We start from the raw sequence: 70,251 nt of genomic DNA, 5'->3' as shown, positions 1-70,251 counted from the left end.
TTTTGTACAGCAAAATAACGTTTTGGTCATGTAACTTATTGTTATCTAATTTATATTTAATATATTTAACATCTACTGGTCATCCTGCCATCTGGGGGAGGGGGGGGTAAGAGGTGAAAAATTGGAACAAGAGGTTTGGCAGTTTTAATGCTGTAAAGTTACCCCCAATAACCTGAAATAAAAGCAATTAAATAAAAATAAAAAATAAAAGGAACATCTCATAAAAAAAAAAAAAAAAAAAAGAATGTGATCTCCTTGAGAGAAGGGACCTAGTTTCTCTCCCCTCCCTTTTTTTTTGTGTGTGTATCTGTTCTGTGTCTAGAAGGGCCAAATCTGGCCCGAATACTAATTATGCCCCTGGACAAGCCCTTTAAGGTCTGCCTCAGTTTCCTCAACTGTGAAATGGGAATTTTGGGATTATAAACAATTCCCCGCACACATATTGTAAAACGCTTGATCACACCCTTCTAGTCTGATCCTTCCCCGCACAAGAAATCCCTCTAGGAGCATCCTTGAAAACGGCCCATCCGTCCTGTGCTTGCAGGGGTCTCCGACCCCCCAAGGTGGAGTCTGGGGGTACATCAGGGACCCCTGTAGTTCGTAGCCAGCCCTTTCGCCTGGAAAGATGCCAGTTCTTCCCTCAGGGGCCGAGCTGAACCTGCCAATTCCTATTCGTATTTTGGGGGGACTCAGCTCGCAGGTGGGGGCGGGAGGACAGAGAGCGGGCCTGGTCTCGTCCGGGTCCCCAGCTTCTTCCAGAAGTTTCTCGGGTTATCGAGTGCCCCGGGGCAAAGCCAGCGGGCTTCCTTCACTCTTTTGTTTGGAACTACGTCCCGTGGGGCCGCTTTGTGGCTCGGTCGGGCGGATAGCCGGGCCGGCGGCCGGGACTCTATTGTCCTAGGCCGGGTCCGGGAGGCGGGGAGAGGGAGGAGGGAGGCCAGATGTTTGCCCGGGTCCCCCGGGAGGCGGTGTCGCAATCGGCCGGGGAGGGAGGGGGAGGGGCTTGCCGGCTCCCGGACCCTCCCTCCCTGCCCTCCGCGCCCACAGGGTATTAAAGCCGGCTGCGGGGCGTCCGGGGCACACTCGAGCAGTGCCGGAGCAGAGCGGACGGCAGCGGAGCCTTGCGCGGCACTCGGAGCCTTGCGTGGCACTCGGAGCCAGGCGGTCCCGGCCGAGGAGAGCGCGCACGGAGCCCGGAGCGGAGAAAGGGGGCGCGATGGAAGCTGTCAGAGCCGAGCAGCCCGAGAGGTGAGCCGGGCCTCCGAGCGGGGCGGGATACCAAGAGCGCGCGGCGCCGGCCGGTTCGAATCCCGCCCCTGCCACCCGCTCCCCCTCTGAGCCTTAGTTTTCCTCTCTGTAAAAGGGGGCGGGGGGACTTAGAGGAGATGAGCTCCCCTCCACCCCCGTTCTCTCCCTACTTCGGCTCAAAGGACCCCAGATTCCAGGTCCGGAATCCAAAGACCCGGCCCGTCCTACTTGTCATTTACCCCAGTGTGACGTGGGACTGTCACTTCCCCTCTTCTGGACCAGTTTCCCCAAATGTTCGTTGTGGGTGGGAGAGATCTGAGAGCCTCTGTTCTTCCCCCACTTTCCTTCGGCTGTTCCCTTTTCCGATGAGGGGGAGGTGATGTCCAGCCCCTCCCCAAACTGGGTCTGAGTTAGGGAGGGATGCTGCGACGTGGGGCCCCCCCAAAGCATCCCTCCGCCCGCTGGATTCTTCTGGCACCCAGAGCTAGGCGGACGCAAGCATTCCGGGCTTCCTCAGTTTCCCCTCTGGCGGTGTAGAAAAGTGTAGGCCGTGTGGGGTAGTGGGGAAAACTTCCTCTATCGATTTCTAGAAAGGCCCTGGTTTGAGGGGGAGGCTCCAGACATGGCTCTTGTCCTAGAGATTTCTTCTGAGTTGTTTTAGGGAAGGGGCCACCAGGCAGGGAGAAACCTCACGCCTCCTCCTTACTGGAAGCCGGCCACTCTGAGGATAAAACTCTGTGGAATGCCCACCTTGTGGTACAGGACGTCTCTGGGCCTTAGATCAAATCTTGGACCCCAGGTTCAAATCCTGACTAACACTTCTCAGCAGAGAGACTGTGGGCAGGACACTGCTATGTTCCTGAGTGAGGAAAACTCTTCATAGGATGGGATAGACTTAGCGCTACAAGGAGACCATCTGACCCAACTTCCCCTTATTTTACCCATTGGGAAGCTGAGGTCCAGGGAAGTAGTGAATTGCCTCAAAGCAAATAACAGTCAGGATTTGAACTCGGCTCAGTGTTTTTGTTTTGTTTTGTTTCTCACTGGTTAATGACATGTCTCTAACAGATAAAGAGATTCGCCCTGGATGTTTGGGCAAGGGATTTCCTGGATATAGGGATGAGGAGACAACCATAGATAAATTAAGTCTTTTTATGTCTTTCAAATTGCTTTGGGTTAATGACTCTGTACTATGAGAAAGCATGGAATCCATATAACATAAATGTGTGTGTATAGAGAGAGATACAGGTGTCTGTCTATCTAATTCTCTAGCTCAGGGCCAATACTTAAAGAGCTTAACTTGGCTTTTTAGAGACAGTTGCCTGGGGCGCTGAGAGGTTAAACCACTTGGCTGGAGTCTCAGAGCCAGTTTGTGTCCCAGGCAGGATGGACCCCAGGTCTCTAGGGCTTTCTGGCTATCTCTGGCCACTAGCCTGTGCTGTCTTTGTCTAATGAGTTCAAGAAAAGAGCACTGACCATTAACACCGACACTACCTCTCACCCACTCCACGAGAGTAGGCAAAAGAGGAAACGATGAAAGGATGATTTTGTTCTTTAAATGGCCAGAAAGCCCCTCCACTGAAAGAAGTCAGCAGGGCTTCTTGTGACTTGGTCTTCTAGTTCTTGGGTTAGACTTGAATCCAGGTCTCCCTGACTCAAGTTGGGCTCTCTATTCACCTGGCAAATGTTCCCTTTTTTCCTTTAATATAGAGAAAAACCTTTTCTTCCATTCTGGGAAGTCCAGACATTAAAAAAGTGACACTTTATTTAGAAATTAATTTGCAATAGGGCTAAATGATCAAATGATCTTTTTGCCCGTGGTGCCTTCTCATTGGCCCTTTGAGTCCCCAGAGTTCCCTCCGGCAGACACCTGGAAGCAGGATGGGTGCCGGCCGATGGCCACCTCACAAGGGAAGCGCACGAAGAATGTGGGTGTTCTCCGTGTGTGCCCCAGTAACAATGTGGTTCTCGGCCTTCCTTTCCCAGCATGCCTCAGGATTTGTCAGAGGCCCTGAAAGAAGCCACAAAGGAGGTTCACAGCCAGGCTGAGAATGTGGAATTCATGAAGAACTTCCAGAAGGGGCAAGTGTCCAAGGAAGGCTTCAAGGTACGGTGAGACACCTGGCATGAGCAGGGGATGGGGCTTGGGGGAGTGTGAGGCAAGTGTGGGCCTGAGGCAGGTGAGATCCGACAACAGGATGGGTGTAACTTGGGTGACGGCTGGGCCTGAGTAACATGAACTGGCTGACACTTAATGAGCTCTATGACTGCTTTAATCAACAAGTATGTGCCAAGGGTCAGCTCTTGCTAAGCACCTGGATGCAATTTTAAAAGTTACTTAATGAATCCACATGCATTTATTAATCACCTGCTTAGTGCCGTGCACTATGCTCAGCATTAGGGATGCAGACAAAGAATCGGTTAATGAATCAACAATTATTTTTGTAATCACTTACTGTGTGCCACACATCAGGGACTGAAAAGACAAAGAGACAGTCAGTCAGTCCAGAAGTGCTTATTAATCACCAATTGTGTGATTGAAGACAAGGCCATTTGGCCGAATCAAAGAATGAGGGAAAGGTGAGTAATAGGATGAGGTCAGGCTGTGTAGGACTTTCAAAAATAGAAACAGAGTTTAATCTTTATCTTAGAGCAATAGGGAGCCACTGGGAGTGGTTGGGTAGAGAAATGCTGTGGTCAGATCTGAATTTAAGGAAGGTTACTCTGGTTAGGAAATTTAAAATAATCTAGACTAGAGGTAACAAGTCTGAACCAAGGGGTGACTGTGTGAGCTGAGAGAAGGTGTTGAACACAAGCAGTGTCACAAAGGTAGAAACCACAAGATCTGGCAACCCGTTGGTAAGTGTGTGAGATGAAGAAGAAGGAGGACTCTGGGATGAGGCTGAAATGATGATCTGGGAGCCTGAAAGGACCCTGATGCTTTTGAAAGAAATAGAGACGTCTGGAAGAGAGAAGGGTTTGGGGGAAAGATGATGAGTTCAGTTTTGGACATGCTGAGTTTAAGATGTCTCAGGGATGTATTGTTTAAAAAAATAAAAGCTACCAGGCAAGACTGAATGAAGAGGGAGAGACTGAGGCTGTGTACATAGAGCTGGGAGTCCTTGGCAGAGAGGTGATAGTTAAATTCAAGGAATTGGATGAACTTACTGAGAATATGGGGGAGAAAAAGAGAGAAAAGAGAAGAAAAAGAGACAGAGACTTGGGGAACACCCGCAGTTAGGGAGGTGGAGTGTGGATGACTGGCTAAAAAAGGCAGGAGGAAGCTAAGGAGGGAGGGGGAGTCCCAAGGCTGCAGGAGGAGAGGATGGTCTCCAGCATGAAAGGCAGTGCAGACAAAAAGAAGGAAGATATCAGAGAAACAGTTGTCAGCTGGATGGTCAAGATAATGGCTAACTTTGGAGCAAGGGGTTTCAGTTGAGTGAAGAGGTCAGGAGTCAGACCGCAGAGGGTCGAGGAGAGAAGCAGCAAAGAAAGCAGGTATTTAGCCTAGAAGGAGAGGAGAGATATAAGATAATACTTTGACCACATAGTAAGAAGTGGTTTTTTTTGTTTATTTATTTTCTGAGGCAATTGGGGTTAAGTGACTTGCCTGGGTCACAAAGCCAGGAAGTGTTAAGTGTCTGAGACCAAATTTGAACTCGGGTCCTCCTGACTAAAGGGCTGGGGCTCTGTCCACTGCACCCCCTAGCCACCCTTTTTGTTTATTATTTAAAGGATGGAGGAGATGTGGCTGTGCTTGTTTCGAAAACAGTCAAATGCCGACTCTGACACACCCACAAGCATTTCTTGAACACCCACTATGTGCCAGGCACTGGGGCTTTAGTGACAATGAATGAAACAATCTCTGTGGGGATTCGGGCTCCTTGGTGCTGTTTCCCTGACTGCAAAATGTGGAAGTTGCCCTCCGAGGTCCCTTCCAGCTAAATCATGACCCTATGTTTCAGAAACTTTAGAGCCCTATATAAGGATGAGTTATACTCACCATTGTTGTTAATCATTATTGTGGAAAGAAGGCTCTGTTATTTCCTACCTGGGCGACTCCCTTATCTTCCCGAGTCCCAGTTAAAAGGGAACAATAATATTGCCACCCTCACAAAGGTTAAAAAAAAAAAAAATGCCTCATAAACTGCCCTGTGACACACGGGGGAGGCGGCTCCCAGAGCGATGCGGAGGCTGGAGAGGGGAGTCCCACTCACACCAGCTCCAGCTCCAGCCCCAGCCCTCCCTGAGCTCCCAGTTGTTTCATCTAAAGAATGGATTTCAGATGCCACCTCCCTTCCAGGGCTGTTTTGCAGACTTCAGAGGGGAGTGTAAACACTGAACTATAATTATAACACTTTGAAGCACTCCAGAAATGTTTACACCCTCCCCAGGAGTTGGTGATCCTTATGTAGCTCAGATTAGGTTCTGGAGCAAGCTAGAGAACATCCAGGCTGGGGCTAAAACCTCTGAACGCATTTCCAGTTAACTGGGGCCGATCTGGTCTAAGCCAAGCCCATCTTGAGTTAAAGTCCTGATGCCGTCAAGCCAACAAATCGCATTTATTAAGTGCCTCCTGTTTGTGGGCACAGGTGTCAGCCATCTTTCCAGAGCGGCAGGGGAAGTGGGTACCCAGGTACCTGGCAGCTCAGGGATGAGGATGGATGGATAAGAGCAAGGGAGTGGAGGGGGTACCATCCCATCAACACACTAAGTGCCCTCCAGAGGTTCTGTTGGCTTAAATGGTTGATTTGACTGCACCAGGCAGGGAAGGGCAGAACCAGGCTAGAATGGACCATTAATCCAGGCTTCTATTTGTTCAAAGGGAGTTGTTTTATCCCAGCCAAATTATGGCTGGAACGGATGACCTAGCCAGCTTGGACTTTGCCTCAGTCGTGGAGTTCGGTGCGGGTCCAAAAAGCTGTGCCCCGCGCTAAATGGGACGGCTCTAAGTCCATTGCCTTGTGGTCTTTTTCCTTGTTAACTCCCTTGAAAATTTCACAGAATAATACAGAGGGACAGTTGGAAGAGACCTTAGAAAAGGAGATTCTTAAGATTTAAAGCTGGGAGGCATCCTAGAGGTCATTTTACAGGTGAGGAAACTGAGGCTGAGAGTTTAAGTGACTTGTCCATAGTCACACAGGTAGTGAGTGGCAAAATAGACTTCAAAGCTTAGAAGACCTTAATCTCTCATTTTTACACATAAGTAAACTGAGTCAGAGAGAGGAGCAAGCACTATAAAGACTGGAATCTGAGATATCATACAGCAGGCACTTAATAAGTGCTTATTGATTGGGTGGCTGTTATCTGTGTTTACTAAAATCTTGTGAGCTATTCTCGTCTCCATTTTATTGATAAGGAAATTAAAGCCTCAGGACACTATGTCGGATGGGGTCACACAAAGCTCAGCGGGAGGATTTTGACCTTGCTTTTCCTGAATCCCAAGTCCAACTTTCTAGCATGTGGGCTGCCTCCTTGGTATTTGCAGAAATACTGACTCCTCAGACTCGAGTTTCGACTTTGTTTCCCTCCTGACCTTTCATCCACGCGGCTGCGGGATGACTGGAGTTAATGAATAAATGACTCCATAAAGCAATCGTTATTGAGTCTGTGCCGTGTGCCAGCAGTGTGGAGCCTGAGCGCACAGTCACGTAGCCCCCAGATCTGAGTGGGGAGCGGGAGGGGGACGGCACGTCCGCGAGTCAGACAGAAGGGACAGGCCGTCGGCCTCCAGGCCGATCATGGTCCATCTCCTCCCTCAGCTTCAGTTTGCCTCGTTTGTAAAATGGGGATAATATCTGTACATCTAACTCTTAGCTTCAGTTAGCACATCAGATAGGAGTGAAGTCATGTCATATAAAAACCAGCCATGATAATTCTCCAGAAGAAGCAAAATAGAACATCAAATAATTCGCTACCTGGGCTTATTACTTTTGCTCATGGCAGTGGACCTATGTCTTCTGAGGGGAGAGTTAAGAGCAATGGGCAAAAGTTGGAGAGAGGCAGATTTTCACTCATTATGAGGAAAAAGTTCCTAATAATCAGCACTGTACCAAAATTGGGTGGACTGCCTTGACAGGCGGTGAGCTGCCCATCCCTTGAGGTCTTCAAGCAAAGGCTGTTTGAATAGGGAATCTCTACTTGGGTGGAGCTCAGACTAGACGGTTTCTGAGGTTCCCTCCCTTACCACGACAGCTCTGAGATTCTGGGGCTCTCCAAATTAATCAAATTCTTTTTAATGTGGTTCCACCCAACATCTCCAGCCTTCCCTCTTATCTTCCTTATTCCCATAGCCTCATTTTCTCACAAAGTTCCTTCTTTCCCCTCTTTCCCAAATATTATTCAATTCTTTACTCTTCTGCCCCCAAACCCAAAGACAAAAGTAGAATAGAACTAGAAGGGGCTTTTGAGGAATCTAGTCCAACGCATTCATCTTACAGAGTGGGAAACAGAGGCCTGAAGGAGCAAAAAGTCGCAGGGAGAACCGAATTGCCAGTCCATACCAGTCCTGGGCTGTCCTGACTCTGTGGCTAGCTCTCTATTCACTCTTCCCTGTTCTCAGAGGGCTGAAAGGGACCTTTGGGGCCATTTTGTCTTCTATTTACAGATGAAGAAACTGAGATCTGGAGAAATAAAGTGTCTTCTTCAAGGTTCTACAGCCTAGTAAATGGCAGAAAACTCTTAACTGAAAATCCAGAATGCTTTCAGGGCCTGGTCTCTCTAATCTGGCCCTTTTTTTTTCAGAAATATAAATATTCTTTCCTAGTCAAGGGGCAAAGTTTATTTAAAGCAATGAGACACCAGCCATTGCCACCATCACTGTGTTCTGAATTCTCAGAATCCAGCAAAGGGACTGAAGCAAGGAGATGCACTTATACCGCTCTCAGTCATAGCTATGTTAACTCTGTGACCCAAGGGGAAGGCTGGAAAGTAGTCTCCAGTTAGATTGGGTAATTCCAAAGCCAGAAGACTAAGGACTCATTAGAACAGAAGCCCCCAGGTCAGGGACCCCAAAATCACATTACGTCATTCCCCCCTCAAGCAGCCATCCCCAGATTCATTTGGGACAAAGGGATGGAGGTCTCATCTCCTGGAGCCGCTCCCAGCTGACAAGGGGAGGAGAGCTGCGGGCCCCCTGGGGGTCCTGACTTTTTTCAGAAACATTAAGCAACTTCTTTAGGGTCCCAGGGAGGCAAGATCAGGGGCAGCTTTCGACTCCAAATCCCATGGTATTCGGCCAGAGCCCTCCCTGCTCCTTGGTCTCCTCGCCTCACCTGGAGTGTAAGCTCTCAGCAGGCAGGCCCTGAGTCCTACGTTCCTGCAGTCCCTTTCTGCGGGGTCTGGCACAGGGAAGGCCCCCAAAGGGCGCCCAGGACCTGCTGACCGGCCCGCTCCCTGAGCCCCCCCAGCTCCAGAGTTTGCTCTGATCCCCCTGTGGCTCTGTCTCCCCCGAGGAGCCCCTCTGGCTCCCAGTGCCGGCACACAGTAGGACTTGTCCCACGGTGAGCAAGTGACCGCCTCTCTCGGCTGACACGGGTTAATGATGACCTGCTTGCTTCCAGATGGTGATGTCTTCCCTGTACCACGTCTACCTGGCCCTGGAAGAGGAGATGGAGCGCCACAAGGCCCACCCTGCTGTCACCCCCATCTACTTTCCTGAGGAGCTGAACCGCACCCCTGCCCTGGAGCAGGACATGGAGTTCTGGTACGGCCCCCAGTGGAGGAAGGAGATCCCCTACACGGCAGCCACGAGAAAGTACGTGAGCCGGCTCCGGGAGCTGGGCCGAGCGCAGCCGGAGCTGCTGGTGGCCCACGCCTACACGCGCTACCTGGGGGACCTCTCTGGGGGCCAGATCCTGAAGAAGATTGCCCAGAAATCCCTGGGGCTCCCCAGCACGGGGGAGGGGGTGGCCTTCTTCAGTTTCCCCGCCATCCCCAACGCCACCAAGTTCAAGCAGCTTTACCGCTCGCGGATGAACGCCATCGAGATGAGCCCCGCCACCAAGGAGAAGGTGGTGGAGGAGGCGCAGACGTCCTTCCTCCTGAACATCGAGGTGAGCTCCCCCTGTGCGCCGGAGCCGGACAGTGTCTGGGCGGGAGCTGGCCAAATAGGACAGGCCCCCGGGAGTCACGGTGGGCCCCTAAGGCCTGGGCCACTGAACGGGAGGCGGGGGCCAGGCTAGATTCAGCGTCCCATGTCAGGCCCCTGCAAGCTTTAATGTTCTGAGCCTTCTCCCCTCTAGACAACCTAGCGATGACTCCCTGGTCCCACTATTTGGGAATGATGAAGACGGCGACCTCTCCAGCTGGTGGGGTGTTCCCCCATAGCCGTGGGGAGCCTTCCTCACTCCTAAAAAGGAAAAGCCTTTCCAATGAAAGCCCTCACTCTGTGGCCTCCCTTGGCATTGGCCCAGTCTTTATCTCTTCTTTCCTTGGTGGAAGGGAGCCTCAGACCCACAAGAAAGGTCCCAGAGTCTTTACCCCCACGTTAGATTCATTCCTAAAGAAAGAGACCAGGAGGAGGAGGAGGAGGAGGAGGGTCCTGAAGAGTGAAAGCTGTAGAACCAATTTGGGGTGAGAGACCCAGAGGGACGGGCTTGTCTGTGGCTCAGGGCACCTTCTGATTCAGGCACATGCCTTTTTCTGTCCTTAGATGTTTGAGAAGCTGCAGGAGTTGTTGTCCAAGAACCAGGAAAACAAAAACCTTCCTGGGAAGCAGGAGCTTCGAAAAAGAGCTGGAGGCAAAGTACAAGGTGAGACCCAAAAAACCCGCATTCTCCTCTAGCCAGTTTCCCCCAATAGCCACTGAGTTTCCTAAGCAAAGCTGGCAAATGGGCATCTCGGGTTGCCAGATCAGGAAGGATGAACCTTCCTCTCTCTCTCCCTGGCTCAGGGAACAGGGCACCAGGCTTGGAACTGACAATACCCAAGTTCAGTTCTACTCTGATACTTGCCAGCTGTGTGACCCTGAGCAAGTTGCTTAACCTGTCTGCCTCAGTTTCCTCAGTTGTAAAATGGGAATAATAACGATACTATCCTGTAGGATTGTTGTGAGGAACAAATGAAATCACATTGGTAAAGCATTTTGCAAGCTTTAAAGTGCCACCAAAATGCTATCATTGTTATTAACTGTTCCAAAGTAGAATGGGGAGAATTGGGGGTTTCCTATAACTCGAGGCCTTTCCCACTACTCTGGGGGGATGTTGTCTGGGTGGTTCCTGCTGAGACAGGGGGTGATCCCAGAAGCTGAGATTTCATTAGCATCTGCATCTTCTTGGTGAACAGCTTAGGCCCTGGAGTCAGTGATGAGTGAGCTCTCACAAGTTTACAGAGAAATAGCCCAGAGAACTCATCGCATCAGTAACTATCCTTTGTGTTCCTCTGGCTGAGAAGTCCCATTCTTGTAACTTAAACTAAGCCTGGTTAATCAATAATCAGTCAATCGGTAAACAATTATTAAGCACCTACTGTGTGCCATAGCATTGGAGATAGTAGTAAGTTTCAAAAGGCATCCCCGCCCCCAAGGAGCTCACGCTCTAATGAAACGTCTGCCTCTCTCAGAAGCCTTTCCTTTTCTGAGGGATCTTGGGAAGGTCCGTGAGCCTCACTGGGCTACTTGTTCTCACTTGAATTACAATCAAGTTATGTGGTTCAACTTCCCCATTTCTCAGAGAAGGAAACTGAGGTCTCCAGAATACAAGATTCAGACCACAGAATCACCCATTCAGAGCTGGCTCGACTGAGGCAATCTAGACCAACCCCCTTCATTTTACAGATGGGGAAACTGAGGGGTTTGGGAAATTAAGTGCCGTGCCCAAGCCACATAGGTAGTGAGACTGACTGTAAGCTCCCTGAGGCAGGGATTGTCTTCAGAACTTAGCACAGTGGCTGGCACACAGTGGGCACTTAATTGGGGTTTATTGAAGATTTTGGAGCTGGAATACTGTGCTCTTCCCACCACCCACGCTGCCTTCGGTGCTACGGGGGTGACCCCAGGACCTCTGGGTTCTTTTGCCTTCCCATCTGTCCATCCTGAGACCTCCCTAGTCTCCCGGCTCCCCAGCAGCCTAGTTGGCTCTGTCTTTGGGGAGCTTACTAAGTTTTGTTTGTTCTTGGGGCTACCTGGGCCCATTAGCCTCCTCTTCTGTGACACACTGTCCTGCCCAGTTTGCAAACATCTGGGCGGCTCCCCCATCGTCTCTCTGTGTGGTGTGGTCTCAGAGGTGGCGTGACATCAGCCACAGGGGCCTCGGGGATTGGCCACCAGGGAACTCGGGACCCAGAGGAAGGAACAGTGGCTGGGGGTGCTAGAAGGCTTCGTCATCAAGGGACAGTCCCTCCCTGGGCACGCAGCCCGACCAGCCCCAGAGTGCCGGCTGAGCCCAGAAGCAGCATTGGTCCTACCCACTCAGAGCTGCCCTTCACCAGTGGAACAATGCTTGTATTGGTTAGGGAAAAACCCGTACTTAGAGACTGTGCCAGGTCACTCTGGCAAATTTATTTGGGATTTAGGGAAGAGCCCTCAATCATTTATTCTCTCTAGACCTCAGTTTCCTTTTCTGAAAAATGGGGGAGTTGAACTATGTAGCCTCTGAGGTCCCCTGGAGCCCTAGAGGACCCGGTTTCAAATCCTACCTATGAAATTTAACTACTTTTATGATTATGAAGAAGTCACTTAATTTCCCCGGGCCTCAGTTTCCCCACCTGTAAAATGGGAGAGTTGATAACCCCTCTGGATTTTTCCAGCTCTAGAGCTGTGCTCCTAGGGACTCCCTGGGTCTCAGTTTCCCCATTTGTAACATGAGGGAGTTGATGGCCTCTGAGGACCCTTCCGGCTCTGTGGAGCCATAGACCTGGGCTCTTGTTGCAGAGGATCCTCCTCAGATTCTCTATCTTCTTGTCACTTCCATTGGAACATAGGGACCTTCAAGGCAAGGAGTAAGACCGTCTTTACCTTTCTGTGCCTGACACAAAGTGGGCATTTAATAAATGTTGGTTGAGGTATGAGACTGACGCTTTTGAACCCTCTTTCCAGTATCCCCAGAGTAGTTCAGTCCCAATTCACAAGGCAGAGACCAAAGGACTTAAAGTCTGCTATTCCCTGCTTGGCCAAACCAACAGGGACAGCACTTATTAAGCTCCTACTGTGTGCCAGGCACTGTGGATGCAATGAGAAAACAAAGATAAAAATGACTCTCCCTTCAAGAAGTTACATTCTATCAATTCAGTCCTAGAGGTGGAAGCCCCAGAGTGCTGAAGTCTCAAGTTCGCCTGGCTAGTAGGTGTGGATTTGAACTTGTACCTTCTGATTCCTAAACCATAGCTCCTCCTCTCACCCCAAAATTGCTGTCCTTTAGGATCTGTAGCTGGGAGAGACCTTGGAGGCCATCCGAGCTAAGCTTCTTGATTTTACAGAGAAGGAAACTGATGCAAAGAAGGCTGAGTGACTTGCCCAGGGTCACACAATCTGAGGTTGGATTGGAATTCAGCTCTTCTGACTTTATGTCACTATGGCATCGCTTAGTGGCCCACTTCCAATTAATGAGCTCCTCAATGCTTTCTGTAAGCTTTTTCCCTAGAACTCTCCCTAAGAAGCCTTGTTCCCATTCACAGAATGCGAAAACATTGAATTTTACGATCTTCAAAATAACCTTATGACTTGGTACCTGAATACTATTATCCCCATTTAACATAAAGGGAAACTAAGGCACTGAGAGGATGAACCGATTGGCTCCAAACCTCACTGCCAGAACGCGTCAGAACCAGGATCTGAACTCGGGCCTTTTGACTCTCAGACCCTCATTTCACCCCCTTGCTTTCAGAGGGAGCTGTCCTGGCCTTTCAGGGCTGAACAGGTGGAGGGGACCTCCCTCCAAGAAAACTGGCAGGCCCGGCCCCGATGATCCCGGGCTATGCTTCTGACATGCAGTGTAGCCTAATGGTTTAAATAAAATACTGGATTTGAAGGGGAAACATTTCAGCCTCTTTATGCCTCCGTTTCCTCATCTGTAACGTGACAGAGTGTAGCTGAGAAGGCCTCAGAAGCCACCTAGCCCGACCTCTTTCATTTCATAGGTGAGGGAATGGAGTGATTTTGGGTCCTGGGCCCCTTTGCCAGGAAGTTAGTGAAGGGTGTTGACCCCCTCTCAGAAAAATGTATCTAAATGCATAAAATAACTGCTTCTTGACAGACTGGTTACAAGGAAAATTTCCAACTAGTTAACCCAGTTTCACAAACCTTTGAATCCTCTTGATTCCAGTGCCTTTCCTCAGTTAATTATTTCCTATTTCACCTTTGTAGAGCTTGCTTTGTATATATTTGTATGTGATTGCGAGCTGTTTAAGGGCAGAGTCTCCTTTTTGCCTTAGCACAGAGCCTGGCACAAAGTAGGCACTTAACAAATATTGATGGTTGGTTGATTAACGGCCCACAGCAGATTAAGAACCGCTGAGGTAGGTGATGTCTAAGGCCCCCCGTGCCCTCTGTGTTACAGAGAGACAGATCAGAAATAGCTCTGACTTCAGAGAAACCTTCCAGGGGCCGGATTTGTCTAGGGGTCCAAGGGACTGCCGTGGGGACCGTGGTCCCCCGTCCCTGGGGGCCTTCGGCCAGAAGCTCGACAGCTCTGAGAGGCTGTGGCAGACTTGGTGACGCTGGAGGAACCTTCTCATTCCGAGTTTTTTTCTCTCGTAGGCCCCACTTCCACGGAGACAGCTCCTCAGAGAAGTCTCCTCTCCCACTCGCCCCTGCTCCGCTGGATCCTGACCCTCTCCATAATGGCCACTGTCGCGGTGGGCTTCTATGCCATGTGAATGAGTCAGAAGAGACACTCCGGGGCGACCTCCCACGGCCTCCCCTCCTGAGCCTACGGACTGCTTCCAGCCTCTTGAAGATCCACTCGATGGGCCTCCCCGGTCATTGTGGGACAGGTTCCCAGGGCCTGGCCCTAGCACTTTCTCCTTCACCAGAAGAGATGGAGGAGAGCCCCAAACTGACCCAAATTACCTCTGGCCTGAGGGACTTGAACTTTCAGGGGGTCCTCAGGGACTCCTCACAGATGTAGCACTCTCTCCCAGTCCCCAAGAACCCCAAAGAGAAGGAGGTTCCAGCCCTGAAAAACGCCCTGGCAAGCCCGGCTCCTGGATGACCCAGGAGTAACCACTTTCCCTCGTCCCATAGACGGTTTATGCTTTTATATTTCAGAATGTTGTCTTGTCAGAAGCCAGTTTTCCATGGGATTTTGTTTGGTCCAGTTTTCACAATGTTTGGGTTTATTTTTTATTTTCCCCCAGGGTCAAAGGGAGGGATTTTGCCTCATTTTGTTGGGGGGGGGTATTTGTATGTGTGTATATATATGTATGTTTCTAAATAACCCGATAGAATGTCAGTGTCCTTGAGTCTGTCTGTGTAAACTTTCAATAAACAGTGTTGTTTTTACTTCTAAATATCTGGCTCCCCTGGAAGTTTGTTTTTTTTGTACAAATGCCTTGGGGAAGGGTCAAATTCCAGCGTTCCGCTTCGTCCGCAGGGCCGTGGGGGCCGGTTCCAAGAGGCCGGGCCGTCAGTCAAGCTCAGCTGTAATCCCTGCCAAGTGCTGGGTCACGGACTCCCACAAGCACACCTTCCTGGGCGGAAGGGACCGTAGAGGCCTCCTGGACCAAACGCTTCCCTCTAACGATGAGGAAGCCAACATGGGGTGGGGATGGGGGGATGCCTTGGGATCATAAAGATGGAGTCGGATAGGACCTTTGAGGTCATGGAGGCAGTCCCTTAATCTACAACTGGGGAAACTGAGGCCCAGAGAGAAGTGCCCTGAGATCATAGACTCAGACCTGGAAAAGACCCTTTTAAATTTTAAAATTTTTAATAGAAGAGGCCCAGAGAGAGAGGAAGTAATCCACGCTAGTCATTTATCCTCTGGCTGGGATGAGGAGAACTTGTTCCCAGTATTCTTATATTCCTGTTGCTTTCTAATTGATGTTACAAATCTGGGGGAGGAGAGGGAGGATTTGGGAGCCAGGACCCAAGAACATGGGCTCTCTAGGGGTTAAATCCCTATGCCCAGACAAGAAAGCTAGGGCTCCAGATCCAGAGTCCCCGGGGGTCTTGCTTCGGGGTCTCCCACAGAAGCCACTCCCCCCCTTTGTAAATGGCAGGGATTGGACCCAATGAGGTCCCTTCCTCTTGAACTCTTGGACGCTAGGAGCCAAAGGCAAGGAACATTCTCACATCAGGAGCACAAGCAAAGGCCGTGGTCAGCCCCAGCTGGCTGTGGGACGTGGAGCAGCCCTGCTGCCATCTCCCTGGGCATCGGTCTGGAAAGCGGGGGCGTGGGAAGGAGCATGAAAGGAGGGTGCCGAGGGCTGCGCTGTGCCGGCCTGCCTTGGCCTCCTGCCCATGGGCTCAGGGAGAAAAGACATGTTATGTGGCTCTTTCCCCGACACCTCCTGCTGGGGAGCCCCATTTGAGGCTCCCACATAAAATGGGGCTAAGGGAGACTTGGGGGTGTGGAGCCCTTAGTGGGGGGCCTGGCTGGCCCTGGCAACGTGCTGCACACATTGCAGCTCTCAGAGCTGCTCTCCTCTCTGCTGGCTAGCCCAGGGCCACCGGCCCCTCCGACGGCCCAAACTGAGCTCCTCATCTCCCCTCCCCACCCAGGTCCGGCTCCCCCCCATCCCCTGAGAGCAGTAGCTTCCTAGGGCCCTAGACCCCTGACCTAACTTTCTTCCTCCCCATCTATTTGGTCATCCAGGGCAACAGGGGCTCCGATATTTCTCACATCTGTCTCCTCCTCTCCATTCCCACGGCAATCAACTTCTCCGGGTGTTGGGTCACAGGGCCATGGAAGGCACCTATCTCTGGCTCTTCCATCCTCATTTGCAGATGGGCAAACTGAGGTGCAGAGTGTGCAGGCTCCTATGGACTTAGAGATAGAGACGGGGCTGCATCGAAGCCCGTGCTTTTTCAACCATTATCTCCCGGCCTCCTTTACACCAACTGGGACTCTGCCTCTGGGCAGCCCTGCTTGGGCAGTCTCCCAATGTCCGGCTCCATCGAGCCACCTTTCCCTGGTGCTCACTCCGGAACAGTTGAATCCCTCAGCCGCCCTTTCCAGCCTTGCCTCCCCCTGCTTTCCCCAGTCTGCTTCCAAGCACCTTTCTCCCCCACTCCTAGCTGGGGATATTTAGAGAAGAGAAGACTGGGGAGGACACGATTAGTGACTCTGAGTATCTGAAGGGGGGTTTGGATTGGCCACAGAATGGGGAGAAATGAGTGGAAAGTGCAAAGTGGAAAGTGCAGCAGGTCAGGAACAGTCCGAGCTGTCCCGGAGGAGAGCAGCTGGTCACCTCTCCCTGGGGGTTTCCAAGCAGGGGCCACATGACCAGAGGTGGGGGAAGTTTGGATAGATACTCCTCTGATGTGGCCCACAGAGGCCTCCTTCACGCCAAGGTTCTGGGGGCCGCACCACTGGCCAGTGGGCCTGAACAAGGAGCAGATCAAAGGGGTTTCCCAGCAAGGTCGGTGCTGGGCGAGGGCTCCCGCCTGGGCCCCCGCTGTGGTGCTGACTCTACCCTGGCCAGCTGGCAGAATGGAGAAACAGGACCCCTTGGTCCGACTCCAGGAAGTCAGGCCTGAAGTATAAAGTCAGCAGCCAAACGGAGGAGCCAGAGGCCGCCTTGGCCTAGGATTCCTGGGGCTCTGAGAGAGCCGGTTGAGGAGGGGCCGGGCTGGGGGAAGGGGCGAGTGTTGAGGATCTGGAGGAGAAGGGGCCGGATGTGGCCCAAAGAAAGCACTCAAGGGGCCACAGGACTGGGGGCTGCGGGCTCAGCGGGGACAGGAAGCAGGGTGGGGCCCCAGAGTTTCCTCCACCAGGCCTGCCAAACTGGGAAAGTTCCAGGCTCAGGCTGGCCCCACACTCTGGCAAGGCCATGGCAGCAGAAGACAGCACCCTCTGCCAGAGAGATCTTGTCGGGGGCCCAGCAGCCCATCTCCAGCCTTGACCAAGACTGGGGCAGAGTTGTTACGTGGCTTTGGCAGAGACTGTTCCTAAGGCAGCCACGAGGTCACTGGGTGACCCTGGGCAAGGCAGGAACCTCACTGGGATAAGGGTTGTCCTCCATCAAATGAAAGGGTCCGTTCTGTATTCTAAGGCCCCTCCCAGCCCTCTAGTGTTCCTCTCTAGTAAGTTCCTCTCTAGTTCTAATAAGTTCCTCTCTAGTAAGAGAGTCAAATTCAGACTCAGGTGTCATAAACCCCTAAATCAGGAGGAGCCATACACGACTATTACAGGCCTAAGGGTATGGTTACCACCTGGGAGAGCCAGGGATGCCATTGCACACAGTAGGCCTTTAAGAAACCTTGGCTGAATGCTGTTTTTCTGCACTGATCTGTGTGGTGGTGAATCCAGATGTCTCCTCGTTATACAGGCTGGAGATACCAGGTTCCCTTGTTGTCTTTACATTGCCTGGGTGCAGTCTTTGGCACACAGTAGGCCAACTTATCAATGTACATTGATCTAATGATGGAAAGGATTTTAGTGATCAGCTAAGCTAAGACCCTCAGTTTATAATCAAAGAAAGGGAGGGAGGGAAGGAAAGAAGGGAAAGAAGGATGGAAGAAAGGAAGAAAAAAATGAGAGAGAGAGAGAGAGAGAGAGAGAGAGAGAGAAAGAAGAAGAAGGAGGAGGAGGAGGAGGAGGAGGAAGATGAAGAAGAAGAAGAAAGCAACAGATATCCATATGAGAATACCAGAACTCATAGCCATCCTTAGACAAGCACTAGCTATGTGCAAGTCACCACCTGCTTCATCTATAAAAGCAGGGCGCGGATGGCGCTCGCCCCCTGGAATTGTTGTGAGAGTCCAGTGAAAAAATATTTGCAAAAGCTCTCAGTGTCTGGCACATAACCGGCACCATACAAATGTCAATGATTATCATCATCATCACACAAGTAAACTACAAAAAAGTTCCAAGTACACAGGGTGTCAGAGTAAGGTCTCTCAGGAACTGGCACCTGAGTGTGGGAGCAAACAGTCACGGGAGACTTAGTTTAAGGCTGGAAAGGACCTGCCAGGACCTCATTTTACAGATAAACAAACTTAAGGAATGGCTTGTCCAGGGTCACACAGCAAAACGTCAGCGTCTGATTATAGGTATTATTAACATAAGCCTGCGGGAGTGAATTAGGCCAGACCTACAAAAAATGAGGGGGTTGGCCCAGATGACTTCTGGGATGGGTTCCAGCTCTCCTCTATTATCCAACAATTCCATGAGAGTGGGTAAGTCATTCTCCCTCCCTTCTCCAGCCTCAGTTTATCCATCTGTGAAATGGGGAGGTTGGACCAGTCCTTCCATCTGTGACTTTGCCACAAGGACCACCTATGTCTCTTATTTCAGCTGTGAATGCAGAGAGTGTATTTAATGGACATTTGCTAAACAAACACTTGTTGCAGCCTTATAATCCATCCAGACTGAGAAGATTCCCTTGGGCACACCCACAATGCTCAGTGACTTGGTAGACAAGGCACCTCCTCCCTGGATAAAGGGGTCTGTGGGGGCCAGTCCCATCAGACCACAGCAGAAAAAAAAGTCACATGTGCTGCTCACCACAGGGCCAGAGCTAAGGGGATAGCAACTCTGGGAAAGAAGCCCAGACTCTCCGGCTCCAGCCGTAACCACAGGCCCTCGCCCTCAAAACTGCCCCACTCTTACATTCTAGATTGTCAGTAACAGGACAACCTGAGACAACAGCAAGGGGGGCCTGGGAGAGAGGGGGAAGAGAGAGAGAGAGAGAGACAGAGACAGAGATAGAGATAGACAGAGAGAGATAGAGACAGAGAGAGACAGAGAGAAAAACAGAGAGACAGAGACAGAGAGAGAGAGAGAGAGACAAAGGTGTGTGTGTGTGTGTGTGTGTGTGTGTGTGTGTGTGTGTGTGTGTATTAGGACCGTTAGGGCTCAGTTTATCCCCATAATTAATTCACTGTTTGCTCAGCAAACAGTGGGGAGCAGAGGAAAGAGTACAGGGATTGGGAGACACAAGACCAGAGCACCACAGTAGGTGCTTAATAAATGCTTGTTGACTGAAATAAGAATTCCTGAGCCTCAGTTTCCTTGGGAATAAGATGGGTGTTGAATTTGATGATGCACAAAGGTCCTTTCCTGGTTCTGGGTGTTGGAGGCCTTTTCTGCTATGAGTCACGGGCCCAAGGACACCGTAATCACCTTCTCCACCACAGCCGGCTTCTCTAAATGTCTCACCTTTCTCATTGGGCCCTTACTGCTGCTGTTGTTCCACCTGACAGACCAGGAAGCCAAGGCCAGGGGGCCTTGTACAGTCTCACCAGTAGCAAGCATTTAATAAATATTGGTTGGACGGCAGCCACCACCTCCCAGTCTGAAACCTTGCTCACAACCCCTGGGCCACCAAGCCGAGGAGCCCTTCTCGCCCTCCGGTTCCTTCGTCTCCCTTCCGAGCACCTGGTTCCGGTGCTGACCTTCTGGGATCCAGGGGCCGTATCTCAGGAGCAATCTGGGGTCTGGGATCCACGGGCAGGAGATGAGGCAGCGCCTCTGGGGAGAGGCTGAGTAAGGTGGCAGCTTCCTGGACCAAGAACGTTGGGGACTGGAACTTGGGATTTGGAGAGAAGCAGATGGAGGGGATGCTGAGCCCCTAAGCCGGCCAGGGTGGGTGGAATCTGGTTTTGAATATTTTTCCCTTTGACCCTGATCATATCTATATGTTCATTCATGAGCTGGGGTTAGGGTTGAGAAGCCAATAGAAATACAAAGAACTTAAAAGAGGCCCTGTCCTGGTGGTCAGAATTGTATCTTGATTTAAGAGAGTTTCAGGTGAGAAAAAAACAAAAGAACACCTCCTGACTATGATTTTTATTAGTTATTTTTTACAAGCTTCTAAAATAGCAAAGGGAGAAATGGAATCTTTTATTCTAGGCCAGAAAATAATCATTGTAGTGACCAAAGTCACAGTGGCTCTGAATGTGGGGACCTTGGCAAAATCACCAGCCTCTGACATGGACGGAGGGATAAGAAGGTCACATCACCCATCCTAGAGGGAGAAATTACCTGATGGAAACGGGGAGCAGAGAAGAGTCCAGCCGAACCGTGGCCCGACAGGTACCTGTTCACTATCAGACTTTAAATCCTAGCTGCTTATACTGACCCAATATGGGTCTGGTAAGTTGAATGTGAGTTCACAAAATCATGACTTATTATCAGTAAATGTGTGAGTTGTGTATGTATTTTATACACTTACATATGAGGGTCACATAAAAATTTCTCTGGTGAAGAGGGGTCGTGAATGGAAAAGTTAAAGAAGCCTGAAGGCCCAGCCCCTAGAAAAAGGGGTCACAATGGAGAGATTCAGCCCCGGGAAAGGATGCTCATTTTATCCAGTGGAATAAATACTGGACGTGAGTTATAATCCTGCCTCTGATTTACTGAGGCACGATCTCAGAGACCTTAATGGTGAACGGAGGGGGTTGTGCTAGGTCCTCAAACTTTTTAAATAGGGGGCCAGTTCACTGTACCTCAGACTGTTGGAGGGCCGGACTAGAGTAAAAACAAAAACTTTGTTTTGTGGGCCTTTAAATAAAGAAACTTCATAGCCCTGGGGGAGGGGGATAAAAGTCCTCAGCTGCTGCATCTGGCCCTCGGCCGTAGTTTGAGGACCCCTGTTAGAGCCTCAAAGGTCCATTCCTGCTCTAGAGCTAGGACTAATGCAAAATCTGGTTCTGTAACCTGGGAGCCCTGACCCACATACATCTGTTTTCCTCCTCAAGGGAGCTGGGCTGGAATTGAGCCGAAGGTCTCTCCTCCAGCTCCAATTTCAGGACCCAATGAAGGTCCAATGAGGTAATACACGATGAGAGTTATTAAAAGGTATGATGTTCAATATGGATCGATATGATGCAAAATGTAAATATCATTACAAAGGTAATATGTAGGCAGTTAGTAAGCTGATTCATAATATTGATAGATATGTGATAGATATGATAGATATGAAAGTGTGCAGTAATACAAAGATAATATCCAGTTATTAAATGCTCTAATATATAATATTGATAGATAATATATATGCAATATTACAAATATATGGGCAGTTAGTAGACTGATTTATAATATTGATAGATATGATTTATGATAAATATGAAAATGTGCAGTAATACAAAGATAATATCCAGTTATTAAATGCTCTAATATATAATATTGATAGATAATATATATGCAATATTACAAATATATGGGCAGTTAGTAGACTGATTTATAATATTGATAGATATAATATGTAATAGTGCAAAGACCATACAGTTATGAAATGCTCCAAATATAATATTGACAGATATAATAAGTGATATCATTATATAGATAATATATGGGCAGTTATTAGACTGATTTATAATATTGATAGATATGATATAATATGTAATAATGAAAAGACAATACACAGTTGTTAAATGCTGTATAATACTGATAGATATGATTTATGATAAATATGAAAATGTGCAGTAATACAAAGATAATACCTAGTTATTAAATGCTCTAATATAAATATTGATAGATAACATATATGTAATATTACAAATATATGGGCAGTTAGTAGACTGATTTATAATATTGATAGATATGATATAATATGTAATAATGAAAAGACAATACACAGTTGTTAATGCTGTATAATATTGATAGATATAATTTAATATGTAATATCATTACAAAGATAATAAATGGGCAGCCACAAAGATAATATATATGGGCAGTTATTAGACTGATTTATAATATTGAGAGATATTGTATAATATGTAATAAAGCAAAGACCATTCACAGTTATGAAATGCTGCAAGAGATAATATTGGCAGATATAATGTAATATGTAATCTCATTACAAAGATAACCCACGGGCAGTTATTTTGATTTATAATACAGATAGATGTGGTGTACTATGTAATAACACAAAGACCACACACGGAGTTACTAAATGCTCTAATATATAATATTGAGAGTACAATTAACATAATATTACAAAGAGAATCTATGGGAAGTTGTTAAACTCTTAAACTCTTTAATATATGATATTGACGGATATGATGTAATAAATAATATTACAAAGATAATAAATGGGCAGCCACAAAGATAATATATATGGGCAGTTATTAGACTGATTTATAAATTGAGATATTTTAATATGAAAAAGCAAAGACCATTAAGTTATGAAATGCTGCAAGAGATAATATTGGCAGATATAATGGGCTTTAATCTCATTAAAAGATAACCCACGGCAGTTATTTTGATTTATAATTTGATAGATGGGTGTACATGTAATAACACAAAGACCCAACACGGAGTTACTAAATGCTCTAATATATAATATTGAGAGAACAATGTAACACAAATTCAAAGAGAATCTTGGAAGTTTTAAACCTTAAACCTTTTAATATAGATATTGAGGATATGATGTAAAAATAATATTACAAAGATAATAAATGGGCAGCCACAAAGATAAATATATATGGGGTTATTGACTGATTTTAATATTGAGAGAATTAAATGTAAAAAAAAGACCATTCAAGTTATGAAATGTTCAAGAGATAATATTGGGATATAATGAAATGTAATCCCCATTCAAAGATAACCCAGGGCAGTTATTTTGATTTATAATACAGATAGATGTGGTGTACAGAATAAACCAAAGACCACACACGGAGTTACTAAATGCTCTAATATATAATATTGAGAGATACAATGTAACACGTAATATTACAAAGAGAATCTATGGGAAGTTGTTAAACTCTTAAACTCTTTAATATATGATATTGACGGATATGATGTAATAAATAATATTACAAAGATAATAAATGGGCAGCCACAAAGATAACATATATGGGCAGTTATTAGACTGATTTATAATATTGAGAGATATTGTATAATATGTAATAAAGCAAAGACCATTCACAGTTATGAAATGCTGCAAGAGATAATATTGGCAGATATAATGCAATATGTAATCTCATTACAAAGATAACCCACGGGCAGTTATTTTGATTTATAATACAGATAGATGTGGTGTACTATGTAATAACACAAAGACCACACACGGAGTTACTAAATGCTCTAATATATAATATTGAGAGATACAATGTAACACGTAATATTACAAAGAGAATCTATGGGAAGTTGTTAAACTCTTAAACTCTTTAATATATGATATTGACGGATATGATGTAATAAATATTACAAAGATAATGCACGGACGCAGCCTTAAGGCGCCGGATGAATCAGCCATTATGGTTATTTTCGTGGACATTAGTTGGTGTTAATTATGATTATGAGCGTTACTTGGAGGGGGGTAAGGGGGGGCAGGGTTGCTCGGTCTCAGTTTTCCCACCTGGGCCCCGCCCCAGACCACGCCCCTCCCGCCGAGGCCCCTCCTTCTCCAACCTGGCGTCCCGCCCCCTCCGCCATTTCCGTTACCTCCCGGCCGCCCGGGCCTCTTCCTCAGTCCCAGCAGTTTCGCGCCAAACTTTCCCGGGCCCACAAAATGGGGCCGGCGGAGCGGGGCGCGGCCGTGACGTCGTTCTGCGCGGGCCAATGCGCTTCCCGTCCAGGTTGCGCCTGCGCGGAAGAGAGCGGAGGGCCGTACGGGTGGATAGTTACTAGCCAATGGCGAGGCTCGCTGTCCCAGCGAGAACCAATGGGGTGGCTCCTCGCCCCGGCGACACAACGTCCTGAGTCTGTTTTTTCCCGCGAAACTCCTGCAGCCTCCCGGGTTTCGCGGTCCAGGTAACGTGGCTTTGGCCGGCGGGAGGCGAGGGGGCGCTGGTAGGGGCGACAGGGCCAGAGGTCGGGGACTCGGAGGGGGTCCTCGGGGGGAAGTTTGGGGAGCCAGCGAAGGCTCGGAGGGGGCCGAGGAGCCCGGAAGGCTGGGATGGGGAGAGGCTGAGAGAGTCCGGCGTCCTGGGGGCGGGGCCGTGGGGGGGTTGGAGCTGGAGCCTGGGAGGGGCGCCGGGGGTCCTGGGGCGGGGTCATGCGGGGTTGGAGCCGTGGGGGCACCGGGGGCCCTGGGGGCGGGGTCAGTGCGGGGGGGTTGGAGCTGGAGCCCGGGAGGGGGCACCGCGGGGGCCCTGGGGGCGGGGTCAGTGCGGGGGGTTGGAGCTGGAGCCGGGCACTGCGGGGCCCTGGGGGGGCCGTGCGGGGGTTGGAGCCGGGGGGGCACCAGGGGGTCCGGGGCGGGTCAGTGGGGGTTGGAGCCGGGGGGCACTCGGGGCCCTGGGGCGGGGCCAGGGGGGCTAGCTGAGCCCGGGAGGGGGCACCGCGGGGGCCCTGGGGGCGGGGTCCGCGGAGGGCGGCCCCGCGTGACTGCGCCCCCCCTCCCGTCCAGCCTCTGCAGCTTCAATCATGTCCGGCTTCGATGACCCCGGGATCTTCTACAGCGACAGCTTCGGGGGGGACCCCGGCGCCGAGGAGGGTCAGGCCCGCAAGTCCCAGCTGCAGAAGCGCTTCAAGGAGTTTCTGCGCCAGTATCGCGTGGGCACCGACCGCACCGGCTTCACCTTCAAGTACAGGTGTGAGCCGGCCTGCAGCGGGCCCCAGCGGGAGGGCCGGGAGGGGCCTGGGGGCAGGGGGCAGCCGGGCCGCGGGGGGGCCTTAAAACAGCATGTCAGAGGGGAGGGGCCTTAAAACAGGGAATGTCAGGGCTGGGGGGGCCTTAAAACAGGGAATGTCAGGACTGGAGGGAGCTTAGAACGGGGGATGTCAGGGCTGGGAGGGAGCTTAGAACGGGGGATGTCAGGGCTGGGAGGGAGCTTAGAACAGGGGATGTCAGAGCTGGGAGGGAGCTTTCAGGTCTCCCTGTCCCTCCCGTGGGCCTCTAGCCCTGAGCCCTCTGCCGTGTGTGTCTTAGAGATGAGCTCAAGCGCCATTACAACCTGGGCGAGTACTGGATCGAGGTGGAGATGGAGGACCTGGCCAGCTTCGACGAGGACCTGGCCGACTACCTGTACAAGCAGCCGGCCGAGCACCTGAAGCTGGTAAGGCTTCCTGCCCTCCCTGGGGCGCCCCCTCCCCTGCAGGGCCAGCCCTCACCACCTTCCTGTCCTCCCTTCTCAGCTGGAGGAGGCGGCCAAGGAGGTGGCGGACGAGGTGACCCGGCCGCGGCCTGAGGGGGAGGAGACCCTGCAGGACATCCAGGTCATGCTGAAGTCTGACGCCAGCCCGGCCAACATCCGGAGCCTAAAGGTGAGCGAGGGCAGGGCGGAGGCTGCCGAGGCCACGCTGCCGTGCCAGTAGCTAGTGAGTTCTCTGTCACTAATGGCATTCAAGCAAATGCTGAATGGCTGCTTCTGAGATGCAGAGAGAGCTCCTCCTTCAGTTCGGGCCGAGACTTTGTGATTTATAAGGACCTTTTCCACACTCATTTTAAAGTTCCTTAAATTATTTGCGCCACAGTTTATTCATCTGTAAAATGGAGAAATTGGATTGTCACGTGGAAGAGAGATCGGCCTAATTTGTGAAAGGTTGGCCTTATTGTTAGCCCGGTTCTTACTTCCAGAAGGTGGAACCAAATGTGGGACAGGCTACCTGAGAGGGAGTGAGCTCCCCATCACTAGAACTCTTCAAAAAGAAGATACATGACCCTTTGTCCATGAAGTAGTAGAGGGGATTCTGGTTCAGTTATGGCTTGGGCTTGGTGGCCCGCCATCCCAGAGGGTCTGTGATTCTGAATGGAGTGTCAGGACTCAAACTTGGCTCTCCAGTGCCCAGCCTCAGTGCTTCTCTGCAGGCTGGAATCTAAAGTGGGAGCAGGGAAGGTCACATCTCCTTTCCTTCCTCTCTCTCTCCCTCCATCTTTCCCTCCTCTTTCCCTCCTTCCTTCCCTCCTCTGGCTCTGAAGTGAAGGGTTGGGCTGAGCAGGCCACTTCTGGCTCAGAATCTCTGTTCTGGGAGTCTCGGTCCCACCTAATCTCCCCCTGTTCTCGCCCAGTCTGACATGATGTCCCACCTGGTGAAGATCCCGGGGATCATCATCGCGGCCACGGCGGTGCGCTCCAAAGCCACACGCATTGCCATCCAGTGCCGCAGCTGCCGTAACACCATCAATAACATCAGCGTGCGCCCGGGCCTGGAGGGCTACGCTCTGCCCAGGAAGTGCACCACGTGAGGAGCCGGGGGCCTCTGGGCATTGCGGGCTGGGCCTGGGGGTTCTTCTTGGGGAGGGGGCTTGCCCGGGGCCGTGGTGTTTGCAGTGGGTCCCAACCATCCTGCCCTCTGCCCTGACACTCTAGGGATCAGGCCGGCCGCCCCAAGTGCCCCTTGGACCCCTACTTCATCATGCCCGACAAGTGCAAGTGTGTGGACTTCCAGACCCTGAAGCTCCAGGAGTGCCCAGACGCCGTGCCCCACGGAGAGATGCCCCGGCACATGCAGCTGTACTGTGACAGGTGAGGGCACGGGGAGGGACAGAGAGGGGGGCTGGGGGCCACCCTGGAGCCCCGTGGATGGGGATCTGGGCCTGTCGGGATGGGAGGTGCTTGTAACTCTAAGTGCGTGTTGGGGCTCCTAAGGAAGGCACACCCCCAGAGGGCAGGAGCTGTGCTGTTTCTCTTTGTGTCTCTAGGGTCCAGCCCACAGGTGGTATTGATTGATAGCTGAGGGCCTCTGCCTGGCTTTGTGACCTCTGGGATTGAACAAAAAGGACCCTAAAGGTCATCTTGTCCAGTGCCTTCTCTTAGAAAAAAGGAAGCACCCCCTGATCCAGAGCGGGTGGGAGAAGCTCAGTGTCTACGAACAGCCCTCTATGTGCCAGATTTTAACTGTCTCTTGCCCGCCTTCCTCTCTCTTCCAGGTACCTGTGTGACAAGGTCGTTCCTGGCAATCGAGTCACCATCATGGGCATCTATTCCATCAAGAAGTACGGCATGAACTCGGCCAAGGGCCGGGACCGGGTGGGGGTGGGCATCCGGAGTTCCTACATCCGCGTCCTGGGCATCCAGGTGGACACCGATGGTTCGGGTGAGTGGGCTGGAAAGGTGACAGCCCATCTTGGGGGCGTAGCATCGGGGGCTGGCACTGGCTGCCCCCCTTTAGAGAAGGGAACCTGAGGCCCAGGGAGGGGAAGGCCCTTGTTCAGGGTTTCCTAGGATGCAGATCCATGTCTACCAACTCCCAATCCTGTGCTTTGTCACTGATGTAAATCTGTGCTTTTTGGAAGATTATCCCCTACAGCAGGATGAGGTAGACACGGGAAAGAGTCAGGGAAGAGGTGGGCGGCTGTTGTGAGCGTCCGGCTATTAATTAGGGCCTGGGCTAGGGCAGTGGTTGTGGACACGGATGAGTGGGTGGGCAGATGATGATAGATGGGTATGTGGGTGGATGGATGATGCATGATGGATGGATAAAAGGGTGATGGATAAATAAGATGATAGATTGATGGATAGGTGGATAGATAGAAGATGATGGATAGATGGAAGGATGAATGATGAAAAATGGATAGATGAAAGGATGAAACAATGATAGATGTGTGGATGGATGGAAGATGATGGATAGGTAGAAGGATAATTGATGGGTAGAGAGAAGGATGATGGATGGATGAATGGATCAGTTGGTGGATGGATGCTGGAAGGCTGGATGAACAGGTAAGTGGCTGGATAGATGGATGTTTGGATAATGGATGAATGGATGGAAGGATGATGGGAGGACATATGGATGAAAGAATAAGCAGACTTAATAAATAATATTAATTAATAATTAAATAAGATTAAATGATAATAAATAAATAAATCACTGTGCGCCAGGGATAGTGCTAAACATTGGAGATACAGAGAGAAAAGCCAGATAGTCCCTCCCTCAGAAGACTTACATTCCGGTTTTTCTAACTTAAACAACAAATAAATTGGGCATTATCATTCACAATAGAATAGCAAAGGCAGATGGGATGTAAAGCTGTGGGTTTAGTAGGTACGACTTTCCAGGTTTAACTTTCCGGGTCTTGCCATCTAAATCTGTGGGGGAAGGTGTGGAGATAGGGGTCTGGTAGCCGCAGTCTTTTGGCCTGCAGTAGTCTCAGGGGTGGAAGGGAGGGCCGTGGCCAGACATTATGAAGGAAAGATGCACTGGAGGTAATGATGCTGGAAGGATGGCTGGCTGGGGGTGGGGGGTCTGAGTCCCGGCTTTGGACGAGCACTTGTGCTCTGGCGGCCTCGGTCCTACATCTGTCAGGAGTTTGGGGCATCCTTGTCACCATGGTCCCCACTGGCGCCGTTGCTTCCCAAATGATCTTGGACAGATCTTTCTTTCTCTATAGATGAGGGAGCTGGACTTGGTGGGGTCAGGATTAGGGTCCCGTGGCCTCGGTGGTCCTGGCTCACTGGGCCTTTCCCTCCCCAGGCCGCAGCTTTGCCGGGTCTGTGACCCCACAGGAAGAGGAGGACTTCCGGCGCCTGGCGGCCATGCCCAACATCTACGAGGTCATTTCCAAGAGCATCGCCCCCTCCATCTTTGGAGGCATGGACATTAAGAAGGCTATCGCCTGCCTTCTTTTTGGGGGCTCCCGCAAGAGGTGAGGGGAGACGGGGAGAGGGCTGGGGGCCCTTCTGACAGATGGGGATCTGGGGTGGGAAATGGTCTGGTCCCCAAGGCCTCGGTATATTCCAGGCAGGGGGTGGCAGTTTGGGGGCTTCTGTTCTTTCTGGGCTTTCCCCATCTTGCTAGTCTTGCCTGAATGGATTGCAGAGCCTGCCCGTTGTAAAGTTCTGAGCCAGCCTCCCCCATTCAGTGAGCCAGCTCTTGTCACCCCTCACACATCTGCCCCTCGCTCCCCTCCCAGGCTCCCGGACGGACTCACCCGTCGAGGAGACATTAACCTCCTGATGCTGGGCGACCCCGGCACGGCCAAGTCTCAGCTTCTGAAGTTTGTGGAGAGGTGTTCCCCCATTGGGGTAAGTGGTGCAGGGTCGGGCGCCCAGGGGGTCACGGGGCAGGGGCCGGTCTGTGCTGCCTCCCACTGGGGGTCAAGGAAGAATACCCAGAATTAGGGCTGTGCTAGAAGGTAGTGAGCTCTCCGTCACTGGAGGTCTTCCAGCACCGCAGCTTGCAGGCCAGCTTGTAGAGGAAATGCGCTTGGGGCCTCAGTGCGCACCTTTCTGGTTTCCTCACCTGTAAAATCTGGGGCTTGGACTTGGCTTTGAAGGGCCCTGACTCTCTCATCTCTCAGAAGTGGGATGGGCGGGGGACAAGAAGGATGGGTGCGAGGGCCCAGGCCCCTCAGAACCTCCTCCAAGGCAAGGCCAGTGCCCAGACCTCAGAGCAGGCCGGGGCCCCAAGGGCCACCACTGGATGGCTGTGGGGAGCTCCCTCCCTGCTAGGACAGCCATTGTCCTTTTGCAAGGAAGCTTTTCCTAGGACTGAGCCTCAGCTTCTGCCCGCTTCCTTCCCCTCACCAGCCCGTGCCTGGTATGACTGACTTCATGAGGCCCTTTATGGGCCTCATTTTCTCTCTAAAATGGGCAGAATTACAACTGCCCTTCCTGCTTCCAAGGATCATTGTAGGGTTGCTGGGAAGCTGATGCTCAGCAGGGGCCTGCCCAGCGAGGGGCACAGCCTAAAGTCTTCTATTTGTCGGTGTCTTTGGAGTCTGAAGAGCTGGATTCAAGTGTTGTCCCCAATAGGTACCAGCTGTGTGCCCTCGGGCACGTAGCTTCATTTGTCCTCTAAGGCTTTCCGAGGGGGTGCTGCCCTGTATTGGTGGATGGAGTTTCTCCCCCAGGAGTTTTGTGCCTCATTTTTTCTAACATTTTTCCCCCATCACCTTCATTTCTGAATTGATTTTTTCCCTCCTCTGCCCAGTGAGACATCCTTGATCACAAAGAAGAAAAAAGACAGTTCAGCAAAACTAACCAGAATGTTCATGCAGTCTAACTGTATGCAGCATTCTACTTCCACAGGCCCCCACCTCTTCAGTGAAAGGAGGGAGGTGCTTCCCCTTTGTGCTTTGGGGGTCTGTTCTCTCATTTGAGCCTCAGCAGTGAGTCAGTCGTCGGGGTTCAGCCAAGGAAAAAGTACAGAAAGCTGAATCTGAGTTTGAGATCTGACTTTGCCCCTCTAGGACCTGCACAAGTCAGCTTCTTAGGCATGGAATATATCATTTTTAGGCCCCTTCCAGCTAGAAATCTATGATCCTGTGGAAGCCCTGGTGAGATGGGTGGTGGAAATATCATCCCTACTAGAGAGGGCAAACTGAGGCACCCAGGTCACAATAGCAGGGCCAGAGCCCAAACCCTGGTCCTCTTACTTGAAGGTCAAGGGCTCTCTTTCAAAAAAAAAAAAAATTAATCTTTTTTATTTTGAACTGAACAAAACACCAAAAAAAAAAAAAAAAAAAAAAGCCACTTCCAATAAATGCAGTTGAGTGGAAAAGCAGGATTGTTCCTGAGACTGAATCTCCGGGATGTACAACTCACTTTTCTTTTTAAATTTATTTAAAGCAGTAAATTCAGCAAGGGATCTTCACAGTGGTCCTTCAAGGACTTATAAGCTTTATCATATTTTAATATAAGTTTTGATTGTTCTATCTAGTTTGTGTATATCCTGTGTTTCTCCAAATACCCCTTCCTTTCTCCCAGAGAGAAACCCAGTCCTGGTTCCAGGGGTGCAGAACGGGGTCTGTGGGGTGCAGGAGAGATTTCAGGAGGTGAACTTGGATGGAAAAAAGAACGACGCTTTTGCTTTTCCAGATGAATAACTTTAATTATGTCAAAACAGGATTCTAGAAGGGGTCCAGGACATGTCCAAGGAACTTGGGGGTCCTCCTTTCTTTCTCTGCCTCCAGTTTGGGAAAGTCTCAGCACTTTGGTGCCCCTTTTCCTCAAGGCCTCCCTCCCTCCTATCCCCTAGGTCTACACCTCTGGAAAGGGCAGCAGCGCGGCCGGCCTCACGGCCTCCGTGATGAGGGACCCGTCCTCCCGCAACTTCATCATGGAAGGAGGGGCCATGGTCCTGGCCGATGGTGGCGTGGTGTGTATTGATGAGTTTGACAAGGTGAGGCCTGACAGGGGTGGGTCAGGGCTGGGGGGTGGGCCTGGGCCTGGGCACTGGGCCTGAGTAGTACTTGCTCTTAGGTGGCCCAGTCTAATGGGGGTGGGGATGAGGGGGGTTCCCTCTTTTGTTACCACCTCTCTCTCCTTAAGCATTATCTCTTTATGCACCGTCTATTCCTGTCAGTCCATCTATCTCTCAGTCTCTATCCATTCATCTATCTGTCCATTCATCTGTCTTCATCCATCTACCTATCCCTTCATCTCTTCATCCGTCTGTCCATCCATCCTCTATCCATCCGTCTGTCCTTCCATCTGTCCATCCATCATCTACTTGTCCATCCATTCATCCATTTGTCTTATCTATTCATCTGTATGTCCATCCATCTATCCATCCATCCATCTATCTATCCATCCATCTGTCTGCCTGCCTGCCTGTCTCCCCATCCATCCAGCTTCCCCTCCATCCCCCTCCCCTGGCGCTTCTCTGCCTACTGGACAAATGCTGAATCACCGTTTGGCCACGAGCCATAGGCCCCCCCCCCTTCATCCTTTAAGCCTCAGTTTGCGGGGTCACATGGGACCTGCCCCCACAGGGAGTTGTGAGGGAGGTACTCTGGCAGCTGGAAGCGCTTTTAGGCCCCGGGCCTGGGTGATGGTGGGGGTTAGTCCAGCTGCCTCTCACTGGGGTTGGGGGACCCTGAGCGCTGCAGAAACGGCCCGGTCACCCTGACGCCCAAGGGCTCTGACTCACATGGAGCCCCTTCCCATGGGCGCGGGCCTCCGTGGGGGGTTGGAGCAGGCCGGGCCTTAGCCGATCCCTCTCCGGAACAGATGCGGGAAGATGACCGAGTGGCCATCCACGAGGCCATGGAGCAGCAGACCATCTCCATCGCCAAGGTGGGCGGGCGGGGTGGGCGGGGAAGGGGTGGTCCGGGATGATTGGCTGGGGGTGAGTGGGGGCGCCCCCAGGCCCACCCCGCTGACGCCCCCTGCCCCGCCCAGGCCGGCATCACCACCACCCTGAACTCCCGCTGCTCGGTGCTGGCCGCCGCCAACTCCGTCTTCGGCCGCTGGGACGAGACCAAAGGCGAGGACAACATTGACTTCATGCCCACCATCTTGTCCCGCTTCGACATGATCTTCATCGTCAAGGATGAGCACAACGAAGAGAGAGACATGGTACGGGGCTGGGGGGGGGGGGGGGGGGGGCAGCAGCTCCATCCCGGGAACACCTGCCCGTGCAGGCCATGCCCCTGGGGGGGCGGGGCCTGGTCCCCTGCCTGTCCTCCTGGGTCTGTCCTCCTGGGTCTGTCCTTGGGCCCGGCTGTCCCTGGCCCGGATCCTGGGCCCTTCCCGCTGTGAGAGGGAGGCGCCCCTGACGTGGGTGTGTGCCCTGTGGGGCAGCAGAGAAAGCGCGGCCTTGAAAGGGGAGCGCCAGGCTTGGGTCCTCCCCGGCCCCTGCTGAGCCCCAGGCGGAGGGGAGGCTCCGGGGAAGTCCCGCTTCAGTCCCTCCCCCCTCTCGGGGCGTCCCCCCCTGCACAGCCCCTGAAGCTGCCTGGTCCCGCCTGAGGGGCTGAGAGGACATGGGACGGGGGAGCGGGAGGAAGCTGCTGCAGATGGGGAGACTGAGGCTCGCTGAGGGCTTGTCGCGGCGTAGCGGGGCCGGCATCAGATCTGGGCTCTCCGGCTCGGGGCTCCCAGTGCCCCTTTGCTGCAGAGATGGCAGCGCTCTTCCCGCTACCCTCTTGCTGCGGCTCTCAGTCTCTTTGCGCCCCCAGCATCCTCCCCCCTTCGCCCCCCTCCCCCCCTGCTCGGGGCGGGCTGGTAAGTCCCCCACGTGCCCCCTTGTGCCCCCAGACTCTGGCCAAGCACGTCATCACCCTGCACGTGAGCGCGCAGACCCAGACGGAGGCCGTGGAGGGGGAGATCGAGCTGGGGAAGCTGAAGAAATTCATCGCTTACTGTCGATTGTGAGTGGGGGGAGTGACGGGGGGACGGGGGGGGGGTTCTGGCTAGTCTAGGTGCTTGTCCCCTGGCCTCCGGTCGTCCTCCTTGGGCAGCAGCGGCCTCAGGGTGTCGTCCCAAGTAGCTCTGCCCGATTCCATCCGACGGGCGCCGGGCACTCGAGAACGGCCGAGGGGCTCTCCCACCGCGGGCCATCCCTCCGCTCTCGGCCGGGCTGTTGCTCTTTCCCCTTTTGACAGCTCGGACGTGGCGTGGCTCTCAGTGGTGCTGGCCGAGGGCCCAGCTCTGGGCAGGGGTGGCCGGGGATGGGGGTGGGACGGACCCCCAGTCTTGGGGCCCGAGATGTGGGGCTCAGACCGAGAGGCCGCGGCTTCCTGTCTCTGTCCCTTCTGACCACGGGCCCTCCCCAGACGGCTCTCACTCCTCATCCCCTCGCCCACAGGAAGTGCGGGCCGCGCCTGTCTGCGGGGGCTGCCGAGAAGCTGAAGAATCGCTACATCCTGATGCGCAGCGGGGCCCGCCAGCACGAGCGCGAGAGCGAGCGCCGCTCCAGCATCCCCATCACCGTCCGGTGAGCCATGGGGGGCCCTGAGCTCCTGCTCCCCAAAGGGCCTCCGGGGGCGAGGCTGTGGCCTGGAGGGGGCCGGGCCCTGGCTGAGGCACCCTGCCTTCCCCGCCTGGGGCCGCTTCTAGTGGGGCCAGCTGGGTGGCCTCACCCCAGAGAGGGGACTTTACCCATCCTCCCTTCCATCCTTCTTGCACCAGAAACCAGCACGACCTGGCCAGATCTCACCTCAGCTAAGTGACCGTCCCTTCCTCCTTAAAGTCAGGGCTGGCACCAGCTGGCTCCAGAGCCAGGACCTGTGCTCCCTCTGGGGGGGGGGGGGAGGGTCTCTTGGTGCCCCCCTTCATCCTGTCCTAGCTTCCACCCTGCTTAACAGGGGCATGTCCCACTGGGCCAAGGGCACCAGGGCACATCGAGCTGAGCAGGGCCACCGGGGCACGTCAGGACCAGCTCTGTCTGGTTGGAGACCCCCCAGGGGCTCATGGTCCCCTCTCCCCATCCTCACAGGCAGCTGGAGGCGATCATCCGCATCTCCGAGTCCCTCAGCAAGATGAAGCTGCAGCCCTTCGCCACGGAGGCCGATGTGGAGGAGGCTCTGAGGCTGTTCCAGGTGTCCACCCTGGATGCTGCCCTGTCCGGCTCCCTGTCAGGTAAAGGTCGGCCCCGGGACTTGGCTCAAACACCCTGGGGGCCTTGCCCTTGCCCAGGGTCCCTCAGCAAGTGTCTGGTGCTGGCGGCCCTGCTGCTCCCTGGCCATGTGCCCGGCAGGCTCCCTTCCCTCTGCACCTGGGCCTCCCCGGGGGGGCGGGGTTTTGGCTGGCTCAGAGTAGCCTGGCCCAGGGTGTGATCATGGGCTTGGAGTCCGCTCTCCTGCTCCCTCCAGTGGATACTCTCCAGGCCTCAGTTTCTCCCTTTCTCAAGTGAGGGGGTTGGGCCAGACAGCCTCTGAGGTCCTGGGCAGCCCCCGAGGTCCCAGATAGTCCCAGACGGCCCGTGAGGTCTTAGAGCTGAGCCAACCTTTGGTGTTGGACCAGAAAGGCTCACCCTGTGCCTTGTCTGGCAGTCTGGGGCTTTTGGGGGGGAGTTGTGGCCCTCCATGACCGCGGGCTTGTCTTCCCCGGCCCCCCGCACTGGGAGCCCACCTCTCTCTTTCCCCCCTGGCAGGAGTGGAGGGCTTCACCAGCCAGGAAGACCAGGAGATGCTGACGCGCATCGAGAAGCAGCTCAAACGCCGCTTTGCCATCGGCTCCCAGGTCTCCGAGCACAGCATCGTGCAAGATTTCACCAAGCAGGTAGCACCCCGCCCTCCCCTGCCCCTCCGCTCTGCCCTCACTGCCCCCTTTCCTCTCCCTTCCCCCCCTGCTCTTCTTTACCCCTTCCCCCATCCTCCCCAGTGCCCTCTCCCTCGTATTTGTTCTGTGTCGGAAACACTTAGTCATTGTCCCAGCACCCAGGAGAGCTCTCCTCAAGAGTGTGTGTGTGTGGGGGGGGGGTCGCCATTGTCCCGGCCCAGAGCCCGGACCCAGCATGTAGTCAGTGTTAAATAAGTGCTTGTTGATGGAAGGCCTGAACTGTCCCGAGGCTTCTAGAAGGCACCATTCAGCACAGGGGCAGTGGGACGCTTCCCCACTGCCCAACGGTACCTGGCACAGGCTGGCACTTGATAAAGGCTTGTCGAGGCCGTGTGTTAGAGTGGAGAGAGAGGGTAGTTGGGAAACCCAAGCCCATTTGCCCATCGGTGACATGGCCAGCACTGATGGAGCACCTACTGTGTGCCCAGCCTCCTCCCCCCCCCCCCCCCCCCCCCCCCCCCCCCCAGCACCGAGAGTGCTCCCAAGGAGCGATATCGTGGGCAGGAATGCAGCCCCAGTGGCTCGGGCCCACAGCTCTACCCTAGCTGCCCCCCCTTGGTGACGTGGCCCTTCTGGGGCTCAGCAGGCAGGGGGTGCCGAGGGGTCCCCACTTCCTGCCTGTTCTAAAGCCACCCTCCCTCTGCCCAGAAATACCCCGAGCACGCCATCTATAAGGTCCTGCAGCTCATGATGCGCCGGGGTGAGATCCAGCACCGCCTGCAGCGCAAGGTGCTCTACCGCCTCAAGTGACCGTGGCAGGACCCCCCGCCCCCCTTCAGCCGTTCCCGTTGCTGCTGTTTCCAGGCCAGGCCACCCCCCAGGCCCTTCCCTGGGTCCCCTCCCCTGCGGATGGAGGCTCCAGGATGGAGGCCCCCGCCCCAGCGGTTTGTAAGTTGGCTTTGGTAGAAGTGGAAAGTTCAACTTATTTTGGAAGTTTTGATAACAATAAAGAAGTGATTGATGATTTTGGATACAAGAGCTGCTCCTGGAAGAGATTGGGAGCTGCCCTGTGGCTGACTCAAAGCTGCAAAAGAGGGGAGGGAGGGGGTACTTGGGGCCCGCCACTTGGGGCAGGGCTGTCCGGCCGGCCCCTTCCTCCTGGACCGCTCAGACCAGCAGGAGTGAGGCCGGGGCGTCCCCCTCCCCAGTCAGGGCTGGTTGGCCCCCTGGCTGCCACTCACAGACCCCGGGCCCAGGACTGTCCAAGGTCACAGCCAGCACATGTTGCTGCCTCTCAGGCAGGAAGCCCCCAACTGACCCCACCACCACCACCAGCTCTTGGGCAGGGAGGGAGGGAGGGGAGAGCCTGCTGCACTTGTTCTGTCCTTTGGCCTGCAGCTGGCCTCCCCACCTCCTGGCCTCCATCATTGTCTCCCGGGCACTAGCTCATCATTACCATGACGGGGAGAGGGGGTCAGGCTCTGCAGAGGCCGGCCTCCTCCTGGAGGTAATTCAGGTAGAAAACCTCCTGGAGAGAAGGCAGAGGCTTTGTCCAAACCCAAGGAGGGCTTCCCAAGCCTGGAAGCATCTCCAGCCTTTCTCCTCACAAAGGGGCCTTGACTCTTGTCTAAAACGCCCTCTGACTCTGGGACTGGGAACTGACGCCTCCGGCAGGGGTCAGAAGTGGGCTGGGGGCACAGCCCTCCAGTCCCCCCCTCTCCAGGGGCTCAGTGTGTATGAATATTGGAATCACTGTTGAAAACGAGGCCCAGGGATCAGCAGGTAAGGAGGGCCCCACATTCAAAAGTCGGTCACGTCTATTAAATATGATCGAATATCCAATTAGATGTATTCAGTTAAACGTCAATTAAATGCTAATCAGAGCCATTAAAACCCCATAAGAGCCACATGATCTCCCCATGTGCCCGGGTAATCATGAAGGGAGACAAAACAAGGAATTATCCCCCCTCTGCCCGGCGAGGCCCAGGTTGGGGTCAGTGCCCGAGGGGGGGGCTGGCCGAGGCAGAGAGGGGGGCCCTGAGCTGGGGGGGCCTCAGGAGCGGGGGCAGGCGCAGAGGCAGGGGGATGGAGGTTAAGGGGAAGTCATTGTCTCCCAGAGGCGAGGAGGGACCGAAGATGCATCTGGGACATGGAGAAGAGGTAGAATCCAGGTGAAAGTGGCGGCCTGGGGAGTCCCGAGGGCAGTGTTTGATGTGGGCCCAGCTCTGACAGATGCCAGCTTAGGGTTTGCAAAGCACTTTACACAATAACCCCTTGGTCCTCTGCATCACAAAGTAGGCGTTCTTATCCCCGTTTTACAGATGAGGAAACTGACGCCTGCCCCGGTAGAGTTCTGAAATGGGAATCTTGGGGGTCTTCCACCGCTGCCTGTGATCTTGGATCAGTCTCTTAGCCTCAAGGGCCGCAGTTTCCTCGTCTGATAAAGGAGAGCGTAGAACGGGGCGACTTCTGAGGCCTCCCCCAGCTGCAGTCCTGGGGTCTCAGGCCTCCGTTTTCCGCTCCTGCCGTGGCAAGGGAACGGCCACCAGGGGGAGCCGGAGGCCCGAGGACCAGCGCTGCGCGCCCAAGGCCAGGCCGCTGTAGTTGGGGAGCAGCAGCCCTGGTCTGACAGAGAAGGAGGCTTAAAACCTCCTGATGCGCCACCCCCGCCCCCCACCGTGAGAGGAGCCGCCACAGGGGCAGCCTCCCAGCCCGAGCTCCCCTGAAGCCATGGGAGAAGACCCGGGATTCCCTGTGCCTCAGTGTCCCCTTCTGTAAAGGGGGGGGGCTAGTCAGCTCTGAGGCTGGTCCAGCCCCAGCCCTGTGAGTGACTCCCCCCGGAGAGATCCGAGATCTCCCAGCCCCATATGTGAAGGCAATGTCAAAGCCGGAATGGACCCTGGAGTTTATAGGTGGGGACACCGAGGCTCCGGGTGCCTCGAAGCCCTAGTAAATGAGCTAGATCATCAGGACCAGAGAGAGCTCTCTCATTGCCCCAGTTCTCCAGGCGAGGGCCCCCGGCACCCACTGGTGCATTGGGAAAGGGTTTTCCCCGGGCGTCCCCTCCCATGGCCGCCTCTACCAGGCAACAAGACGCGTTTCAGAGGAGACGAGCACCTTGGGGATCACTCCTCACAGCTGTTGCCTTCCCTGCTGAGGAAGACTCTGTGGTCCCCAAGATTTCTTTCCAGTGATGGCCAGCTTGGCAGGCCCAGACGGGCTCAAGGGAGACCCCTACTTCTAACCTTTCTCCTGCCCCTTTTCAGAAGGCACCATTGCATGAGGGTGGGACCCGGATTCAAGATCTTCTGTATTCTTCCTGTGTGACCTTAGAAAGTCATTTCTGCATCTATAAAATGAGGGGTTGGATTATCAGGGTGTCAAAGAAAAACGTATTAGAAAACCACAAATTATTATCTGTGCTGTATTATATTTTAATTAATTTTGTTAAACATTTTCCAATTACATTTAATCTGGCTCTAGATACCCCTAGATCAGATGGCCATTGTGGGTCTCTTCTAGAGTCAAATTTCCAATTCTTGGATTCTTTGGGGCCCTTGACCTAATGGGGACCCACGTTAAGGGCTGGGGGTCAGGAGAGAGATCTGAGTCCCGGGTGAGCACCGAGCTCAGGTTTCTCTGGGAGGAATAGATGGGGTTCCGGCTTTGGAGTCAGAGGACCCAGGTGTGAATTCTAATTCAGTTACGACGACTTTCAGGTCACTTCCCTTCAGTGCAATGAGCTGATTTTCTAAGATTAGCAGCCAGCTCTCAGGAGGAATGGTGGGTGTTTGGGGGCGCACACATGCCCACTCCTGTGATGTCATTGGTTGTCTTCTAGAGCAAAGGATAAAATGCACTAACGGCAGCAAAACTGAATGAAGTGTGTTTAAATGAAGGACCCAGTGAAGGGGGTCCGAAAGCCAATTCCCTTCCTGTCGAGGGTAGAAGACACCCCAGCGATGTTAGGGACCCCAGGTCGGTGTTGCAAGAACAGCAAAAGAATTCACAAACCCAGTTTATCTCCAAGTGAAGATTTATTATGCTGACAACAGCAGGCTAAGTTCCAAAAGGTCTAGCAAAGACTTAGGGGCAAGAACATAAATTTATAGGAAAAAGACAGAGATGGGGCCCTTCGTGTCACTGAAAAGCTAATTTTATGGCTTCGAGTTAGATGCAGAATTGAGCGGTCTGGTAGGTACCTTGTTATTGTCTCAGAAACTTTGTTAGCAGCGACCAACAGTTCTCATCCGGCAGCCAGCACCGTCTGTGGAGCTACAGAGCTCCCAAGGCTTAGGGTCACTGATCATGTCCCCTGAAAGCTTCACCCCACCATTCCCAGCAGGGGAAGACGGGAGAATAGTAAGGGGCTGGGCCAGATCCTGCACGGGCTGCCCCCTTACCTCCAGCAAACGTTGGTTAAGTGACTATTGCCGGCCAGGTGATGTTCTAGGCCCAGGAGTTTCCCAGCTGCCCCAGCTTCCTGGAGCCTCCTGGAAGGACTCCCATCCTCCTCAGTCTGGAAGGGACCTGGGAGATGATCTGCTAGGGGCAACTAGGTGGCGCTGCAGTGCACAGAATACCTGCACCTGGCGGCAGGAGCACCTGAATTTCCAGGATGACCTCAGACAACAGCTTGGGAACCCAGGACTTCCTGCCTCCTACGGTCCCATCCAGTCCCATCCCTGCTTTTTAGAGATGAGAAAACTGAGCCGCGAGAAGCCGTACAGGACCCCAATCTGGAAGGAACCTCATTTCTGCTACAATTCAGGGGTCACCGAGGTGACTAGAGCTGAGCCCTCACAAATGAGGAAAGTGAGTCCTGTGGAGGTCAAGGGACTTGCTCACCATCACCCAGATAGTAAGGGCAGAGATGGGAGCCCCAGTTCTCTGGCTACAAATCCTCCTAACAGACCTGGGGGAAAGGGGGGGTTTCTCCACTTGGGAAACTGGGCTTGCCTCAGTTTCCTCCTCTGTAAAATGGGCCAGAAAAGAAAATGGCCAACCATTCAGTATCATTGTCAAGAGAGTCACAAATGGGGGAAAACAACAAAAACAAGTCTTACAGATGAAGGAAACGAGGCAGGCAGCAGGTATTTGTTATATTGTTACTATGTGCCAGGCTTTGGGCTAAATGATGGGAATAAAAAGCAAAAGGAGCTCACGTACTGATACTTGTAAGTGAGGAAGGAAAGAAAGAAGGGAGGGAGGAAGGAAATGTGAAGTGTGAGGCAGATACTATGCTGAGCGAAAAGTCTGCCCTCAAGGAGTTAACTTTTTTTAAAATAAAACTTTTAATTTGCAAGGCATTTGCATAGATAGTTTTTAACATTCATCCTTGGAAAATCTTGTGTTCCAAATATTTTTTTCTCCCTCTTTGCTCCTACCTCCTCCCCTAGATGGCAAGTAATCCCATATATGTTAAAACATGTGCAATTCTTCTATCCATATTTCTGCAATCATCATGCTGCACAAGAAAAATCAGATCAAAAAGGGAAAAGAGAAAGTGCAAGGAAACCACAAAAAAGTGAAAATACATTCAGTTCCTCTCTCTGGGAGCAGAAGGCTTTATCACAAGATCATTGGAACTGGCCTGAGTCACCTGATTGTTGAGAGAGCCACTTCCATCAGAATTGATCATTGTATAATCTTTCTGCTGCCGTGTACATGATCTCCTGGTCCTGCTCATTTCACTCAGCATCAGTTCCTGTCAGTCTCTCCAGGCCTCTCTGAAATCATCCTTCTGTTTGTTTCTTGCAGAAAAATAATATCCCATGATATTCATACACAATGAATTTATTCAGCCATTCCCCAACTGATGGGCATCCATCAGTTTCTGGCCACTACAAAGAGGGCTGCCACAAACATTCTTGCACATCCAGGTCCCTTTCCCTTCTTTAAGATCTCTTTGGGATACAGGCCCAGTAGAGACACTGCTGGGTCAGAGGGTATGCACAGTTTGACAGCCCTTTGAGCAGAGTTCCACATTACTCAAAGAGCTTAGTCTGAGGAGGAAGACCACATGCCAAAGTGAGCAGAACTGGGGGTAGGATAGGAATGAGGGCACCCAGTTGGGGCAGGGTCTTGTAGTCTGGAAGCCAGAGAAGAGCCCCCCCAAGATGGAGACTCCAGGAGGAGCTCCCCAGTGGGATAGGAGGTGGCTTTTGCAGAGAGATGCTCCACAGGCTGAGAAGGCTGCAGGGGGATTGGATATACCCGCATGAGGAGGTCCCAGGCAGGGAGGGAAGTTCCTAGATGAGATAGCATGTTTTGGAAATCCTAGAGCAGGAACTGGCGGGGAGAATACTCCGTCTCCAACACGAGCATCTTCTGGCAGGTGGGTTATCTGCTCATGGTGTTCTGGAGAGTCTGTGAGACTCCTACCTTCACCCTCAACCAGCACGAACCCCAGGCCTCTCCATGACATTTGATCCAAACTAAAAAAGCACCAATTAAAGGTCTGATGTGGCCAGGAACTAGGTTAGGGGCCCGGGGACCCCAAAACAAAAGGGAAAATGTCTCCTGCTCTTTAGGAAGGCACTCCAACCATGCTATCTGCTGGGCCCATCTGTCCCCTTCCCCGCTCATCCCCAACAGCTTTTAGGGGAGATAGGAAAGACCTGTAACTTTTTCTCCCTCTTTCCCCCACAAGACTCCATGGCTGAACCCTGTGGGGCCCAGGCCCTCATCCCCAGCTTCAGGATTCACAGTCAGTGGGTTATTATATAAGCTGAGCAGAAAAGGAGAGATGTTTTGACAGGCCTGTTCCTGGGCCCCCACACCAGCCTCACCCACAAGCAGCAGAGTTTGGGGGTGAGGGTGGGAGGTGGAAGGCACAGCTGAGAACAACTGTGCAAAACGGGAGGCTGCTTCCCTCATGGTCTGCATTAGAAAGGCAGATTCCAAGGTGGGGGGCTCTGAGCCCCTCCTTGGCTCCTGCCCAGCCACCAGAGCCTCCCCGCTTCTCCAGCTCCCAGGACCCCCACTTTCCTCCAGATCTGTTAGGGGGATCCATAACCAGAGAACTAGGGCTCCCATCTCTGCCCTTATTATCTGGGTGATTGTGAGCAAGTCCCTTGACCTCCACAGGACTCAGTTTCTTCATTTGTGGGGGCTCAGCTCTAGTCACCTTCATGACTTAATCCCCGAATTGTAGCAGAAATGAGGTTCCTTCCAGATCGGGATCCTGTACGGCTTCTCCCTGCTTGGTTTTCTCATCTCTAAAATGCAGAAATGGGACTAGATGGGACCATAAGAGACAGGAAGTCCTGGGTTCAAATCCCACCACAGACCCCTCAATTATTCAGACAATAAGCATTTATTAAATGGGTGTCAAGGACTGTGCTAAGTGTCAGGGATAAAAGTATAAAGAATGAAGCAATCTCTACTCACAGAAAGTTTCCATTCTAATGGGGAGACAACAGTACTTGTGGAGGTATGTGAAGCACATAAATAATACCATATACATGAATAATAAGTAATAATATAACATTATTCCTTTAAATATTAAATAACAAATCATTATGCATGCGTGTGTCTATGGAGAGAAGGAAAAGGAGTGAGTGAGAGAGAGAGACAGAACAACGAAGAGTCAGAGAGATACACAGACAGAGACAGACACACAGAGAGAGACAGAGATGGAAGGACAGAGAGAGAGATAGAGGGACACAGAAAAAGAGAGAGATGGAGAGACAAAGAGAGGGACAGAAATAGAGAGAGAGAGACAGTGAGAGATACAGCAGCACACAGAGACAGAGAGACAGTACAGAGAGAGCTAGAGACCCTGAGGCAGAGAGTGAGGGGAGAGAGAAAGAGAGAGAGAGAGAGAGAGAGAGAGAGAGAGACAGTGAGAGATACAGCAGCACACAGAGACAGAGAGACAGTACAGAGAGAGCTAGAGACCCTGAGGCAGAGAGTGAGGGAGAGAGAGAGAGAGAGAGAGAGAGAGAGAGTGAGAGATACAGCAGCACACAGAGACAGAGAGACAGTACAGAGAGAGCTAGAGACCCTGAGGCAGAGAGTGAGGGGAGAGAGAGAGAGAGAGAGAGAGAGAGAGAGAGAGAGAGAGAGACAATGAGAGATAGAGCAGCACACAAAGACAGAGAGAGTACAGAGAAAGCTAGAGACCCTGAGGCAGAGAGTGAGGGGAGACAGAGAGAAACACAGAGAGAGAGAGAGAGAGAGACAGAGAGACAGAGAGACAAAAAGAGACAAGAGACAGTCACCCACAGGGAGAGAATAGATAACGTTAGTTTGGGGGGCTCAGGAAGCATTTCTCACTGAGGGTGACCCTGAGGGCAGGGAGGGGCAGAAATGGGGGGGTCCCATGGTGGGTGGTGGCCGGGACAAAGTCCGGGGAGGGGAAGGGGGCAGAGGGGCGGCTCCGGCGGCCCTTGGAGCTCGGCAGGGGCCGCACGCTGTGATCCCGGCCAGGCTGACCCGAACAAGCCGCGTTTTGTCCTTGAGGCGATCGGGAACAACCAGGATGCTCTGGGAGGGCAGCGGGGGGCTCGTGGCAGCGGGAGTCCAGCCTGGAGCAGAAGGACGGGGGGATGGGAGGTGGGGAGTGGGGGGAGGATTTATGGGGGGGGGCGCTGAGGGGGACAGTCTCGGTGTGGGACGGAGTGGGGGCGGGGCCGCCGGCTCTGGCCGTGGGGGAGGGAGAATGAGAGAGGGGCGAGGGCCCAGGTTGGGGCGGGGGACCGGGAGCGTGGCGGTGTCTCACGCCGGGGCCCGGGGAGCCCACTTCTGGGCGGCTCAGTTTCCTCCTCTGTAAAATGAGGCGGACGGATGAGGTACCTCCTGTCTCTGATCCCACCGGGGAAAATCACTCCCGGACTCCGGCCTTCCGGCTGTGGAAGGAAAGCGGCTTGTGAGGCCGAGAAACTGGATAAGTGCGAGTTGTTGTTACTGGTCTGTCCCGTCAGGCCCCGGAGGGTACCAAGGCACTGAGGACAGGGGATGTCAGGGCCGGGAGGGAGCTTAGAACAAGAGCTGGAAGGGAGATTAGAACAGGGGGTGTCGGAGCTGGAAGGGGCTTAGAGCAGGGGATGTCGGAGCCGGGAGGGAGCTTAGAACAGGGGATGTCGGAGGTGGGAGGGAGCTTAGAACAGGGGATGTCAGAGCTGGGAGGGAGCTTAGAACAGGGGATGTCAGAGCTGGGAGGGAGCTTAGAACAGGGATGTCAGAGCTGGGAGGGAGCTTAGAACAGGGGATGTCAGGGGCTGGGAGGGAGCTTAGAACAGGGGATGTCAGGGCTGGGAGGGGGCTTAGAACAAGAGCTGGAAGGGAGATTAGAACAGGGGGTGTCGGAGGTGGGAGGGGCTTAGAACAGGGGATGTCAGGGCTGGGAGGGGGCTTAGACATCATCTCTTACAAATGGGAAAAACTTTCCAACTTGATCTTAAAGCAGGCTCTGGTCTTTCCCAGGTGGCCGCCCTGACCTCCGCACCCCCCAAGGAGAAGGGGTGGCCGAGTGTGACTCTGCTGGTGCAGCCTTGGACATCAGGACAGGAGGCCTGATAAAGTTTTGGCCCGGACACAGATGGGACGTGGTAGGCAGCTTCCCTTCACAGAAAGCTGGCCTGGGGAGCCGCTAAGTCTATGACCAAATCACATTCTGTGGGCCTGATTCTTGGCCCTTCCCTTTCTCCTGAAACTTTTTTCATTTCATTTTCCAGCATACATATATTAAGCGCCTACTGTATACAAAGCTCAGAAACTGAAGGAGTTCTGAAGTGCAGATACAGCACCTTCCCTGTCCTCAAGGAGCCACAGTCAAAAAAACCAGGATAAAGCAACAATCCTAAATCTGCAATATTACATCATCAATCCTCAGCTTCCTTCAAAGCCTAGTTCAGTCACCATCTTTCCAGTCCTACACCGTGTTCACCGTGTTAATGCTCCCTCTATTCAAGTATCAGTTGGTACAAGCTCTGCATTTAAGTCCTTTCATATCCTCTCACTAGAATATGTGATTTTGCCCTTGTATTCCCAATTCCCAGCTCAGTGGCACATAGTAGGTGCTTTGATATCCTCCCAGTAGAATATGTGATTTTGCCCTTGTATCCCCAATTCCCAGCTCAGTGGCACATAGTAGGTGCTTTCATATCCTCTCAGTAGAATATGTGATTTTGCCCTTGTATCCCCAACTCCCAGCTCAGTGGCACATAGTAGGTGCTTTCATATCCTCTCAGTAGAATATGTGATTTTGCCCTTGTATCCCCAATTCCCAGTTCAGTGGCACATAGTAGGTGCTTATTAAATGCTTAAATTCTATTGGGGGATTTGAGAGGGGCACAGTATCCTGTGAGATCTTGGGAAGAGGTGGTCACTGCTCCAGGTTTTCTGATTCTGCATCTAGCTCTCACAAGGAGCCATAGAGAATTCTGAGCTGGAAGGGAATCTTCAGTCCAATCTTTCATTTACATAAAAGTAAGCTGAGGTCCAGAGAGGAAAACGCCATGTACAACATCCCCCAGCTCCAAATCCAGTATTCTTTCTCCTCCTCAGGGTTGTCCTTGGTTTTCAAACTCCTGTATTTCTGGTAGGTGGTTATGAGAAGGTATAAAGGGCATGAGGGTGATGAAGAACCTGAGGAGGGACTCTGTCCCCCTAATCCCAGCAGGGAGAACCCCTCCTCCCTAACTCCTACTAGGACTCTTTTTTGGGGGGGAGGGGAAGGGAAGAGAGGATGCTAGCTCCTGACCTTTCCACAATTCATCTTTTCAGAGAAACAAGTTTTTCTGGTTGCCAAGGAGACCAGAAGTGGCTCTCTCTGTGGGTCTGGCTTATTTTAGAACTCTTGCTGCTGTGATGGCATTGTCCGTCCCACCATCCCGCTGGCGCCTTCCTTCTGTGCTCTCTGATGAGACTCTGGGTACCACAGGGCCCGACCTGCCTGCAGCGGCTAGCAGTGCCCGACCGGATGCCCGCTTCAGAAGGTGCCCTGAGGCTACCCCTTCCCCCTTGGAAAAGCTGCCCTTCTGCCCATTACAGGGCAATGGACAAATAGACCTGGTGTAGAAAAAGTGGACAAAGGCCCGAATTCGGAGCCTGGGACATGAGTTTGAATCTTTATTCTGTCTCTGTGGCCTGTTCATTCCCTTTATTCATCTAATTAGCATTTATTAAGCACCTATTAAGTGCCAGGTGAAACAGCATTATTTAGGGGATAGAGAATTAGCCCTTGGAAGACCTGGATTCAAATCTTACCAAAGCATTTAACCTCTGGGTGCCCCAGGAAATTCTAAGAATTAAGTCTGGGAATTGCAAGCTGGGTATTGTCTCTCAAGGAGTTCCCTCTACCAATTAAATCACAGGGCTGGTCCCAGCTCGATACCAGGAATACAGAGACAAAAATAAAATAATGAGTCCCCTACTGGGAGGAAATGGGGTGCAGACAGCTCAGGAGATTTAAAATATATGCACAATAACTCGGAATTGGGGGAGAGAAAGATCTGGCCACGTTGGCTTCAGTTTATTAATTTAGTGTTAACATTTTGAGTTTTTAGTCCTAACATTTAACTATGACTTTAAGTTAATAAGGAATTGCTAGTCTCAAAATTAAAAGACTTAATGACTTTCTTCTGATAATTAAAATAAAAGTAGCTTAAGTCTGATTGTTTCTGGAGAGAAAAATATCATGTCACCTCACTGGGCCTTAGTTTCCTCCCCTGTGAAACACTGACGTTCTATCAGAGGGGAGTTGTGATGCAAGTGCTTTGCAGACCTTTGGGCAATAGAGAGATTTAAGTGATGAAGATGATGATGATGCTTGTAGTTATGTTGGTATTGCCACTGATGTGGTGGTGAGGATGTCAGTGATGATGGTGATGATGCCAGGGATGATGGTGATGATGAAAGTGATGGTGATGATGTCAGTGATGATGGTAATATATCAATGATGATGGTGATGATGCCAATGATAGTGATGATGGTGATGATATCAATGATGATGGAGATGGTGTCAATGATAGTGGTAATTATGTCAATGATGGAGGTGATGATGCTAATGATGATGGTGATGATGTCAGTGATTATGGTAATATATCAACGATGATGATGATGATGATGATTATGTCAGTCATGATGATGTCAAATGATGATGGTGAGGTTGTCAATGATGGTGATGATATCAGTGATGATGGTGATGATGTTTGTAATGATGGTGATGATATCAGTGATGGTGGTGATGATGCCAGTGATGATGGTGGTAATGTCAATGATGATGGCTCGACTTTCATAGACAAGCTCCCTACAAAGAGACACAAGGACAGATTATCAAAGGCAAGGCTTCACACACTGGCCTTCATAACCTTACTTCTTATAGCATCCAGATGCCATTTGTTATCTGCAGAATAACCTCGAAAGCCCTGATAAGCCCTCAATTGCATCCTGGAGTACAACTCTAAAAACAAACAATGGAGTTGGAATTTCCTAGTTCAGCCTTTTCCTGGATTGGCTGCCTTGGACTTTTTTTTGTCCATTGGATCAGTTTTCTATGGCTTTAGAGACAGAGAACTTGATTTTAAATCTGGACTTTGTCACTTATGACCTCAGACAAGTTATTTCACACAGTGGTCTCAGTTTTCTCATCTGTAAAATGGGAGCTTAATTTTTAGACATGGAAAACATGAGAAGATATGAGAAACATGAGAATGTGTTTTGCTCGACTGTAAATATTTTTATAAGACATTTGGGAAAGGAAAGAAGAGAAAATAAGAAAAAAATGTTTGTTAATTGAAAAAAAGTTGATAAATAAAGTGTGTGACTGAATGAAACCCAAGTTTCACTTTCATGTAACTTCATCTTTCATTTATTTATAGAATGTAAGCTGCTTGAGGGTGGGAACATTTTGGAGGGACTAATCTTTGAGAGTAGCTCATGTAGAGATAGTCTCCACTTGGTTCCAATCCAATTTAAAAAAACTCTATTGAGTTTCTACTAGTCATGAGTGACTGACAGGCTGGCACTGAGTGATAATGAAAAGTCTTCTAATTGACTGTGGAGCTGGAAAAATTAATGATTCAGGAATTTCTGAATCAGAACTGAATGATACAAATGATGCAACATCTGTCTCTTTCTTTTGTGGATTCCAGCAAAGACTGCTTTGAATTGTCCAATAGGCAATTGGTCACATTTACCAACCTGATACTCGGTACTCGGTACCTATGATCACACGAGGTTTCTTCTTCTTCTTCTTCTTCTTCTTCTTCTTCTTCTTCTTCTTCTTCTTCTTCTTCTTCTTCTTCTTCTTCTTCCTTCTTCTTCTTCTTCTTCTTCTTCTTCTTCTTCTTCTTCTTCTTCCTTCTTCTTCTTCTTCTTCTTCCTTCTTCTTCTTCCTTCTTCTTCTTCTTCCTTCTTCTTCTGCAATTGAGGTTAAATGACTTGCCTAGAATCACACAGCTAGGAAAGTCAATAACCTGATGAATTTAGGAGACCAAGGGATCTGATTAGACAGGAGATGGTACCGGTGGCCATAAAAGTAATAGTAACTGATAACAGAAGAAACACTTAAAGACAGATGGAGAAGATGACAGTTTCTTTTTTTCCATTAAAGCTTTAAAAAAAAACCCAACAACTTATGCATGGATAATTTTTCAACATTGATCCTTACAAAACTTTGTGTTTCAAAATTTCCCCTCCTTCCCCCAACCCCCTCCCCTAGATAACAAATAATCCAAAATATGTTAAACATGTTAAAATATATGCTAAATCCAATATATGAATACATATTTAAACAATAATCTTGATGTACAAGAAAAAATCAGATCAAAAAGGAAAAATAATGAGAAAATACAAGGCAACAACAACAAAAAGAGTGAAAATATTGTATTGTGATCCACACTCAGTTCCCATTGGAACTTCTTCATCACAGGATCATTGGAACCGGTCTCAATCAAGATGGCAGTTTCAAAGAACATGAGTTGAAGAGACAAATGCTAGTTATGGGCTTTAGAAAGGCAGATGCTCAGAGCCCAGCAGAGAGCTATCATCGAAGAGAACTTCATAAGAATCCCACAAAGTAAGGAAAGCATTTCCAGGATCAATAATTGAAAAGCACCCTTTTAAGGAAGTGCTTCCCACACACATGCTTCAGTATCATTCTTCTTTAAGTTGGAGCCTATTTTCCCCATGTGTGAAAGGGTAGAATATACTCCTGATTTGGGGATAATTTTGTACCAATTGTTCTTTCTATAATTTCTCAATAAATCTAATAAATGCTAATGGATTTCAATTGATTGATTGGAAATGGAGGACATACCAGTGGGGGCTCTTGAGCAACAGCACCAGAAACTCCAGTCTCTTAGGACTACTAGACTTGGTACCCTGAGAGGAGCAGCACATCCACTCTGGTGACCCTGGCCCTCCAGTACAAATGAAAGCAGGGAAGCAGTCACACAGGAACACTATACTATGAGGGTTTCATGTGGCACAATATTTGGGCCTTTCATATTTGCAAAAATCAAGTCCCATTCTTGATTACCCTACTTCTCAAAGACCTACTAGAGAAAAAGTAATTTGTTTCCCTTTTGTTTTAGCCTGTAATGGGTCAGTCTGTTTTCCAATATGTTTCCTTACAAATGAGACCAATTCCATTATGATAAGTTATTCTTATTTGAATGCTTAAGTACTGATATCATTTGTATTATTTACCCATTTGTTCAAAACCACCCAACTATTTAGTCACACATAGCTCATAAGAATTGATCATTTTATTTATTTTTTGATTTTGTTTTTAAATGGACCTAGATTTAAGTAGCCTAGATTATGGCTAACATTTATTTTTTTTTTATTTAAGCTTTTTAACTTTCAAAACATATGCACAGATAACTTGACAACATTGACCCTTACGTAGCTTCAAATTTTCTCCTCCTACCCCCTACCCCCTCCCCTAGATGGCAAGCAATCCAATACATATAAACATATTTATACAATTCTCTTGCTGCACAAAAGAAATCAGATAAAAAAAAGAAAGTAAATGAATACGAAAACAATGCAAGCGAACAACATAAAACTAACATTTATATAATACTTTCTACATACCGAGCGCTTTACTTATTATCTCATTTGAACCTCATAATAACCTCGGCAGGTAAGTGTCATTATTATTCCCATTTTGTACATAAGAAAATTGAGGTAAGCAGGAGTAAAATGACTTGCCTAAGATCACAGAGTAGGTACCTGAGGCTATATTTGAAGTCAAGTCTTCCTGATTCCAGGACTAACATTCTATCCACAGTTCCTCCTTACAGACTGAAGCTCTTGGAACATCTAAAGCTGTAGGCCTAAAAATTCCCGAGTAACCAACCTCAAATCCTTACTCCCTTTGAAAGGGTAGCCCTTACATCTTTGAGATTTTTAAATTTTGTTCTCCTTCTTGTTTGTTCCAATGAAGGGAGATTTGGATTCTATTTGAACTGCCTCATTGGATTTTCAGGAAATTTTAAAGGAAATTTTGGGTGCCCCGTGGTATAACTGGTTTTACAATAAGATTATCTTACTGCAGAAGGATCCTGGAGACATCTGGTACACCCTCCATTTGGTATGGAGCTCCATTTGGATAATTTGGCACGCTGAAGATAATCGTGAAAGAATTTTTACTCAGAACAGTTTGATTTATCATCTAAGGATGACAGGCTAACTTCCAGTTGAGCCTAATCCCCAATAGGAGAAATCTAGATGTTCTAAGGATTTGCCTATGAGAAGAGAAGTTTAAATTCCTTTATAATTTTTGTTTTACTTCCTTTGGTTGAGTCAGGACTTTGCAAAAATAGGCGGTAACAGAAAAAAACTTTGTAAAAAGCAACAATGGGGCAGCTAGGTGGTGCAGTGGATAGAGCCCCAGCCCTGAAATCTGCAGGACCTGAGTTCAAATCTGACCTCAGACACAGCTTCCTAGCTGTGTGACCCTGGGCAAGTCACTTACTCCCAATTGCCTCAGTTTAAAAAAAAAGCAACAACAACCACATATGTTTGTTGTGTGGTATTACAATATATTTGAAATTGCATAGAAAAGTTAATTTCTAGATTGTCTATTAAGTGTTTCATGTGGATTTTTCCAAGACTCTTGAGTAGAAAGAACTAAAGAAGGATTGAAAAACAACAATGCTCGAATCTCTCCAAGTCACAAATCTGAAAGCCAGAATTCGTGACTAAAAACTTTGCTGAAGCATTCTAGTTGAATTGCCCGGAACAACAAATTTCAATAAGCCATTCTATGCTCTTGTCAAGTATCAGGGTTGTACGTCAGTAAGAATCTATATTTGGAGTTAGAAGTGTTGGGTTCAAATTTTTAAAAATAATAGCTTTTTATTGTCAAAATATTTGCAAAGATAGTTTTCAACATTCATCCTCGAAAAACCTTATGTTCCAAATTTCTCTCCCTCCCCACCCAGTTCCTCCCCTAGACATACGCAATTCTTCTCTACATGTTTCCACGTTTATCATGCTGCTTAAGAAAAATCAGCTCAAAAAGGGAAAAAAATGAGGAAAAAAACAAGCAAACGACAACAAAAGTGAAAATACTATATTGTGATCCCCATTCAGTCCTCTCTCTCTGGATGCGGATGTCTCTTTCCATCCCAAGTCTATTGGAATTGCTTTGAATCACTTTTGTTGAAGTTGGAAAGAGCCACGTCCATCACAGTTGATCATCTCATAAGCTTGTTCTTAGTTCTGCTCACTTCCCTCAGCGTCAGTTCTTGTAAGTCTCTCCAGACTTTTCTGATTTCTTATAGATGGGGTCAAATGTTGACATACCTGTGTGACTGGGCAAGCCACTGGCTCCTGAGCCTTTGTTCCTCATTGGGAAAATGAGGGAGTTGGACTGAATGACCTCCATAGTTCCTTCTAAACTTAAATTGGGAACTTATAAAGCTCCCTTGGCCCATGACCAGTAACTGGTTCCTGGTCATGTACCAGGCTCCAAGGAGGAGCAAAGGGACAAATTTTGAGAAGAGAGGAAGGTAAAAAGAACAAGGTAATTTGGAGAGGTCAGAGGGAGACGGGCAGGGGGAAGATATGGTGCTTCCGGGCTCCCCATCCCCCAGAAAGGGGCTGCCTGGGAAGCTCAGAGGGAAGTGCTAGGTCCAACCCAGAGTTATACGGTCCACATGGCCAACAAGAGAGCAGCTGATCCTCAGTCACCCGGCACCACCTGCAAGATCCACAGCTCCTGAAATAGCCCGCTTCTGGAAGTCAGCCAGCCACAGGCATGGCCTTTCTGGAGACGGAGAGAGGGACGGGCAACAACAGCCACTTGGAAGCAGGGATGCGAGCCTGCCAGGCCCTGATGCCATGTGTTCCTGCCTCCTTTGGCCCTGAGCCCAGAGCATTCACGGGGCTCTGGAGACCAGCTGGCAAAGGTGGTTTCCTGTCTCTGCCTCTAGCTCTGACCTGCCCTGGCTGCAAGAGTATAGGAGCACTGGGGCTTTGATTCATCCTAGAGTTGGAATGAACCTTAATGGGGAGAGCTGGAAGAGGGGTCAATGTTCTGCTTCTTCGGACTCTCCCTTCACCATTGGGCTGGACTAATTCTGGAGGACAAGTAGTATTATATTTTGTGATTTGCAAGAGAGAGAACAGAGTGGAGGAGAAGGAAAGAGAAAAAGAAGGAAGGAAGAAGGGAAGGAGAGGATGGATAAATGCAAAGGGGAAGAGAGAAGAAAGAAAAGGATAGATGAATAAAAGAAAATAGTGAGAGAACAAAGGAAAAAGAAAAAAGGAAGGAAGAAGCATGAAGGAAGAGAAAAGAAAAAGGAGATTAGAGAAAATGGAAGAAGAAAGAAAGACAGAGAAAAGAGTAGAGAGAAAAAAAGGAGAGAATAAGAAGGAAAGAAAAAGAGAATAGTGGAAGAGAAAGAAAGGAGGGAAAAGAGAAAAGAGAGGAGGGAGGAGAGAAAGATAATAGAGAAGGGACAGGAGAATGAAAGGAGAAAGGAGGAGAAGAGATAAAGCAAAAAAGAGAAGAGTGAGAAAGAAAAAAGGAACAAAAATAAGGAGAAAGGAAGGAAAGAGAAAAATGAGTAAAAAAGAAGAAAGTGGAGGGGGGAGAGAAAAAAAAAGAGAGAAAGAAAAAAGGGAAAGAGAAAGAAGGGGAAATATAATTAAAGAAGGCAAAGAGGGGAGAGGAAGAAATGGAAGAAAGGGATAGAGAAAGGAAGAGATAAGAGAGAAAAGAAAAAATTTAATCAAGGTATAATTCCCCTGAAGGACAATACAATATTATCACAAGCATAACTCCACTGGAAAACAAATAGGCCCAATGACCAGTGGAGAAATCTGCACTATTATTAGAGAGAGGAGGGAGTAGCACTGCCCAGAGAGCCAGGGTACCGGAATTAGCCCAGTCAGCTTTGTGCTAGTGCATCCCTGGAAACATCTTGAATAGTGTTATATAAAAGTAAAGGCTTATGGGTAGATTGGCCATGGGATGGGAAATAAAATTTGAATGGCTGCTGAGGGAGGAGCCATCCACCTTCTTAATCTGTAATTCAAATGAGCTTTCAGAAAGCCATTGACCAGAAGGACTGTCACCCACACACACACAAGGGATACACTGTCCAATGGGTCACTGAATGGTTAGTGGAAGATGGGGCACACAAAGAAAGCCATGTGACCACAGAAGATGGATGCAGGAAGGGGCAGGGGGTGAAGGGTATCCCATATGGCTGAGAAATGCCAAGGAGGGAACTCAATCAAGTAAAAAGCCCAGGGGCTGGGGAGCGTGATTGGCTAGAGCAACCCTTGCCCCTGATGGTACAAAGATGCTGACATCCTCTGGCAATGTTATTCCTTAACTGAACCGGGCTCCGGGGAAATATGAAAAGCCCCTTTTCTGTCTGATTGCCTGGGTGTGACTGGCTGGTACCTACATCACAAAAGAGCTAAAGCTAATCCTAGGACTACAAACTAAGAAGCTGGTACACCCATCCCCACCCAGGGAAGAAATCAGTCACACCCAGTGATGACAGTAAAGGAAGGCTTTTCATATTCCCCCCCCTTACCCCCTCCCCCTCATTTTAAATTCTCATCTGAAATATTTTTGTAAATTCTTTTAAATCTCTATCATATTTTTGGAACAGGAACCTGGATCTCCTTCAGTCACTCCAGAAATTCTACTTAGCAAATGATTTGCATGAAATGGAAATAAAGAAATTTTTTCAAAGTCTCATCATTTTGTTGGTTCTCCAGCAAATCAGTTTAGTAACAAGAATGGACTGGAGACCTTTGCCCTTCTTCCCACTGAGAACCAAAATTTCTCTACTGCCCACGTACATTGTGGCTCCTACATAAATCACCTAATCTGCTTTAATATATTACAAATCGGTGTTCTCTGCCTCCGTTTTCTTCTGTAAAATGGGAATATCTCATCTGCTTCTTATTATAAAGGATTAAGATTATATATAGGATATTTAAAAAATCAGAAAATCTAATCCCATAAACTCACTGCTATCCAGCACAGTTGATATAAATAAGGTCTTTCTGAGAGTCAAATAACTTGGATCCCATGGATGATCAATCATCATGTCCATTCCTCTACATTCTCTTAGTTTTGAAATTCATGGGTCCCAGTTAGACTACCCTCTCTTGATTCTTGCCATGATATCTACTCACCTTAGGGTTATTCTCCCAAGTTACTTGATGATTTAGCACCTAGTTTCTTTACCTGATCCCTTCCTGTCATCCTTGGGGACTTCCATACTGAGGTTCATGACCCTTGGAGTTACTTTATTCAATTCTGAAGACTTCCTTCCCTATTTTAGCCTGCCATCTGAGGCTGTGTCTTGGATTTTACCATTTCGTGAATTTGTATCTCTTCCAAGACTTTGAATCTCGAAGTCCCACTCTCTGGCCCCAAATTGAAGCCGATGTTTTACAAGGGAAAGAACAGTGAAATTGGAGTCAGTAAGTAAATCTCTTGGAGCCTGCTTCCAAAAACAGGATTTGGGACTCAGAGACAAGTCAGTTCTCTTCCATCTCCCAATTTATGATCCCAGGGTGTCTGGTCCCTATTTTCTTGGTTCATCTCCCCCACTCTGGAGTTACTTAGTTTTATGTTGAGCCTGGACCACAGAACCTTGCAATGGAATGTTTCAAAAGCCACCATTGTAGAATCCATTGCTCCCTTGATTTTCTCCTATCACTAGCCTCCCTCTAGGGCAGCTCTTGGTAACTTCTGCCAGCTGATCTCTTCATTTATCCTCCAAAGATGTTGAACATCTCTGGAGAAAACCAGTCATTTCCCTTCCCCCGGTGCTGTTGACTATTCTGCTCTTTTGGCCCCCCCATCTCATTTCCCATAGACACTGTTCCAAATTTCTCTCTTCCTGTGACTTTGATCCTGCTCCCTCAGACATTCTCCAGGACCTGGCCATAGAAATCATCCTTACTGGCTTCTTCCCATCTACCTATAGTCATATATATATACAGAGAGACAGAGAGAGACACAGAGATGGAGACAGAGAGAGAAAGAGACAGAGAGAGAGAGACAGAGAGACAGAGAGAGACAGAGAAAGAGACAGAGAGAGACAGAGAGAGAGAGAGAGAAAGAGAGAGACAGCCAGAGAGACAGAGAGAGAGAGAGAGAGAGAGAGACAGAAAGACAGAGAGAGAGAGAGAGAGAGAGAGAGAGAGAGACAGAAAGACAGAAAGAGACAGAGAGAGAGAGAAAGTCCAATCTAATATGGGAGATAACAAAGAAGGGAGAGAGATGGCCAGGGAGGGGCACTTTGTCCTTGAGAGAGTGAGGAGGCTGGGGAGGCAGGATAGTAGCTTGATACCCCCCATCCAGGAACAATGGTAGCGTTGAGTTGATGGTAGTTACTAGTTTCAGAACCAGGTAAGGAGAGGGGGAGAATCTGAAAGTGAGAGTGAAATGAAGCTGAGGTTTTTCCCAAAATAGTGGTCTGTACAGGTAGTCACCAATCAGATGTTCATGGCCCCAGGGACTATTATTCAGGGGAAGAAGGTTGTTAGTTAGGAGAGGAGGAAAAAACAAAAGAATTATGACTATGGCAGCCTACACCCCAGGAGGAGCTCGCCAATCTTTGGACGGGCCACTGGAAAATTCACACTTCCAGGTGTGGGACTGAAAGCCAATCTTTTTGCTTCTAGTCATATGAAACTGCCAGGATATTGGCAGATAGGCTGCTGAGAGCCAAGCTGGCTCCTTGTGTCACCTCATCTATCAGTGGGCACGGAGCCATCAGAACAAGAAAAATGCATGGGTAGAGCATGTGAGTCACTGCTTCCTTGGCACCAGGGCAATGGAAAGCCTTGACCCTGGGTAGCACCAAAGGAGTCAACTAGCAGCCTGACTTTGGCAGGTTTCCAGCCAGTGAAAATGAATGAAAGAATGGATGGATGGATGGATGGATGAGTGGAGAGATGGATGAAGGGGTGGACAGATGAATAAACAGATGATGAATGGATAGACAAATGGATAGATTGATGGATGACTGGGTGCATGAATGAATGAATAGATGGATGAAGGGATATGTGGATAAATGGGTGGATGAATAGATAGATGGATGGATGAATGAACGGATGGATGGATGAATAGATAGATAGATGAAGGGATGGGTGGATGGATGAATGAATGGATGGATCGATGAATGGATAGATGGATGAAGGGATGGGTGGATGGATGAATAAATGGATAAATGAATGGGCATATTGATGGATGAATAGGTGGATAGATGGATGAAGGGTTGAATGAAAGGATGAATGGATGGCAGATGGATGAAGGAAAAAGCATTTACTAAGCACTGATTTCAGTGACTGGGCTTCACACCTATGAGATAGACCAGTAGCCAGAAGACAAGGTCACATGGCTAGTAAGACTCAGTCAAGGTTTGAAGCTATGACTTCTGTCTTATGTTAATTAAGTTTCTGAAAAGCACTCCAAGCACCATAATGAGTGACAGGGAGGGTTTGGTTTGGGGATCTCAGAGGCCTTAAAATCAGCTTACAAAAGTGCCCTTCATGAATTAAAAAAACAAACAACCAAAAAAAGTCCCCTTCTCATTAGACTAGCCTTGCTGGAAGGTAAAACACTAAAAACTTGGGTCATCTTAAGCAAGACTTTCCTGTTCTGTGCCTCAATTTCCCCATCTGTTAAAAAAACAGTCTTGGACTAGAAGGTCTCTAAGGATCATCCCTATCCCTCATCAACCTTAGCATTCTATGAATTTGTGTATTGCAGTTAAGCTTGTGATTCAACTGCATGAGCTCATTTTCCCAGGAAATCAACTGGGGAATATGGGAAAAACCCAGGATAAAAATAACGATGCTATGGATGTTCATAAGAGGAATTTGCATTTATAGAAATTTACAATTATAAAAGCATTTTTACGCATCCCCTTATTGTTTATCACAGAGGACCTGGAGGGGGGCGGGTCACACAAGCATTATTATTAGCATTTTGCAGATGAGGAAACTGAGGCTCAATGTGGGAGATGAAAAAAAAGTGACAAATTAAGTCACACAGCGGACAAATGACAACGCCTGGATTCGGACCTAGGCAGTAAAGCACACTCAGCCAGCATTCTAATGCACATAAACCATTTTAAGATGGTTTGGAGGGAGTTTGGGATTCACACTCAGTGAGTTATAGGTGTGTGCTCTTACATCACTCAGTGAGCCCAGGACTCTTCTCTCTATCCCAGTCCAGTGACAGATGGACCCCGAAAAAGGTCAAGTTTTCCCTTCAAGACAAAGGTCTGGTTCTCACAGATGGGCAGAAGGATGGTTGATGAGTCAGACTTGCTGCCTTCTTCTGCCAGGTTCAGGATTTATTATCTAGTGAGTAATATATGGGAAGCCCTTTGCCAACTCCCAAATACTGTGTGTATAAATGTATATAAGGGCTAACTATTATTATCTGCCTAAAATGGGGATCATAATAGCACCCACATCCCAGGATTGTTTGAGGATAAAACGAAACAATATTTTTAAATTGTTTAGAAAGTCTTAAAGTTTTATATAAATGCTAGATTTTTTATTATTAATATTATTAATTATTGTTTTACCAGGTACAATGAGGGATTCAGAGACTGCTGGAGCTGAAAGGACTGATAAATGATAATCCCGAGCAGAAGCCCCCAGGCTTTGGGTAACTTCCCACAAAAGCACAATAAGATGGAATAGTGCTGGACCCCAAGCCAGGAATCCTGTGAGTCTGTTCCGTTTCTGACATTTACCAGTTGTTTAACCATGAACAAGTCATTTCCTCTCCTTGGACCTTTGCAAAATGGGGATAATAATAATAATAATAATTACAGATCCAAACTTCTAGGACTGTTGTGAAAAAAAGGCAGTTTAACAAACTGTGCCCTAAAATATTTATTAGTGCATTTGTTCAGCCTTCCTCCCTCCCTCCGTCCCTTCCTCCCTTCTTTCCTTCCTTCCTTCTTTCCTTCTTTCCTTCCTTCTTTCCTTCCTTCTTCCCTCCCTTTTCCTCTCTTTCTCTCTGTCTCTCTCTCGTGTCTCTTTCTCTGTCTCTGTCTCTTTCTGTCTCTTCTGTCTCTCTGCCTTTGTCTCTATCTCTTTTGTCTCTGTCTCTATATATTTATATATAAATCATCTCTCTCTGCGTCTCTCTCTCTCTGTGTCTCTCTGTCTCTGTCTCTGTCTCTGTCTCTCTCTCTCTCTTTCTGTCTCTCTCTGTCTCTCCTCCCCCCCCCCCAAGCCGCAGCCCCGAGGGGACCCCCCCTAATTCCCCTGCCCGGGCCCTTGCTCCTCTCTGTCCCTGCGGGGCCTTGGGCTTGTTCCCACTTTCCCTCTCCCCGGATCTCCTGCCCCCACAGCTCTTGCTTGAATCCCCCCAGCTCAGTTGCCAGCTTCGTTAACTTTTCCAGATCACCTTTTTCTCCTTTTAATTTTTTTCAGTTACCAAGGTTGTTTTTCTAGCCAGAGGAGGAGGGAGGATGTATTTGGAACTGAAAGTGATGTAAAAACCAAAGATTTTAACATTATTTTTAAAGCCGAGTCTCCCCTCCCAGCCCGGGACCCCCGCCCCCCCCCTCCAGGTGTTCCGTCACAGCTGGCTTCCCATCCCTCCGTGTCCGGAGGCTTCTCCCCTCCCTCCCGCACTCCGATCAATAACCTGGTCCCCATTTGTACGCAGCCGCGTGGAGCTACCCGTGTCTCCCTGCTCCCCCTCCCTCCGCTGAGACTAGAGAGTGGGGAGGGGCTGCTGGTCCTTCCAGCCACAGACAAAGAGAAGGGGCTTCTTAAATCGCTTGACTGACCCAGGACACCCCCCCCCCCGTTATCCCTGTCTCCCCCCTCCCGCCTCCATCACCCCCCGCCCCGACACTTTTCTTCTAGGGCCCATATTGGCCAGTTACACAATAACATCTTGAAAGGCAACAGGCAGCAAAGCGCAGTAGGAGACCTCAGAAATGGACAGTCAGAAGCCCTGGGTTCAAATCCTGATGTATGCATGTGTGTGTGAACAACCACTTTTCTTTAAACCTCAGTTTTCTCATCTGAAAAATGGGGATAACAACCATCCCCCTGTAAGACAAGGGTTCTTAACATTTTTGTGTATATCCTGGATATATTGGCAGTCTAGGAACCCTTTCTCAGAATAATGTGTTTAAACATATAAAATAAATTACAAAGGAAATGACATTGAAATAGTTATTAAAATGTATATTTTTAAAATAGCAAGTTCATAGACTTCAGTTTTACCCCTTCTCAGAATAGTGTTTGATTGTTGTATTTTTGTTTGTGTGTTTATTTTTTTATTTTTTTTTTGGCAAAGCAATTGGGATTAATGACTTGTCTTGTCCATGGTCACACAGGTAGTGTTAAGTGTCTGAGGTCGCATTTGAACTCAGGTCCTCCTGACTTCAGGGCTGGTGCTCTACCCATTGCACCACCTCGCTGCCCCATGTATATATATATGCATACATATAAATAAAATAAAATATATACATATACTTTAAAAGCATGTTTAGAGACCCCAGCTTTACTTCTCAGAATAATGTTTTTTAAATATGTTATGTAAGATTGTAAAGAAAAGCTATATTGAAATGCAGTTTATTACATATATATCTATATAAATACAGTCATTAAAATATATTTTTTAAAAGCAAGTTTAGCGACCTCAGCTTTACCCTTTCTCAGAATAATATTTTAAAATATGATTTACATTACAAAGAATTGCAGAGGAAAAAGGTATTTAAATCATCGTTAAATATATGTATTATTAATTATTTTATTTTATTTATTATTATAATTATAAATTATTTTATTATTTTTTTATTTTATTAAAATATTTTTTAAAAAATCAAGTTTAGAAACCCTAGCCTTACTCTTACTCAGAATAAATTCAATAACAAACATATTTTTAAGCTATATTGAATTTATTATGAATTTAATATATATTTATATAGCATAAGATGACAAAGGAAGCTATATTGAAATACAGCTATTAAAATGTGTATGTATTTTGAAAGGAAGACCCCTCTTAAGAAGTCTTATAGGTTTGTGGTGAATGAAGATGTTGCTCTGAAAGGAAAATACTTTGTAACTCCTCTCAGAGCCCTGCCCAGGCAGGACATTCATTACTCTGCCTACCCATCCTGCCCTAGAGGGCTGCTTTCTCTTTTAAGTAGTACATTTAAATAGAAATGTCCCATCCCAAAGACATTTATATAATGCCTGCATCGGCCTGGGGTTTCAAATCCCCCGAGGTTTTAGGGAGGATTTTTGTGTTTGTTTTTGCTAAATGGGAAAGCTGCCTTTTGGAAAGGTTTGTTTTTTGTTTTGTTTTGTTTTTGGTTTTTTTTGGTCTGTGGCTGCTGCTTAAAATCTCTCCATTGGCATTTTGTTTCTTTTCCTTAAAAAGAATCCTTTATTAAAGAACAAAAATCTTTAGGAAAGGAAATAATAATAATAAGTCTCAATATGGTATCTCCCACCCCACCCCAGTTAAGGAAAACTGACTGACCAGAGCAACTGCTTGATGGTGTATGCTGTATCCTGTACCCATTGTCCCTTGCCTCACTGAGTAGAAGGAAGCATGTTACATCCTCTCTTCTTGAGAGTTAAGAGTGTTCACGGCAATTAGTCTGGGTTCAGTTGCCTTTTAACATTGTCCATATAAAGTACAGAGTGCTAGATTTGGAAGTTCTGAGTTCACATCCTACTTTATCTGCTCATAAACTGTCTGACACTCAGCTTTAGTTTCCTCATTTCTAAAATAAGGATAATAATAGCATCTACATCCCAAAGTCCTTACGAAAATCAAATGAGATGATATAGGTAAAGTACTTTGTAAACCTAAACCAACATAGAAATGGTTAAATCAAATCTAGAAAGAGAAATTTTTATTGTTTTGGGCAGACAGATGGCAAAGCTGTCCATGGACGCTTGTTAGCCGGGTGACCCTCGCCAAGTCACTTAACCTGCTTGCCTCAGTTTCCCTGTCTGTCAAATGAGCTGGTGAAGGAAATGGCAAATCACTCCAGGATCTTTGTCGAGAAAACCCCCAATGGGAGTCACAGAGAGTTGGACATGACTGAAAAATAGCATTATATTGCTTATTACTACTATTTTACAAATGGGACTGTAGGAAGTTGATTAATTTGCTCAGGGTCACAGAGTTAAGTGTCTGAGGTCACCCAAGTCTCCTGGTTCCACTGATCGTTACTCATTAGGTGGCTGCTAATCACTAACTAATTAAGAGAATTAGCTCTCAAGCTAGAAGGTGGGATTCACAGCGGGGGAGTATCTAGGGTCCTCCCGGGGGGAAGAAGCAGAGGATAGTGGGTGATGGGGAATGAGGTCAGGTACTGACCAGCCAGTGCCCAGCGTTGGCTAATGACCAGAGCCTCTCCTGCCCCACGTCAGACCACCCCAGAGCTGTCAGGATGAAGGTCCCCAGGCATCCACTGCCAGGAAACTACCAGAGTGGAAATACATGGAGGAGCCAAGCAGAATAAGGGGGGGGCGAGATGCGTGGGGAGAGCTGCTCCTCCGGAGGTTCTAGGAAACTGCTCTCAGGCTCCCTACATACTTCCCGGGTTCCACCTACTGCTTCTCCCTCTTACCCTCTCCCAAGTGGGCTTTCATCATTAAAATTCTCAGATTATGCAATTCTAAGAATCATAGAATTTGGAGCTGACAGGGATCTTCAACATCAACTGGTCCCAGATTTTACAAATCAGGGAAACTGATGCTCCAAGAAATGGTCCAAGATCACACGGGTGAGTAAGAGAGGAAGGCAGAATTTGAGTTGGGGTCCTTGGATTCAAAACCGTAAGTGATTAAAATCCTAAAAGTCTGGGAAACAGTGAGTGAGCTGATCTTACCGGAACCCAGGGGCCTCTGGGGGAGATACAACATCTCACCACAATCCAGTGGTTTTGCTGATTTGAAAAAAAAAATAAGTCAAAACAACACAAACTGAAAGTCACACATGATTGGAGTGCTTGCTGCCTCTTCTCAGGCAAGCTAAGCCCTTATTCTTTAGTCCTTGGCCCCAAGATACCTTTTCTTACACTCATGTTTAACATCCCATACAATAATAAATATAATATATTATCATATATTATATAATATGAAATAATATATTAATTATACAATAGTATATGTCATGTATAATTATATTATATAATATTAACATTTAATGCCTAGTAATATTTATTATATTCCATATAATTATAAAAATTTAAAGGATAAATGCTAAGGCTTTAATACATTTGTCCTTTTAAATTTTCTGTGGGTTTTCCTATTCCTTGTCTCATTTGACCCGCAGAATGTCATGGCGGGGGGGTGATGTGAGCAGGCAGCCTGGGAATCGGAGCTGTGGCGAGGAATTTGGGCACCTGAAATTTTTAAAAAGATCATTTAAACTTAGACCTAGACCTGGAAAGGAGCTCAGAATCTGTCTAATCTCATTTTAGAGATGGGGAAACTGAGGTCCAATTTGGTTATGACTTGCTCAGCATTACACAGATACTAATTTATAACAATTTATAACTAATTTATAACATTTATAGGTGGGAAGAGTCTGAGAAGTTATTCCTATTTTACAGAGTAGGAAACTGAGGCCTCCCTTGGAGGATTTGAAACAGGGTTTCCTGACAATGGATCCAGCCCTAGCTTTCTATGATTCCATGATGATGTGAGTAGTTGTTGGGGGACCACCCCCCCACCCTTACCAACCTTCTTCCAGGATCCCTTTTTGGAAGCTGGAGTGGGGAGGGGTTGGGTGGGAAGGTTGCTCTGATTAGCAAAGTTTCCAAGTCAATCCAAAGTTCTCCCAGCTGTGTGATGGAGAATAACATCTAGGAACCAGAGGAGCTGGTTTCCATGGCAACCAGATTATTTAAGTCAAATTCCGTGGGTCTCAGATACAGAGAGATTACCCCCAGCAAGTCAAACAAACTCTGCAAAGTTGCCAGGGATTTCTGCTCACTGCCAGCCCCCCAGCCACATTCACCTCAGAGACAGCCCCCCCTTGCCCACCTCGGGGACTTTACATAGATGGAGCTGCTGTTATTCTCTGTTCTCTGACACTCCAGGGAGAATGTTCAGGCTTCCTCTGGACGAAATATTGTAGCCTGGCCCAGGAAAAAGAGTTCTGGCTCTGGAGCCAGAGGAATTGGATTCAAATCTTATTGCCTCCGAGTAACACTGAGGAAGCTCCTTGACCTGTAAAACGGGGTGGGAGTGGGACCGGGATAGCCCCTTCTGATTCTAGGTTCTTGACCCAGTTCTGAGATACCGAACCTTATATTCCAGTTATTTACAGGCACGTCTGACCCCCCGATTATTAACTCTTCAGAAGAAGGGATGACCACCATTTTTCACTTTTCTATCCCCAGCATCCAGTTCGTACCATGGTTAGTGTTTTTTGAATTATCTAACGGGGTGGAAGAGGTGGATGGGAAAAAGGCTTCCTGGAGGAAGCAGCATTTGAATTGGGTTTTATAAAAAGAAGAAGAATTCACCAGATGGGGTGGAGGTATTCTGGGCATCGTAAACAGTTTGGCCAAAGGTGCAGAGAATGGGAATTGTATCACGAGTACAACAAATGAGAGACAGTGCAGGTGAGCCAGAGATTCTCAGATTTCTTAATCCTTTTGTCACAATAATATTCCCTTCCATCTAGGAACCCCAATTTATTTGGGTCTTCTTCCAGTTGATGGGCAGTCATTTTATATCTAGTTTCTTCTCGTTGTCGTTACCACAAAAAGCATTGCCAGGAATATTTTATACGAGTCCTTTCAAGCTGTCTTGGACTTTCTTGGAGTATATGTCAAGTATTGCTGTGTCGAAGGGTACAAGAAATTTAGTCACTTTTGTCCCTTTTCTGTTACCCGAGTGAGGTGGATAGATTAAATGATCTCTCAAGTATTATCCGCCTCAGATGTGATTCCATGATTCTTCCCCCCTTCCCCACCCATGCTTTTGTATTTTTTCCTACTTAGAAGCAGAGATGGAGCTTCAAGTATATTTAGAGATGTGATCAGAGAAGTTTCCAGTATCAGCCAGTGGCTGCTTGAGTTAACTGCCCCCTCCCAAGCTCCACTTTATCTAGGAAGAGATGAGGAGAGAGATACCTTGAGAGACAGACCCAAAGATAAGCAGTTTTACTTAACAGAAATCAGAGGACACTCGACTCTCTCTGGGATTGTCTGAGAACACACCTGGGGCGAGATCCCTTTTCACCCAGTGGTCCCTCAAGGGTAATGGAGGCAAGATGGCCCCACGTCAAGTTGTATTTGAGTCAAGCTACCGGTGAAGTTTTCTCATTCTCCTTTCTGCCTCCCTCATTCTCTTTCTATGTCTCTTGCACCACACGGCCCCCCAAATGCAACAACCCTCCATTGTACATCAGCTTTTATGTGCATATGGAATGAGGGGGGAGGGGGGGGCAGAAATAAAAATACCTTCTCCAACTACCTGGTCCTTTGAGGAATGGAACCAGGACATATAGTGTGCCATGTACTCAACATTTTAAAAGAATCATGGTTTCCTCCTTTGAATCTCCTTCCTCCACTAATACAGATATTTTACATCTTAGTGTCTATTTTTTCCCTTACAAGTTAACATTTATTTTATTTTAAGCAAATGGTTGTTGCTTTTGTTTTAATATCTCCTACATTTACCATTTAGCTCTACCTGAGAATGATCCCTATAATACACAATAAACAGTTTAGCAAAACTAAGCAACATTTTTTAAAAATCGGACATTTTATGCAGTGTTCCTTACTCGTGGGAGCAATTGGGGGGATACTATAATTTCTGATATCTCTTCTTTGGATTCTAGACTTGTCATAATACTTTCATAACATTCAGGTTGGATTCCTTGATTGATGCCATGGTTTTTCCAGGTTCTAATTACCTATGGTACCTGATGGTCATTAGACCATCCTAGTCTTTCTGTACTTCTCTCTCTCTCCTCTCTCTCTCTCTCTCTCTCTCTCTCTCTATATATATATATATATATATATATATATATATATATATATATATTCTCTATAATATTCTTCATAGTCATTGCTTCTTGCAACACAGAAAGAGTCTGTCAGGCAGCTAGTTGGTACGGTGAGCTTGGAATTACTCATCTTCATGAGTTCAAATCTGACCTCATTACTAGCTGTGTGACTCAAGAAAAGTCATGTCTGTTTGCCTCAGTTTCCTCATCTGTAAAACGAGATGAAATAGGAAATGGCAAATCACTTTAGTCTCTTTGCCAAGAAAACTCCCTAAATGGAATTACAAACAGTTGGACATGACTGAATAACAACCAAACAACAACAAAGATTCTGTTTCAGTCGTATACCACAGGTTATTTATCAGCTCCCCAATTGATGAGCATTGACTTTGCTTCCAGTTCTTTGCTTTTGTAGAAATTTCAAGAATTGCTTTGGCCAAAAAAGTTGTGCTCAGACCTGTGAGGGTGGTCTCCCCACTCTTAATCAGGGTGGGTCCCTTCACAGTAGACTCATAGTTTCCAATGCCCAATTTCAACACTTTTATAGCTTAGTAGGACCAATCAGAGCTTGAAGCACAGCTTTGGAGAACTCAAGGCTGCCTCTGGACCAATGCAAGACTTCAGAGGAAGACCTTAGTGGGATCGCATAAAAATAATGTACTTATATTTTCTTTTAAAAATAAATTTTTATCTCATTAATTTTCTTTCATTGCCATAGTTTTCCCTAATATTTCTTTTCCCATCCCAGAAATATATACTTTATAACACAGAACATTTTAAGCAAAAAAAAAAAAAAAAAAAAAAAAAGCAAAAGAAGAGGGAAAAAATGACATAATTGGTCCAAACATTGAGAAAGATTGAAAATATGTGCATTTTACAATGCTTGTGGATCTTCCACCTCCCACCTCCCATCTCTGCAAACAGATGGAGATATCTATATATCTCTTGTTCCAAGCCAAGCTTGTTCTTTATAATTTTGCAGTATTTGCTTTTGACTCGTCTATATGTATCCGTTCTTTCCATTTACATTGTTGTAGTCACCAAGGGGATTGTTTTCTTGAGCCTACTTGCTTTGATCTGCATCAGTTCATGAAGATCTTCTTGTGTTTCTCTGTATTCATCCCAAACATCATTTCCATTTTTAAAGTAATAGCTTTTTATTTTCAAAATATATGCAAAAGCAAACATCCTTTCTTATAGCACAATTATATTCCATTACATTTGTGTCCCATAGTTTATTTGTTGAGTTGTTTTCAGTCATATTTGACTCTTTGTTGCCTCATTTAAGGTTTCCTTTGCAGAGACACTGGAGTGGTTTTCCATTTCCTTCTCCGGTTTATTTTACAGATGAAGAAACTGAGGCACAAAAGTTTAATGACTTGCCTTGAGTCAGACAGCCAGAAACTCTCCGAGATGAGATCTAAACTCATAAAAAGGGTCTAGTATTCCATCCACTCTATCACCAAGCTGCCATATAGTTTCTTTAGCCGTTGCCCAATCAATGGGTATCTATTTCATTTTCAATTTTTTTGCTCATATATTTTCTAAATAGACCTTTCTATTTCAGAATTCAGTTTAATTCACCAAATTCATGCTCAGAGACAACACATATCCAACCTGTTGTCAAATCTTGTCATTTCTGTCTCCATGACATCACTTATTGACGTTTTCTGCCTTCTCCACGGACAGCCATTACTTGTAGTTCAGAGCTTTGTCGCCTGGATAATTGCAATCGCTTTCTCATTAGATTCCCTGACTCATGCCTTTTTTACACTCCAATCTATCCTTCCATTCGGCTACCAAAGTGATTTCTCTAAAGCTTTGGATAAAGTTCCAGGCTTGTAACCAGGAAGATCTTACTTCTAACATTTATTGGCTATATGATCCTTGGCAAGACTCTTTTTTAAAAAATAATATTTTTTCCAATTACATGTAAATTTTTTTTATTTTTAATAAAGTTTTCAATTCCAAATCTTATTCTTCTTTTTCCCCCTAAAGGGGGAAAGACAGTATTATATTATTTATAAGACAGTATTTTGATCTAGGTTATATATGTTCAATCATAAAAAACTTATTTCCATATTAATCATATTATAAAAGAAGAAACAGAGCAAAAGGAAAAAAAAAACACAGACGCCCCCCAAAGTGAAAATCATATGCTTCAATCTGCATTCAGACTCCATCAGTTCTTTCCCTAGAGATACGTAGCATTTTCCATCTTGAGTCTTCTGGAATTGTTTTGAATTATGGTATTGCTGAAAATAGCTAAGTCAGCCCTCAAACTTGTTACTATGTACAATGTTCTCCTGGTTATCATTATTATTATGGAGCAGTTAGTTAGGTGGGGCAGTGGATAGAATGCCTGACTCAGTGCCAAGAAGACTGAATTCAAATCTGGCCTCAGACAGTGGGACCCTGGGCAAGTCACACTGCTTGCCTCAGTTTCCTCATCTGTAAAATGAGCTAGAGAAGTAAATGGCAAACTGTTCCAGTGTCTTTGCCAAGAAAATCCCAATTGGGGTCACAAAAAGTCAGACACAAGCAAAAGATGACTGAACAACAGCAAGTTATAATAATTATTATTTTTATCCTATATCTTTCCTTCCCTTCTCTGCAAAATTTTTTCAGAAAATTAGCAATAATTATATATGGTTCCATCTTCTCTCATTTCCTTCAGAATTTTCTGCCACATGGCTTCCATCTTGATTATTAAGAAAATTCTCCTTTCTCATGTTACCATTAATCTTTTGTTTGCCCCTCCCAATGGTCCTTTCTTATATTCATTCTTCTTGACCTTCTTTGACGCTCTCCATGATCCTTTTCTGGATTTTCTCCAGGTTTCTGTGATGCTGCCTTCTGTCTGTTCTCCTCTTGCCCTCTCAACTCTTCTCCATCCGTGTTACTCCCACTAATCATGGGCATCCCCTAAGGGTCAGAACTAACCCTCTTCTCTTCCTCCTCTCTACTTGATTACCTCATCAGTTCCCAATCACCTTTATGCAGATTATTCACATTATATAGAGATAGAGAGATAAAGATAGATAGATAGATGGATAGAGAGATGATATCTTTAAGAACAAAGGACAAACAACAAAATAGACAAACAGAGGTAGAATTACTTAGATAAAGATAGATATAGACAGATAGAGATAGAAGTAAACAAAGAACAAATAACAAAATAGAGAGAGACAGAGAGAGAGAAACAGAGACAGAGAGAAAGAGAGAAGAGAAAGAAAAAGAGAGAAAAAAGAGGAGAGACAGAACAGAGAGAAAGAGAGACAGAGAAGAGACAGAGAGACAGAGAAAGAGAGAGACAGAGAGAGAGAGAGAGAGAGAGAGAGAGAGAGAGAGAGAGAGAGAGATTCAGCACTAATCTCTCTTTTGAGTTCCAGGTATGTAACACTAACTGCCTAAGGGATATCTTGAACTAGATGTTCCACAGGCTTCTCAAACTCAACATGTCCACAATCTCACCCATCTTTCCCCATTTTGGCTCTGTTATTATTATCCCAGACCCCCCCCCCCCATCCTCCAAGCGACTATGCAGGGAAGATCCTTAGCACATGGAATGTCAGAATTGGGATGGAACTTAGAACAGAGAGCATCTCCTTCCATAATCACTCCCGCTCCAGTTATTTTCTTTTCCCTTCTCTTCCCTCCTCTGCTCACCTATTCCCCTCTGGGTGGCCATATCTCCCTCTCCCCCTTTTCCAGAAGACCCAGCCCGTGTAGTTCCCTCCAAGGAACACTTATGTAAGTTCTTTCTTGGCTCGGGAATGGGTCTGGCTAGTTACAAGCTCCCAAAATTAAATATTTACAGTTTTGTTGTCTCCTGGGGAACACTGGCTCTCTCTGTCAAACAAAGATGTGTCAAACAAGGAGGTGTCCCTCAACACAAAACACTCCCTGGTGTTCTTCTGCTCCCCTCCATCTCCCCTGGTCTGGAACACATCTTTAAAAACACTATCTGACGTTTCTAGAGCACTTTAAAGTTTGCAAAGCAATGCATGTGTCCCATCTCATTTGGTCCTCACAATAACCCTGTGAGATGGGTACTGAAGTGTTTTTCTTATTTGTTCTTGGGTTGTTTTTTGGGGGGAGGATAGACTTGTAACTTCACTGATACAGGGAATATCCTTCTCTCTACTAATGCAGATGGGTCATTTAGTCAGTCAATAAACACTGATAAAGCACCTACTTTGTGCCAGGCAATGTGATAAGCACTGAGATACAGCAAAAACCCATTCCTGTCCTTGAGGAGCTTACAGTCTAACTGGGAGGCAACAAGTACAGACAAGCTGGTTGTGGGAAAAACAAGAAAAAATAGAGAGAAGGGGCTGGCTGAGGGATGCGGTCCAGATCTTCCAGGACCTGCTCTGCCCTTGGGAAGTATTTGCTCCAGGTCAGATAATTGTTCCTGGCTCTTTGTCTTCAACACCTGGAATGACTTGGTCCTTATTTCACAGCCAAGGAAACTGAGACTCCAGAAGAAGTAAGTGACTCCCAGTGATTTATTGTTTGTGCTTTGTTTTTGGAGAGGACCCATGAGATCACGGGCTGAGGAGTTGACTGTGAGCAGAGCTGGGCAAAGTCCTTAGAGTCCAGTGGCAGATAGAAGTCGGGACACTGGGCGGGTCCGGGATGCACCGAGCCACCCTGGCCCAGCTCT

At 48.4% G+C, this 70,251-nt stretch overlaps 2 protein-coding genes and 1 long non-coding RNA gene across 5 annotated transcripts; all 3 read left to right on the top strand.

The window, feature by feature from the left end:
• The first annotated feature begins 1,062 nt into the window (after positions 1-1,062).
• On the top strand, positions 1,063-14,694 carry HMOX1 (heme oxygenase 1). The gene is made up of 5 exons (XM_003771103.4): positions 1,063-1,248; positions 3,235-3,355; positions 8,811-9,302; positions 9,902-10,001; positions 13,943-14,694. The coding sequence occupies exons 1-5, from the start codon at positions 1,217-1,219 to the stop codon at positions 14,059-14,061; spliced, it is 864 nt and encodes a 287-aa protein (XP_003771151.2). The 5' UTR covers positions 1,063-1,216; the 3' UTR covers positions 14,062-14,694.
• Positions 14,695-19,752: 5,058 nt separating this feature from the next.
• Positions 19,753-21,858, top strand: LOC116419306. Its single transcript, XR_004229581.1, has 3 exons — positions 19,753-19,934; positions 20,202-20,384; positions 21,050-21,858. It is a non-coding gene; the product is annotated as an uncharacterized LOC116419306 (long non-coding RNA).
• Positions 21,859-23,892: 2,034 nt separating this feature from the next.
• MCM5 (minichromosome maintenance complex component 5) lies at positions 23,893-36,155 on the top strand. Of its 3 annotated transcripts, none has more exons than XM_031938079.1 (17): positions 23,893-24,047; positions 24,646-24,829; positions 25,168-25,294; positions 25,374-25,502; positions 26,248-26,420; positions 26,549-26,704; positions 27,109-27,275; positions 28,650-28,821; positions 29,089-29,200; positions 31,155-31,298; positions 32,129-32,194; positions 32,300-32,476; positions 33,155-33,267; positions 33,705-33,833; positions 34,335-34,477; positions 34,992-35,119; positions 35,828-35,929. In XM_031938079.1, the coding sequence occupies exons 2-17, from the start codon at positions 24,663-24,665 to the stop codon at positions 35,927-35,929; spliced, it is 2,205 nt and encodes a 734-aa protein (XP_031793939.1). In that variant the 5' UTR covers positions 23,893-24,047; positions 24,646-24,662. The 3 variants fall into 3 exon arrangements, with proteins under 3 accessions (XP_031793939.1, XP_031793940.1, XP_031793941.1); XM_031938080.1 differs by lacking the exon at positions 23,893-24,047 and adding an exon at positions 24,051-24,086; XM_031938081.1 differs by lacking the exon at positions 23,893-24,047 and having other exon boundaries at positions 35,828-36,155.
• The last annotated feature ends 34,096 nt before the right edge of the window (positions 36,156-70,251 follow it).

This window comes from Sarcophilus harrisii, chromosome 5 (genome assembly GCF_902635505.1).
Source record: "Sarcophilus harrisii chromosome 5, mSarHar1.11, whole genome shotgun sequence".
Lineage (NCBI taxonomy): Eukaryota > Metazoa > Chordata > Mammalia > Dasyuromorphia > Dasyuridae > Sarcophilus > Sarcophilus harrisii.
The sequence above is the reverse complement of the archived record's forward strand: the minus strand, read 5'-3'. Positions and strand labels throughout refer to the sequence as shown.

Bases quoted from the DNA above. Each gene is read 5' to 3' on its own strand.
- HMOX1 (XM_003771103.4), top strand. From the start codon at position 1,217: ATGGAAGCTGTCAGAGCCGAGCAGCCCGAGAG. The intron at 1,249-3,234 runs GTGAGCCGGGCC...TTCCTTTCCCAG, and splicing joins AGAGCCGAGCAGCCCGAGAG to CATGCCTCAGGATTTGTCAG. The intron at 10,002-13,942 runs GTGAGACCCAAA...TTTCTCTCGTAG, and splicing joins AGCTGGAGGCAAAGTACAAG to GCCCCACTTCCACGGAGACA.
- MCM5 (XM_031938081.1), top strand. From the start codon at position 24,663: ATGTCCGGCTTCGATGACCCCGGGATCTTCTACAGCGACAGCTTCGGG. The intron at 25,295-25,373 runs GTAAGGCTTCCT...CTCCCTTCTCAG, and splicing joins CGGCCGAGCACCTGAAGCTG to CTGGAGGAGGCGGCCAAGGA. The intron at 32,195-32,299 runs GTGGGCGGGCGG...TGCCCCGCCCAG, and splicing joins AGACCATCTCCATCGCCAAG to GCCGGCATCACCACCACCCT.